General features: G+C 42.1%; 1 protein-coding gene, 1 long non-coding RNA gene and 1 other non-coding gene across 3 annotated transcripts; 1 reads left to right on the plus strand and 2 right to left on the minus strand.

Annotated features, from left to right (window-relative positions):
• Nucleotides 1-5,903: 5,903 nt before the first annotated feature.
• HSPA9 (heat shock protein family A (Hsp70) member 9) lies at nt 5,904-21,820 on the minus strand. The gene is made up of 17 exons (XM_061151407.1): nt 21,632-21,820; nt 20,242-20,300; nt 19,889-19,976; nt 18,692-18,873; nt 17,828-17,952; nt 17,209-17,282; nt 17,018-17,124; nt 16,373-16,535; nt 15,326-15,418; nt 11,796-12,005; nt 10,435-10,662; nt 9,468-9,572; nt 8,596-8,713; nt 7,847-7,941; nt 7,551-7,643; nt 7,239-7,379; nt 5,904-6,967 (listed from the first exon to the last, which is right to left on the minus strand). Exons 1-17 carry the CDS (start codon nt 21,710-21,712, stop codon nt 6,890-6,892), a joined length of 2,040 nt encoding a protein of 679 aa, XP_061007390.1. The 5' UTR covers nt 21,713-21,820; the 3' UTR covers nt 5,904-6,889.
• On the minus strand, nt 11,326-11,396 carry LOC133063009 (small nucleolar RNA SNORD63). The gene has a single exon (XR_009694322.1). It is a non-coding gene; the product is annotated as a small nucleolar RNA SNORD63 (small nucleolar RNA).
• Nucleotides 21,821-22,140: 320 nt separating the features above from the next.
• On the plus strand, nt 22,141-38,946 carry LOC133062438 (uncharacterized). Its single transcript, XR_009694172.1, has 3 exons — nt 22,141-22,262; nt 33,195-33,331; nt 36,872-38,946. It is a non-coding gene; the product is annotated as an uncharacterized LOC133062438 (long non-coding RNA).
• The last annotated feature ends 33,143 nt before the right edge of the window (nt 38,947-72,089 follow it).

A 72,089-nucleotide genomic window follows, 5' to 3' on the forward strand; every position in this document is an offset into this window, starting at 1 on the left:
ATTCTTGCCTGGAAAATTCCATGACAGAGGAGCCCAGCAGGCCACAGTCCATGGGGTCACGAAGAGTTGGACACTACTTAGCAACTAAACAGCAATATAATTACAGTCACCATACTATATGGTACATCCCCAAGACTGACTTGTCTTTTAATTTTTAAAAAATTTGGTTTTGGCTGTGCTGGGTCTTCATTGCTGTGCACAGTCTTTCTCTAGTTGCAGTGTGCAGGTTTCTTATTGTGGTGGCTTCTCTTGTTGCAGAGCACAGGCTTTAGCGTGCATGGGCCTCAGTAGTTGTGGTTAAGGGCTCCAGAGCACTGGCTCGGTAACTGAGGCACATAGGCTTAGTGGCTGAGCGGCATATGGAATCTTCCAGGTCCAGGGATTGAACCTGTTTCCTGCATTGCAAGGCACATTATTAACCACTAGACCACCAGGGAATCCTGATTTATTTTATAACTAGAAGTTATATAAAATAACACTCCTTATCACTCCTACCCTACCCCTAACCTCACCCCTGGCAACCACCTGTCTGTTCTCTGTGAACATGAGCATAAGTGAGATCATACAGTATTTGTCTTTTCTGACATTTCATTTAGCATAATGCCCTCAAGTTATCACAGACAGCAAGAATTCATTATTTTTTCATGGCTGAATAGTATTCCATTGTATATATACACCACATCATTTTTATCCATTCATCAATGAATACATATTTTGGCTACTATAAATAAAGCTGCCGTGAATATCTGGCTGCATACATCTTTTCAAAATTTTTGTTCTTTGGATAAATACCCAGAAGCAGAATTTCTAGATCCTTTAGTAGTTCTATCTTTAATTTTTTGAGGAACCTTTATACTCTTTTCCATAGTAGCTACACCAATTTACATTTCCAGTCATAGTGCACAAGGGTTCCCTGTTCTCCACATCTATGTGAACACTTTTTTTTTACATTGAATATCTTTGCATTTTTTATTTTTTTAATATAAATTTAATTGGAGGCTAATTACTTTACAATATTGTATTGGTTTTGCCATACACTGACATGAATCCGCCACGGGTGTACATGTGTTCCCCATCCTGAACCCCCTTCCCACCTCTCCCCATCCCATCCCTCTGGGTCATTGCAGTGCACCAGCCCTGAGCACCCTGTCTCATGCATCGAACCTGGACTGGCGATTCGTTTCACATATGATATATACATGTTTCAATGCCATTCTCCCAAATCATCCCACCCTCACTCTCTCCCACAGAGTCCAAAAGACTGTTCGATACATATGTTTCTCTTTTGCTGTCTCACATACAGGGTTATCGTTACCATCTTTCTAAATTCCATATATATGCGTTAGTATACTGTATTGGTGTTTTTCTTTCTGTTATGCCAACACTTGTTGTCTTTTTGACAATAGCCATTCTAAGGTGTGAGGTGATACCTCATTGTGGTTTTGATTTATTTCCCTGATGATTAGTGATGTTTAGCACCTTTTCATTTACCTTTTGGCCATCTGTGTGTCTATGGAAAAATGTCTATGTCTTCTGCCCATTTTTGCTTGGATTATTTTTTTGCTATTGGTTTGTGTTAATGTATTTTGGGAACTAATTATCAGATACCTGATTTGCAAATATTATCTCTGATTCAGTAGGTTGCTTTTTCATTTTGTTAATGGTTTCCTTTGCTGTGCAGAAGCACCTTTTTAGTTTGGTGTACTCCCCCCCTGTTTACTTTTGTTTTTGGTGTCAAATCCAGTAAGTCCAAAATTGATGTCAAGGAGCTTACTGTCTCTGTTACAAGCGTTTGGTTTTGGGTCTTACATTCAGGTCTTTAACTCACTTTAATTTTTCTATGTGGTGTAATATAGTGATCCATTTTCATTCATTTGCTTGTGGTTGTCCAGTTTTCCTAGCACTGTTTATTGAAAACACTGTCCTTTACTAATGGGGTCTTGTTAAAATTAAGCCAGTATAAAGCACAATGCATGCGTGCGTCCTTGTGTGCTGCTTCACTTCAGTCTTGTCCAACTCTTTGTGACCCCATAGACCACCCACCAGGTGGCTCTATCCATGCGATTCTTCAGGCAAGAGTACTGGAGGGGGATCTTCCCGACTCAAGGATCAAGCCCTCCTCTCCTGGGTCTCCTGCATTGCAGGCTTGATTCTTTACCTGCTCAACCAGCTGGGAAGCCCCTTGAAGCATATTAAGCAAGTTAAAACGCATGAGTTCACAAAGACACCCAAGAAATTTCACTGGTCTCACCTTTGATTAATACTACAAAACTAACTCACTTTAAAAACCAGTTCTTTCCCATAAGAACTGTACTTCAGGTTAACTAGTTCCTTGATATGAGGTGTCTCACTGTAGAGGTATTCCATATAAAAATGAAGAAAAAATAGCATAGTATACCTTTAATGAAATTAGAGAACTAGGTAATGATCATCAGTGGCTGCTGACATCACAAAAGAGTCAACCAGAGTTGTATACCCTCTGATGAAAGTACATACCACCCAATCTTGTCAAAAAGCTTAAGCTGAATCAGATCCATAGGGGATGAAGAACATGTTGATGACATCACAGGAATGCAGCCAGTGAAATTTAGGATGTCAGAAGTTGCAGGACAGATACATTGCCAAGTGGAGGAAAAAGCAGCAGAGAAACCTATAGTTCAAAAGAGACTTATGGGATCTATCAACCAATACAAGGTGTGGGCTTTACTGGCTCCTGACTGGAAAAGTTATGGAACTTCCCTGGTGGTCCAGTGGTTAAGACTGTGCTTCCATTGCAGGGGGCACAGGTTCAGTCCCTCGTCAGAAAATTAAGATCTTGTGTGCCCTGTGGTGCAGCCAAAAAAAGAAAGTTATGAAACTATTGGGAAAATTTGAACATTCACGGTTTTGCTATTAAGGGATTAATTTTTTGATGTGATCATGATATTGTTAGATTTTATAGAATAATCCTTTTGGAGGTACATACTGAAAGGTTAGAGTAAAATTATGATTTCTGGAATTTGCTTCAAAATAATCCAAGGGAAGATAGAAAATTTTAAAAGCTTTAAGTTCCTGAACATTAAAAATTTGAAAAATAAAGAGTAAGAATTTGAGTGAAACAGCCAGTGTGGGCTGAATGGGGAAGGCTTCATGAAAGAAGGTAGATCCAGGATACCTAAGAAATGAAAAGGCAAGACGGGAGATGGCTAAAGGCAAGGGGGAACATGGATCAAGAATTATGGCTTGAATTCAGCAGTTAGACTAGTAAAGTAGATTGCTTTCCCATTTAGGAAAAACTTATGGTTCTTAACCCCCTTTTGGTCACAGATTCCTTCAAGAAATCAAGAGCAGTGAACCATTTCCCGAGAAAAAAATAGTATTTTCAATCTTGCATTCTATAATCAGTGGTTTCTGGGTCCCTGAAGTCACTCATGTGGACTCTCCACTTCCCAGCCATTGCCCCAAATATCTACCTTTTGGGTCAGGGGCTACAAGAACCTGTTTAGGAGCTTCTGGTTTAAGTGGAACATTTCCTGTTTCATTAGATCTCCTGTGAGTTGAAAACCTGTAATTATTAAAGGTTGGTTTAGTTGCAGTATTCTCTCTAGTGTGAAAATTGAGTTTCCTAACCTATTGTAGCAGAAACGGGATTGATGGTGGTGCATTGTAATAAGGTTTAACCATGAGATTGGTACTTGACTGGTTTTGACCTACTTAAACGGCTGTCAGTGGTCTTTCTGTAACTACTACATTGTCTGCTTCACTGGTTGAATAATATAGGTTGCTTTGTAGCTCCTCTATCTAGGGCTTTCACTCATTGCATTGTTCTCATCGCAGAGGAAAGGAAAGAAGACATAGCCCTTACAAAACAGCCTTAGGACTGGAGTATGGAGTCACAGTGGTATCTGAAATACTGAAGGCTGTTTGAAGCAGTTTATTTTCAAATTTTGATTTCTTTTCACTCCCAGCCTTCTCATGTACCATCTGTAAGAACTTCTTTTTTCTTTACTGCTCCTTCTTGCTACGGAATCTCTAGTATAAACGTTATACTTAAAATTAAGCCACCCTTACAGATTACTTTATTAAAGGTAACTTAATGATGAAGAAATGTGGAGCAAAGCACAGACATCATATTGTTCTCCCTGGCAACTGATGCACTGATAAAGACAAAGTATTCCTACCAATAATGTGTACATGACTCTCAGCACGAGGGAATCACCAGGTGAATCCAAAGAGCTCTTCTGTAAAACAAGTGGCCTATACCCTTGAAAACAAAATCAACACCATGAAAAGACAAAAAGGCAAAGGAACCATTCTTATCAGTGCTAAATTTCCTGATTATTAGCTGTAGGGAGAATGTTTTGCTCTTAAGTGTGCCATTTAGGTTGAAGTGTCAAGACGTTCAGAAAACATGTAGATAGAGCAGAATGTTAAAAAGTACAAATGTGGCAAAATGCTAACTGAACCCACATGAATGGTGTTTTTATGTGTTCATGACAGCATTCTTCTAGATGTTCTAATAGGTTTAATTAAAAGTTAAGAAAAAACCTTGGGTAAGTTTTTTTGAGTCAGCAACAGAATTGTACTTAATACCTAGAAACTATAAAAGAGGATTGCAAATTTACTCTGGTCACTCTTACTCCCCCTTTACTGGCCTAGGAGTACCTCAGGCCACACTTCTGGTTCTGTAAACATTATTAGTTTCTCCTTGAATTCTTTTTCTAAATAAGACTTCTTAATCTTTCACCAATTAAGTTTCTGTGTGTGGTTTGTTACCCCTAGAACTCTTGACAGATGGAGAGATTGTTTGACAAGATTTGAGTACTTAAGTGACAGGCATTGTTCTAATGTTGGGAAGTAACAGTGAACAAGTTTCTGGCTTAAAACTTGCAAAAAAAGGGTGGGCCTTAGTTCATTTAGGCTGCCAGAATAAAATAGACTATGTAGCTTATAAACGGAATTTATTTCTCACAATTTAGGCCAGAAGTCAGAGATCAGGGTGCCAGCATGATCAGGTTACAGCCCTCTTCCAGGTCATAATGTGTCATGTTAAGAAGGGCATCAGGGATTTCTGGAACCTCTTTTATTAGGGTACTATTCCCAATCTTGAGAATGATCTACCTCCCAGAGGCCCCACCTAATAATACCACCACCCTAGGAGTTAGTATTTAAAAGCAGGGATTTGGAGGACCAAAAAACTCACATAGCAATGGGGGAAAGACAAATTAGGTGGTAATAATTGCTGTGGGTAAGGACAGGAAATGACAGGGACTTGAAGTCTGCTATTTATGACAATTTCAAAGCCTTACTTAAAAAAGTAAGGGGAGGAGTCAAGTGGAAATATAGAAGACAGTCTGAGCAAGGTCAAAGTATAGAAGGGGTCTGATCACGTGTTGTTCTGTTGTGTAGCAGGGGTGCGTTTTAAGTGGGGAAGACTACTTGGAATAATCCCAGTTTTCCTTTCCGGGCCTATAATGCATGTGTTGCCACAACATGAAGATTGTATCTGATTTTAAATTTCTTTTTGCCTTTCAAGGCTACTTGTGCTGATGTTAGTTTTACTAGTGGGTAGCTGAACCACCACCATATATACGGCAGTTTGAGTTCATAAAGAAATACTGCACATCCCCCAAATTTCCCATTAAGTGTTCATGTGGTTGAAAACTTGAGCCTGTTATTTATCATATGAACCTCAAGAAGCTTTTAAAAGCTTTTAAAAATTAAGTCTCCTTAATTTTTTAAAAATAAATTAATTCCTAAAACTTGGGTTATAGATGTAGTCACTTTCCTGGTAGTGTGTGATATTTAGAACTACATTTTAAAAAGTAGGACATGACAACTCGCTGAAGGTGAAAAAGCAAAAATATAGAAATTATCTGGTTTATGATGTTTAAGCCACTGAAATCACACCTTAGGACTTAATGTTTCACTATGGTGAGCCAATTCTGAAGTTTTTATTTAGAGCAGAAAGCAGCCTGAAAAGTATGAGGCCTAATTTTCATGTTAAAGACCTAACATTCAGCACTCCAAACCTCAGATGGGCTAGACAGAAACTCCTGAATCAGACCTGCCTTTGATGGTAATGATTATCATACCAGCCTTCTCTTCAATTTGTTAGAAATTTTAAACTGGCTAGTGTTAGGAAATCCAGTATACAGGTCAGGGAACTGGGAAATGTAATTCATATCATATATTTCTGAAGCTAAATTTCAGGTCCTCAGACAAAAAGATCAAGATGGTTTTCCTATTTATTTTTTTTAAAAAAGTCCAGAAGGGATCAAAAAGAACAGTCATCAAGGACACAAGTGCCAGACATAAGGCCAAAGGGTAGCTAGGAAAGTATGCCTTCAGAAAATTTGGGTGACTTGTGTTTTAAAAGCTGGATCTAACATAAATAGTTAGCTCAATTTTCTGTTGACCTAGCTTTCCCTGCCCTTCCTCCCAACATGGCACAGCTGGCTTGCTTTGCAAGGCCTCAGTTGAGGAATTCCACATACATACAGGCTGCTACAGCAGTACTCAGGTCATTAGAAGGATCTCATCACCTTATGGTTTCATTCCAGACCCAACTGTCTTCACTGTGAGAGATTTCACCCCTTGAAAATATGGCTACTTCAATACAAAACAATGTTACATCTTTAGAATGATCAATAAATCATCTTTCCAACTTTACATGCAGCTGAAATGAAAAAGAATGACAGGCTAAGGACAAAAGACTGTGAATTTTGTACTGCTGGACTTGTCATTCATGAAATGATCATTAGCTAATGGTCACTAAATTTACATATTCAGGAAATTATATATAGAATACTGCAAAAACACAGTAGAAGACTGAAGTTTGCCCGTTTCAGCTCAGGAAATCCCTTCACTCCCAAGCATGTTGTCCTTTCAACTCCAAAGTTTACTGCTGTTACTGTTTCTCCTCCTTTTGATTGTCCTTTTGCTCCCCAGAGCCAGAGCTTCCAGAGCCTTCTCGCTCGGATGCCATCTGTAAGAAAGCATTTGAGAATCACTTGTTTAATGTTAAGGGTGACAGTTTGTTCTCTGATGAACTAAAAATGAAGGAGCTATATCCTACCTGTTCCACTCTCCCAGTTTCAGTGATTTCTTCCCTTTGGGTTCAGCCCCTCTCCCTCCCGAAGTATTCAAGACCAGGAAGTTTACTTCCAAGTCCAATACTCCCAGTTCCATAAATGGCTGTGTATCAGTCCTCAGTGAAAGTGATCAAGAGCAGTTACACTGAGTTAGGAGCAAAATACCTTTTTGTATGCCATTTCGAAAAGCTTCAATGATGCTTGCTGAAGGGAAGATGCCGCCTGCCTTATGTTTTCTCCCGTTTCACTGTCTTTCCGAGCAAGGAGCTCCCTCATTTTGGAGATCTCTTCTTTTAGCTTGTTGCACTTAAAACCAAAACAAAGCCAGACCCTCATTTAGCCCAGAACATACAGCAGAATGTGTAGAGACAGACTTTTTAAAAGAAATTGCTATCAAGATCCAGAGAAAAATGACTGTCACTGACATCAGTGACAATACACCCCAAACTTATTGAGCTGTTTTAAGAGAGGACTTACTTCATCAGCAGGCAGTTGGTCCTTGAATTCTTCCATCTTGGTCTCTGTGTCATGGATGATTCCTTCAGCCATATTAACTGCTTCAACTCGTTCCTAAGAGAAATTAAAAATGCAGTATGAACGAAGACTTACCAATCAACCTGCTAATGGCTACACACAATTAAAAGAGTATAAAAAGAGGGAGAAATCACTGTGGTCTGAGATGTCTAAGAGATTTTAAGCTGGATTCAATGACAATTTTTATATGAGAATAAATAAGAAAGGCACTTCACATAAGCTACGAGTGAAGTAATCACCTTCTTTCGCCGGTCTTCCTCAGCATACTTCTCTGCATTTTTAACCATATTTTCAATATCATCTTTGCTTAATCCACCAGAAGACTGAATCACAACTATAATGAAAAAAAAGGCACCGCATTATTTCTCAGGAAAAGGATATGCTTCATATGCTTCTTTCTCTATTGTATTAAGAAAAAGAATCCTCCTGTTCAGAGTAGCTAATCTTGATGTGAATTATGGAGAATAATAATAACCTACTGGCCTATAATAAGCAGAGGGAGACCAAGGGTCTAATATACAGAGATCAACTAACTGCCCTACCTACCAAAAACTTCAGATTCAGAGGCTCAGTGCTTGTTTGTTTTGGTGAATAAACACCATACCTGATAGCGAGACACTGATAACTAAGGAGAATGAGGGCAAGGACTCACCATCCTCCCTTGAGGCTGGGAAGGGGAAGATATACACAGTCTAGAGTGTAGTTCCTAACGGAGAGGAACTTCAAAGTCTCTAACCTCTTGTTATTTTAGTCACTAAGTCGAGTCTGACTCTCTTGCGATTCCATGGACTGTAGCCCGCCAGGCTCTTCTGTCCATGGGATTTCCCAGGCAAGCATACTGGACTGGGTTGCTATTTCCTTCTCCAGGGCATCTTCCTGACCCAGGGATCAAACCCACATCTCCTGCACTGCAGACGGATTCTTTACCACTGAGCCACTAGGGAAGCCCTTACCTCACTCTTACAATCTAATAAGTAAGAGAACTTACTCTGCTGCTCGCGTCCTGTACCCTTATCTTTGGCAGAAACATGTACAATCCCATTGGCATCAATGTCAAATGTAACTTCAATCTGAGGGACTCCACGAGGGGCTGGGGGAATTCCAATCTAGGATAAATAAATACCAGAGTAAGCTTCTCTCACCAACAGGTCCAGTGCTCTATTTCCAAAACCTGTATGATGATCTGGGGGAATTAGTTACCTGTTTTCTGAGAGAAACAAGTGAAACTTACACTTTAAATGTACAAAAACAGGAGTTTTTAGGTTAGGGTAGTACTTTCATTGCTGCCTGAAATAAAGAACTCATACCAGTGAAGGCTGGCTGCAGCAAGTAACTGTAATGGCTTTATGTACCTAAGAATACACAATGAGAGCAAAGTTCTCCATTGCTCATGTCAGTAAGAAACAATAAGCAATGCTGACTAGAAGCTAGTAGCAAGTGATTTCCCTAGCAGTTCACTGGTTAAGACTCTGTGCTTCTACTGCAGGGGACACAGGCTAAATCCCTGGTCACGGAACTAAGATCCCAAATGCTGTGCAGTGTGGCCAAAAAACCAGCAACAGTATCAAATGTCTTTAAAAGCAGTAATGAGAAACTTATTCTAAAAAGCACTGTTTATGGACATTTCCCTGAAGCTTATAAACTTCTTGACTTAGTTCCCAAGGCACAAGAAGCAAGGCAAGGCTTTCAAGTAAAAACTGAAGCCCTGGTTATCTGGCTGCAGAATTCATTTGAATACTACGCGAAAATAACAACAAAAACTGTGTCTGCAGTTTATAATAATATTAGGAGTCAGAATAGTTTAACTTCACCATAAAAAGAATGATCATGAGCATGAAATTCAGGATTCCTAATACCTACCAAAGTAAACTGTCCAAGAAGTTTGTTGTCTCCAGCCATCTCTCTCTCACCCTGACACACTTTAATCTCCACTTGAGTCTGTCCATCAGCAGCTGTAGAAAACACCTAGGGAAAAGAAGGAAACTTGCTGGGTTGGCAGCCTGATTAAACCATTACCCCCTACAAACTGCTAACCAAAGGAAGAAATTCACATCCCAACATTGGAAGAATCCTAATGTACACTATGTTCAGAACAAAGGCCTATGTCTTTACAGAGAACAGGAGCAGGATTAGCACAGCAGAAGGGCATACAATAGCTATTGTTTCAGCTAAGCAAACGCATTGTACAAAGATGCAACACTAGCACATAAGGCCTACAAGGAGCTATAAAAAGTGAGATGTTGAAACATGCTCATCCAGAGGAATGGGTCAGAGAAAGGACATTTATGTTCATAGTCACAGGAAATCATCACTTTTCTTCAGAATGATATTGTGGCGATAGATCACTGCAAACAAAGCAACAGTCATAGTTCTTTCATAAAAACATCAAAACTCAGAAAGTTAGGAAGTAATTCTAAATCTAAGACCCACTGTCCAAATAACCCTGGGCTTGGTATCTCAGAACTATCGTTTACTGGGAAGACAAGCACACTCCCCTAGTGTCAGCCAGACATTTAATTTACTGCCTCTGAGAGTAATGTAGGGATTTTAAAATAATGAGGGTCCTTCTGGCACATTACTGTCCTGTGAAGGAAGACACTTGATGACTTCCCTAAAATCACCACCAGGTAACCTCCTTACCAGGTAACTTTTCCAGGAATATAAGAGAATAAATGATAAGATTCTTACCACCCACCCACATTCAACTAGTATGAACTGCAAAACAAAAAGAAAGGTTTTCTAGAAAGAGCTCACAGAAGTGGCTACAATCACATCCCTCACAGAATCTAGTATCTCTGTGAGAAAGTAAGGAGGGGGTGACTTTTACCTGGCTCTTCTTGGTTGGAATAGTGGTGTTCCTGTTAATAAGCTTGGTGAAGACACCTCCCAGGGTCTCAATACCCAGAGACAGGGGAGTGACATCCAGCAGCAGCACATCTGTCACATCACCAGCCAGCACACCTCCCTGAATGGCAGCTCCTATGGCCACAGCCTCATCAGGATTGACAGCTTTACTTGGGGCTCGGCCAAAGAGATCCTGCACAGTCTGCTGAACCTGAGCACCAAGAAAACAGAACCTTGTCACTAGCTGCTTAGGGCACCTGCCTGAGAACGACAGCAGCGCGTGTATCCCCAAGCCCCACCAGATCCGGGACCGGCTGCTTCACGTCCAGGAATGTTTACTCAAATTATTACTTTGCAGTTGAGTTATTTTTAATGAGTTAAGTATATTATTTGGAAACACATATTTTACTCGGAATATCTCATTTATAGCCTTTTAAAATCTGGAAACAATTTGCCTAAGTTTTGTCATCTGATTTCCCAAGCAACACACTAGGAACAGAAGCGGAAGGCAAGGGGACTTAAATCGATATTGTCCAAGTCCTCTTCTATGTATCAACTAAAACTCAGCTTAAAAGCAGCAGTAGTAATTCAATAATTCAATACCAGTGCTGATGTGAGGCATGTTTTCCCCTCCATATTTTACTAATGCTAGGAAAAAGTTTATTTGAATATAACATCTGAGAATAAGAATATAACATCTGAGATAATTTGTTAACATAAAGATATCTGCTTGATTCAAAGCCTCTCTTTTTCACCCCCAGTTTATTGTTTGCATTAAGCATAAGAACTCAAAAAAAAAAAAAAAAAAATTATGAAAATCAAAGCCCAAGATAGTTCTATTCAAGCTATAAAGAATTATACCTTCAACATGTTCTGTGCTCAGTCATTAGTTTTCCACACACCTGTCTTATCAGAATGATGTGTTGACAGAATGCATCATTGCACAAATCTCTGTTGAAGATGGTATTAGAAACCCAAACAATATACTGCAAAACACATATCCAAAACTGCCTATAGAGGCTAGTTAGTTAAGCTGTATGTTAAGGTGTCTTGGCCCTCATACTGTTTCATTCTGAAAAATTCTATAAAGCTGAAGTTCAGGGCCCTCCTTGCTAGTACTCCAAAGACATTCCCCCCCACTTCTTAATCCTTTTAAAAAATATTCTTTAAGACTAGAACTCTAGCGAGTACACAAATTCATACCCCTTTCAGGCCAAGATTTAGAAAGGTCACATACACCTGTCCCTACACAACATAAGCCATATGGTGTGCATATGCTATGTCCTAAGAAATCATATGTTGGCCCTCTCTGCTCTCCATGCCAAGAATTCCATGGGTACTTACCTTGGGCATCCTAGTCATGCCACCAACCAGAATCACTTCTCCTATGTCACTCTTGCTGACTTCTGCATCTTGCATGGCTTTTTGGCATGGGGCAATGGTCCTTCTGATTAGATCAGTAACAATCCCTTCAAACTGAGCCCGAGTCAGCTTCATATTCAAATGCTTGGGTCCAGAAGCATCCATTGTAAGATAAGGCAAATTGATGTCAGTCTGCAAGGGAAGCAGGAAGACCAGTTGTGAAGTCTATTACTTCAATTAAAGACTACACACTAGAAAATATTTCGAAAGTCACAGGGAGGATCAGACACACTTTAAACAAACAGCTACCAAAGACAGACTCTTAAAAGATTTAACCTCTTATCTTCTCAGAAGTAACACTACAAACCTATTAATAATAATGAAGGATGGAATAGAGTAGCAGGAAAAAAAATCCCCATTCAAAAGGTGAAGGATTGTCCTGCCATTAAAACATGCATTAAGAAATTACACTACTGTGTTTTTACCAAGTTTTTTAAAAAAAATTCCGTGTACTTCTGAGAAAAAAGTATGCTCTGAACCAAATAATCTGCCACTAAACCAGGGCTTTACAAGTCTAAGATGGTTAAAAAAGCTACAACAAAAATGCCTAAAGGACTGACTACTGCTATGATAGTCACAGAGAGCAGCAAACACTGCTACAGTCACACCATGTAATATATAGTATCAATAAACATTAAATCCTAATAAGGCATGGATTAAGAATATTTAGACTAACAAAACTATTAAACATGCAGAAACAGGTGTCTCAGGGGTGAACTCCCAGGAAGAGAGTTAAATTTATGCTGCACCTCCAACTTCACATCAAAGCAAGGACAAAAAGCAATAAAGACTGAGGGGAGCAAATCCTTAGCCACTTTTCTTCAGGGAGAGTACCCTGGACAGTTAAAGGCTTAATAAGAATTAACAAACCTTCTGTAAAAACAATGATACTGGATATAGTTTCAAGGACACCAATAACAATTTCCTCTTTGCACAATGTTAAACCGAATCAGAAAAAAAATTATCTAAGTTAATGCAATCGAACAGAACTTTCTGTGGCAATGGAAATGCTACTTGTGCTTCTCAATCCTGCAGCCACTAGTCACACATGGCTGAAAAGCTGAAATTCACCTAGTGCAACTGAGAAATGGAATTCTTAAAAATTGTATTTTGAGACTTCCCGTGGGTCCAGTGGCTAAGACTCAGCTCCCAATACAGGGCACCCAGGTTTGATCCCTGGTTAGGGAACTAGATCCCACATGCTGCAACTAAGGGTTTGTATGCAACCAAGACCCAGTGCAGTCAAATAAATATTTTTAAATTGTATTTAATCTTAAATAGCCATATGTGGTTACTGTACTAGTGCAGTTCCATATGCTCTAAGTTACAACCTGAAAAACTCCAGTACTTTCCACATTCAAATGCCAGTTCCATCATGAAGTTTTGTCCCTTCTCTCTCTCTAATTAAACCATGTATCTCTCCCTACCTCACCCTGGGGTCCAAGTCCTTTCCTCTCTCACCACCTGGTGTAGCTTTAACAGACCTCTACATTTTTTCACACCCACTCAGGCTGCCACAGCTCCCCCGCATTTTCCACTTCACCTCAGGGTGCTTTCCCCAAACCTGACCATGTCACTGCCCCATCTTAAAATTTTTCAGTGATTTGTAGTCAATTATCTCAGGAAAGACACCAAATCCTCCAATCTGTAAAGCCTCCAGCCTTATCTTCTATGCTCCTCCTGCCCCTCTAGTCTGTACTTCCGCCACATTGACCCTTTCTCAGGTCTTACCCCACCACCTCATACTTATCTGACACTTTATGTGTTCCTGATCAACTCACCTTGCAGGAGGCTCTAATTATGTCAAATACCTGTCAAGTTCCTCTATTATAAATCTAAGTTTGCCTGTTTTAGAAAATAAAATTAACATATACACTTATAGTACCACTGCTATTTACTACACATTGTCCTAAGCATGTTATACCTATTAATTTACTAATCCTCACAACTCTAAGGGGGAAATGGAGTGCTAATTATCCTCATTTTATAGACAAGAAAACAAACATTAGTAATTCATCCAAAGTCATACAGCAAACAATGAAATAGAAACTTAATCTCCACCAGTCTATCTACAGAGTAACTGTATATTACTTCTGACATTTATTGATATAATGTTTAATTAATGTCCACCACTCCAAACTACAGTATAAATTCCACAAGGGCAATAAATGCTTCTATGAGTTTAACCTACAATCACACATGCACAAACACTAATGTACAAAGATGGTCAATATATCTTGCTATTAATAAAACAGCAAAATGCAAAGAAACAATCTAAGTACATTTCAATAGGATACAGCCACAGTAAAACCAACCAAGGTATCACTCCAAGAAGTGAACCCCCTAGGAAGAAAGAATCATAAGCTATCCTCTGGCAGTGTTACATATTTCAGTCTCAACCATCATGCTAAAAATTCTAACAGCTGAACAAAGGAATACCATCAACTTCGTGGATGACCCTCTTTCATAGCTGCTATTAAAAAAAAAAATCCAGATGTGACTGAAGGTCACCCACTTTACCAACACAACAACAGCCACTATAAACACCTATTCCCTTCCCAGAGTGGGTGATCAACTACCTACCTAGCAGTATGCTCTTTCCTGCTGCCACTTGAGAATCTAGAATTAGAACTCCTGTCATCTTGTTATATTCCTGACATGGACCTAACATGCTGTTATTCTGTTCTTAGTGGTTAACGCAAAGAGAAACTTCATCTCTCAGAACTGGAGCAACATATGGTAAAACTTTCAACAGATTTGAGCAAATCTGCCCATGGAGGCAAACTTGCACAGGTACATATTCCCTGGCTTTCAGCCAGGATTCATTAACTCACTGTCTAGACTGGTGATCTAAATAAATTAGAGACTTACATAAAAAGGTGTCTGAAATAAAAACAGAAGTAGTTCTGAGAGTCTCCTAGTATTTCCAGGTTAGTAATTCTAATTTTACACACTGCTCAGTCTAGATGCAGGAGACATAAGAGACTTGGGTTCGATTCCTGGGTCAGGAAGATCCCCTGAAGGAGGAAATGGTGACCCACTCCAATATTCTTGCATGGAGAATCCTGTGGACATGGGAGCCTGGCGGGTTACAGCCCATAGGGTCACAAAAAGTCCAAAAAGTTGGGAAAAGACTGAAGTGACATAGCATAATGGTGCAGTCTAGATTTAAAAAATACCATCTTGAATGCAAATAAGTATATTCAATGTCATTCAGCTCTCAATTAAACCATTATTTGGCTCCTGTAACATAACCTGATTTGGTGCTTAACAAATTTCAGCTCACTCATTAAAAACACAATAGTTCCGTTAATGGAAAAGCATTTTTTACCACCAACCAGAAAATGGTTAAAAAAAAATCTCACCAACATTATGCCAATTAAAATATGCTATTCAAGTAAACTCCGGCTGAAAAGATCCATCAAGGTTTCTGGAATTTGTCCACGTCTCACCTGCACAGATGAAGAGAGTTCACACTTGGCCTTCTCAGCAGCTTCCCGAACTCTCTGAAGCGCCATGTTGTCTTTGGTCAAATCAACCCCCGTCTAACAAGACAGAATATAACTAGTGTAAGTAAGAAAATGACTACTACTTAAATCGCAGTGGTAAGGTGTAGACAAAACAAAATAAAGCCATACCTTCATAAACAAGCAAAAACTAATCATTGCCTTTAAAACTCTACAGGAAAAAGACCTAATCTGAAAAAGATATATTATGTCTGGAGTTAAAGGGATGAACTGTTCTCACTTCTTTCCAGCTGTAGGATTCTGGCTCAAAAAAGGAGTTCTCAAAATTCCTTTTCCAATACAGGTATTCTCCCACTTTTCCAAAACTTGCTTTAAACCACACCTCACTTTTATAAAAGATCTGTATTAATACCTGTTTTTGCCAACCAAGTGAAACCTGAAAAGGATTTTCACATTTACAAAAAAGGACAACTAATATTCGGCATTTGCTTTGCAACAAGCTATTATAGAAGCAGTGTGCACCCCAAGCTCCTTGCCCAGTAACTACATTTATCTGAGTATCAAGCCACCATAGCTTTGATCTGGAAGCGTATGAACATTTTGTTTTGTGCATCCGTTAGAAAAAAGGTGCCCTAAGGTAATTGCTTCTTTGCTTCACAACATTTCAGCTTATCATAGGTTTCACAGGAAGACATTTTCAGATAGTGGAGGAAACCTATATAGTTGTCCATCAGTATCTGTGAGGAGTGGTTCTAGCACTTCTCTCCAAAAACGTGGATTCCCCAATCCAAAGACATTCAGGTTTCCTATATATAATGCCATAGTACTATTATACACCTGGTACTGTATCCTTTTCATTGCTGTCTGTTCACAATTTGAAGTGACAATAACTGGAACAGTTCAGAGCACCCATGAAACTGAAATGCAATTTCAGTGGACTATGCAACGGGAGAAAAAATCATAAAGCAAACTGCAGTCCAAAGAAACCCTCAGTATCTCCATGTCTACACATTAAATCCACTGGTAACTAACCTCTCTTTTGAACTCCTTCACAATGTGGCGCAGCAAGGCCTGGTCAAAGTCTTCACCACCTAAGAAAGTGTCTCCATTGGTGGATTTCACCTCAAATACTCCTTTCTGAATTTCCAGTATGGAAATATCAAAAGTTCCACCACCTAAATCATACACAGCAATGCTAGAAAGAAAAAAGAAGGCCTTCAAGAACCAAATTCATCACAGGTAGAGTTCAGTCACCAAACTAACATACACCTGGCTACTTCCCCCCACCCAGGTATAATTATCAAAGTTGATGACTGCCTAAGTGTCATATGTCTTAACATATGGTCCTTACAGCAACATGTAAAACATGTAAGAGTTAAAATGAAATGGTAAACTTCCGGATGAATACTTGCCAACAGGCATACCAAGGGAGTAAAATAACCATAGTCAGTACTTTTAAAAAGAAAAGAAAAGAAAGAAAGAGAAAAAGTAATCAAAGGAATAGTCCTGAAATGAATGAAAAACACAGACCATAGAAACCTGGGGAAAAGGTCAAGGCAGTATATTTTTAGTCTAAGGCGCAACACTAAGAAATCAAGATGATGATTGAGGATAGATTTCAAGATTCCATGAACTTAGTCTCACGCATCTAAGTGGAAATTTATTACACAAACTTACATTTTGTCTTCTGATTTGTCCAGACCGTAAGCCAAAGCAGCGGCTGTGGGTTCATTAATTACCCGAAGCACATTTAGTCCAGATATCTGGCCAGCATCCTTAGTGGCCTATAGAAGAAGAAAAAAGGCATTTTTTTACCCTTGTGTCCCAAGTACCATTTATTTCGTGACTAAAAATGCTATTGAACTCACCTGTCTCTGAGAGTCATTGAAATAAGCTGGGACTGTGATCACAGCATTTTTTGCTGTGTGCCCCAAATAATTTTCTGGAAAAGAAATCAATGAAATCAACCATGAGAATCCTATCAAATAAAATAAGCTACAATTAATAATGTAGCCTGACAACCCATGTCATCCTCTTGAGATCAAAAACAGTACCCATTAGTTTTTTAGCATATGACCTAACATGTAGAGATCTTATTGAAAAACACTCTGATTTAAAAAACTCAAGATCTCACCTATAACACATTAGTGAAGGCTCATCAACTATAATGACCTAGTTTTTTAGACTTAAAAGAGCCACTGTTTCTCAAACAGGAAGTTGTAAGTTTTATCTAACAGACACAAAAGCTTAAAGTGTAGTCTTTTGGTTTCCCTTCTGGGAAAAATAAACATGCAAGCCACCATTAGGAAAACTTGGAAGAGAAGTTCAATTTGTAGAGAAAGAGTAATGAAGTTTTGCCATTTCTAGGTATTCTGTGCAAAAGCCAGTGCAAACTCATTCAAAGGTCAATGAGATACAGAAGCCAGTGATCTCAGAGTAATCATGCAGTTTTCTGAATTTTCCAAGATATGAACTAAGCTTTCTCACCTGCAGTCTCTTTCATCTTCATCAACACAAATGCTCCAATCTGACTTGGGGAATAGAGTTTTCCATGAGCTTCAACCCAGGCATCACCATTAGAGGCACGGACAATTTTAAAAGGAACATTTTTACTGAAAGACACAAATATTTGAGAAAAATGCCAGCACAATCTATCATGAAGTTACCATACACCATGAAAGCCCATCTTCCACCCCACGAGATCCATGGTCAACAAATGAGAACTTCAGGAATTCACTTAATGAAATCCTTTAGAAAGTAATCATTAACACGTAAAAACATCCTGATGAAACCTGAACATTCTTCTCACCAAAAATTTATGCAGCTGCTTTGGATAACACAGAGATACCATATGACTCAGAAACTTCATTACTAGATGTCTACCCAAGAAAAATGAAAACGTACATCCACATAGAAACCTACAAATGTTTATGGTAGCATTACTCATTAACAGCCAAAAAGTGGGAACAATCCAAATGTCATCAACAAATAAACACTAAATTCTCTATGTATGTGTGCAATGGAGTATTATTTGGCCATAAAAACAAATGAAATACTGATAACATGAGACAGCAAGGATAAACCTTGAAAACATATCGAACTATCTGATCAGCACAAGATGAAGCCTATGTCATTGTCTCGTGTTTAACACCAATTTACATGGTCCAGATATGACCACCCAAATCTTCATATATCATGTCACACATAGCAAAGTCCTAATCTGTGAAGGCAGAATTGAATATTTTGAAGAAGACACCCTCTGGGCAAGGGCAGGGCCTGTCCCCAGGGATCCTGCTAGTAAGTCTGTTCTAAACAGCCTTTGCAAATAAATACAGTCTTACTATTACTCACATGTCCTTCTGAACTTCTGGGTCATCATATCGCCGACCAATAAGACGCTTGGTAGCATAGAATGTGTTGTTTGGATTGGTGACAGCCTGTCGCTTGGCCGGCATGCCAACAAGTCGCTCACCATCTGCTGTAAAGGCTACAACTGAAGGGGTGGTTCTGGCACCTTCAGCGTTCTCTAGCACCTAAAACTCCCAAAGGAGGACAGAGTAAGGTTCCAGTCACCACCAGTGTCTTTGTATCAATTATTGGAGACACAGAGCAAACATTAAACAGCAGTACTAGTGAGGATATTTTTCTGCCCTGTAAATACTGATACAGTAAGCAACTGCTATTTGAGATCGAAACAATCAACTAAGAACATCAAAAAAAACCACACAGGAATATATATAAATCAGATCTTTCTTACTGGTGTCATAAAATTAATTGTACTTTTGTTTTGGTGATGGCTAAAAATTTCAGGCATTAAAAAAAATTTGCAGATTCCCCTGGTGGTCCCCTGCCAATGCAGAGCATACAGGCTGGATCCCTGGTCTGGGAAGATTCCACAATGTGGGGCAACTAAGCCCATGAGCCACAACTACTGATGGCTGAGCACCCTAGAGATCCTGGTCCACAGTAAGAGAAGCCATTGCAACATGACAGTAGCCCCCAATGGCCACAACTAGAAAAAGCTTTCATGTAGCAAGACCCAGGGCAGTAAAGAAAAAAAAATTATTTTTTAATCGCCAAAAAGGAATTAAAAGATCCAGGTGCTTCAAATATTATTGAGGAGAACCATGTGGGAATAAAGATTTTTAAGAGCAGAATAAAAAAAAAAAGAACAGAATAGGTAGGATTCAGGAAAAAGAGCCTCTACCACAGCAGGAAATAAAGAACATTATTTACTTATGACCCAGCCTTTGCATTTCTTGGAGCTCCATTTGCTTCTAGACTGTTTCTGCACCTTTAACTTTTGTTTAACTGACTTACAAAAAGGTAAAATTTTATTACCTCTGTACTAGGACACACTTAAAATCCTGGGAAGTTAAATCCATTTGATTATTCCCAGCATAAATTAAGCACAAAGATGCACCTCAAGAGAGTCTTAAGAATTTAAACGCAACCTTTAAAATGTCCCTTAGCTAAGCCAAAGGACACAGAATTCTGAATTGTCTACTAGCTACCACTATACGGTCCAGAGCCTCCAATTATGCTCACCTTTGCTTGTTTACCTTCCATAACTGCCACACAGGAGTTGGTAGTACCCAAATCAATACCAACAACTGCTCCCTTGATTGCTTCTGATCTGTAAAACATTTAAAACAATGCTACGATCAGTTAACAGTGGTCTCCAAAATGGTGGTAAAAAAAAGCCCTATTTTACAATATGAAGGTAAACCTTGAAGAAGGTTTGGTAGAAAACAATTATTTGCTACTGTGGTGAAATAAACACTCTATTAATAAATATAAATGTTTTTTTCCCTGAACAAAATAATCATAAACTTAGAGACCACTGCTCTGGGACTTAATATTTATCATCTTACTATTAAAAGAAATGAAATTATACTTACGCATAGTCCCGCCTTGAAACAATTCTAAAAGCCTCATGACTAAGGCCATTCCAGCCATCCTTAAAAAAAAAAAAATTGCATCAGCCATCAACTACATATGAAAACTTGGGCTTAACTATTCTTCTGAAGAATATGTGAACGTTTGAGGTTTTCATTCTGAGTGGCTACCATGCATAAAGTTCATTGAAATAGTAAGATGTTTTATGTATAACAGGCATAACGGTACTGACACAGCAATCAAGTCCAAGAAAGTATAAGTTTTCCAAATAAGTCAGACAAACAAATTCATGTAATACTGTCCTGAATTACATTACCAAAAGGTTACTCAACTTCGGCATTATTGATTTTGAACAAAACTTTTGCTGGGAGCCTGGCTGTTCTATGCAATGCAGGGTGTTCAGCAACAACTTGGATCTTTACAACTAGAACTTAGTAGTAGCATGGTTACCCAGATTGTAACCACCAAAGTCATTTTCAAACATTGCCAAACATTCCCTAGAGAAGCAAAAATACATTACAAAATAACTACTCAATTTCACTATCACAGCAGTGTCCCCTTAAGATCCACACATGTGTGTGTTGCAAATATAGATTTAACTTAATCTGAGCCATTTCCCCTGATGTTGCCAAGCTAATACTTTAAGGGGACTAGAAGTAGCAACCTTATGAATCAGTTTGGGGCAAGGGAAATGCGGAGTGGGGGGAAAATTGTCAGGAGTGGCCTCTGATCAGGATGAAAGACCTTTGTTACATTCTCACCTCAGGCTATTCCAACTCGTCCTTTACTCAACCTGAGCGCAAAGAAACACAATTCCAAAAGATGTATTTCTAGTCTTACACGATAATGAGCAATCACTCCATGGCCTTTTCCTGATTTGCTTATTTTTTCTGAAATAACGGAGATGATGATTCTTGGAAAACAACTATTAAATGTTCGCAAACAAAGCTTGACTTTTAATTTATTGCTCGGATGCTCTTTCTTCCTTCGTCATATCACAGTAACGGGGCCCTTGCACACTCCAGACTTTAGAAGACTCCTTCTTCTACCCGTAAGAGAAAATGAAAACTATAATAGCTTTTCCTTCCCTATAGACTACGACCTCAAGGCCAAAACTGCGTAATCCGTATCAAAAAGCCTATCAGAACGACTACCAGCTACTTGGTGAAATATAACGGTGAAATAAAACTCTATGCTACCAAGGGGTGTGACTCAGCAAAGAGAGAAAGGCAAAACCCTGAATTAATCCTTGAACCAGCAACACTGAATACTAAAGGTCTGTTATTTTCCATCTCTCCTGTTTCCCGGAGGATTGTGACCCCGAAGGCCGCGGCCTGCAGCATTGACTCCCAAGACCGTGAGCCCCTCGGGGAGGGCCCGGCAGTCCCTTACCTGGTGGCGGGAGGCTGTGGGGCCCCGGGAGGCTGCGGTGCCGACGAGACGGGATACTGCGGCTCGGCTGGCGCTTATCATGGCTGCTAGACGGTGGAAGTACGAGACAGCAAAGAGACGCTCTGACGGCCGAGGGTAGCGCGGCGCAGAAGTGCTAGCGCTTCTGGAAACCTCCTACCACGTGGGGTGGGGGGCGGGGGTTGCCCGCTGCGGCCTGGAAGCCCGCTCATCCTCTGAGGCGCCGCTCGTGCTGCCTGATCAGAGAATACCTGTACGCCGCGCCCGGAGTCAGGGCCTATGGCTACTACGCTTCGAAGCCTAATAGTTGGGAAAAATATGTCCTTCTGTGCCGGCTGCGGCAGGTCAGGGCTCCGTGAGAGGCGAGGAGGCCTAAGAGTAGTATAAGGCAAAACTGTGGACAACCCCGGTCCTCGGCGGCAGGAAGGACTCAAGGTCACACGGGATAAACTGCGAACAGATTACAGTCTCCTTGCGTCAGTTACGTGAGAGGCGGGCTCTGTTGCGCCTGCGCAACTGGCCGCCCGCCGAGGTCCTGGAGCGCATGTGCACAGGGAGAAGTGAAGAACTGGGTGGAGTCTGACTGCCGCTGTCATAGGGTGCTCCAGCTCACGTGAGTTTCGTCCTCCCACCCCCGTTTCCCTGGGAGACCCTGGCGGCCGCAAGGTCCGCGCGAGTTGACTTTTCCTTCTCGCGGAGGGCGCCATTTTGTCCTGCGTTTTTGTTCAATGTAAACCTGGGGTTTGAAGCCTTTGTTGCTCGTCCTTTGTGTTTTGACTGCCTGTTGCTGTTGCAGTAACTTGAAGTGCACCTGCATATGGAGACCTTAGGCGAATTCTTTCTGTGTTTTAGCACAGGGACCTTGGGTTTTGAACTACTAAAGAAGACTTTCGTTCATTCAAAGCATTGGGTCATCTTAGGCTAATTATCGTGCAGACCGTCGAGAGAGAAACACACCTGAGCTCAGGATCCTACTACCCAGCTTTGCTGGGCCTCACTGAGGCTCAGAAACCAAGCAGGCCCCTGTGCGGTCCACCTGGGCAGGAAAGCCCTTCTTTTCCCCCGGTTTCTTGTTTGTAGACTTCTTTGAGCTTCTTTAAGGTACCCTGAATTCCAAAAGGCAGATTTAAACAGTTGCTTATTAGGGGACGGAAACAAGAGAGGTGTAGTCAAGTACGAATAGCACAGCACTGGGGCACGGTCATGGTTCCTCCTCAGGGAGTGTGTGGTCAGCTGTGTCTTGGTGACTCCACAGACTGTAGCCCACCAGGCTCCTCTGTGGAATTTTGCCAGGCAAGAATACTGGAGTGGGTTACCATTTCCTTCTCTAGGGGATCTTCCCGACCCAGGGATTGAACCCCTGTTGCTTGCTTTGGCAGGCTTGTTCTTTACCACTAACATCACCTGAATATACGTAGTATTTATGAGTTCTGTGGGAAGTAGGCCCTGCCCGGATAGAGGATGGTAACTTCAACTTGAGGGCAAGATTCCTCACTACCAACCCACCAGAAGGAAGTCACATGCCTTGCAGCCCTCACCCCAAATTTTTCCTATAAAAACGTACTTTCTAAAAGCTCTCAGTTCAGGGATTTATTTAGAGCATGAGCCACCCTTTCTCCTTGCTTGACCCTGTAATAAAACCTTTCTCTGGGGGGGAAAAAAAACCTTTCTCTGGTCCAAACTCCTGTTTTGGTTGGTTTGGCTTCACTGTGTGTCAGGCACACAAATTTGTGTTCTGTAACAGGTCCTCAGACCCATCTTGAAACCTTGTTGCATGGGACGGTGGGCATGGGTTGTGTAACAAGATGCCAATGACTTTTTAAGTCTCAAAGTCCAATTTCAAAAGAGAAAGATGCTCCACTATTCCGATGTGAGGACTTGTGAAGGAAATTTTGGGGAAGTTTGGGAGGGAAAGAAGACAGTTGAAGAGTTTACCTTGTTAGAGAGAAGGGAAGTGGGAGTAAGAAAATAAAGGTCCAACATTATATTGTTTATATTTTATACATGTCCTTTTAAGAAGTACCCTCACTCTTATTTGTTATTTATTATCCTTACTTGTCTACTTAGTGCTTTCATTTCTCTTATTTTGTTAATTCCCTCAGAAGTAGATTTTTCTGCAGTCATCCAAGTCTAATGACCCTTATTTTTAGGATATTTGTATATTAAAACAATACATTGATGCTGAAGAACATTGAGGGGAGGGATAAATTGGGAGCTTGTGGTTGGTATGCACACTACTATATATAAAGTAGGTAACCAATAAAGACCTACTGTATAGCACAGGGAATGCTGCTCCATAGGCTGTAATGACCTATATGGGAAAAGAATCTAAAAAAGAGTGGATATATGTATTTGTATAACTGATTCATTTTGTTGTACACCTGAAACTAGCACAACGTTTTAAATCAACTATGCTCCAATAAAAATTTTCAAAAAAAGAACATAGAAACAGAGAGAGGAATGATAAATAATATTAAACATGGAAGCAAAGTAGAAATTGAAAATTTCACATCCCTACCTTGCATATGACACGGAGAAGGGCAAGTGGGATCATTGGTATTCACTGCATCCTCTTCACATCTCTCTTTTATCTACTGGTTCTCCTAAGAATTTGCTCTTTTCCCTTCTTGTTGCATACACTTAAAAACCACAAAGTGTTAATCATAAGAATTCTGGAATCAAATAGTGTTAACTAGTTGATTAAAGGATGTCTGAGAGGATGATTCTGGGGGTACACATATCGCTGAGGTTTTTGTTGGTTTCCCCAAGAGCCTGGTAAATACTCAATATGACCACAAGGGGGATGTTGTAGCTCTAGACACTATTCAAAGCAGTATCCTGAGAATGAGGCTGCATGTATCCTATTATTTGCCAGTGTGAAGGACAAGCTTTGGGGTTGCTTTGCAAATTAACATAGCCTGCAGCCTGAAGGCTGGAAGGAATGAGCCTGAGTCTAAAAAGAAACAGGGTGCAAATGAAGAAGAGTGGACGATTAGATCCATGGTCGGCTGATACAATTCTTCATCATATATCACAGCACTGTATTCCATTTCTCTGTTATCATTTCAGTGTCATGCTGAAAAGTGAAAGGAGTTGGTACATAATTTTCATGCGGGTAATTGTTTACCAGGCAGAACAGATGGCTGTCTAATACCTGTACATGCTATGTTTTAAATTATAACTTTTAAATGTTTAATTCCCAATCATTAACAGGAATTGTCTTTAAATAGCAATCACTGATAGTTGTCAAGTGTTACTTAAGTGCGCCACTGTCCTAAATGCTTTGTAACATTCTTTAATGGAATGTGCAAAAAAAATGGTCTCAAGGGAATAATACTATTGGTATTCCCATTTTGCAGATGTGGAAACTGAGGCGTAAAGTGGTCCAGTATGTTATATAGGTCACATGACAATTGAATGGTAAGGCCATATTTGAAGCTAGACTGTCTGACTCCAAAACCTACACTGCTAACCACTAGGCTTTGCTGTCTCATAACAAAACTGGGTCTGATCATTTATCTCTACGTATACGGAAGAAGAGTTTTGTAACATTGGCCTAATCCATTATTAACAGCAGTTATTTTACGCAATTGAGTTAAAGCTATAAAAATATTTTTATGTAGTTTAGGTTCCAGGACAACTATAAAGGAAGTTCAATCTGTAATAGAACACATAAGATCAAGTTTATATTTTTAAAGGAGTCTCTTTAAACTGGTGGTTCAGATGACATTTTATTCAGTCTTCCCAAAGATGAATATCATGCTGTGGCACTTTCCATCTTCATGAAATAAAAATGTGACATACTGCAGGGATTTGTCATTTTTATTCTCCTTGGAATTTTTCATGTACCTGCAGCAGATTTCAGGAGACAGTTCCCACTTTTCTGTTTGGGTATTAGCTACACTATATTGGAGTACATTTCACAGTGTCACTTCACTCAAGTCTAATTCAATGGAACTTGCCCCAGTGAAGTGTAGGAAGTATTGTGTCAGTGATGTTTCTGTCCCTAGGGATGGTGACAATTAGTAGGTTTCTTTCTGTATGGAATGCCCGGTAACCCACCAACCTGCCTTCCTTCTGAAAGGACAAGAGAGAAATAGAGGATGACCCTGACAGAAAACTAAGGCAGCAATAAATTAAGATAATCACTTTGATTAGATTTGATATTTACATTCTAGTGATAATGCAGTCTTATTGCACAGGGTAAAAAATTAGTTAACCTCACTTGGATTTTCATTCAGGTTTGAAAAACGGTTGGCTATTAGGTCCAAGGGTCTGTGTGTGAAGTCCCTATTTGGGGAGGGTGTAGGACTCACAAAAGCAGAGATTTGCTCTTTATGAAGACCCATTTAATAATTCTTAAGGATGTAGGAGCCTTTTATGAATGTTTTAATTTATTTTTAATCAGAATGACTTAGCAAAAGTCTGAACTTGCTAAGTCTGACTTAGCAAAAACCTGAACTAGGAATTGAGCCTGAACTTGGGTTCTAGAAACATAGAAATGTCTTTAAATATCATTTAAAATCTAACCTTTGCAGGCAGGGATAAATTGGGAGATTGGGATTGACATATATACACTACTATATATAAGATAGATAACTAATAAGAACCTGCTACTATAGCACAGGGACCTCTACTCAATATTCTGTAATGGCCTATATGGGAAAAATGAAGGTCGCTCAGCCGTGTCCGACTCTTTGCGACTCCATGGACTATACAGTCTGTGGTATTCTCCAGGCCAGAATACTGGTAGCCTATCACTTCTCCAGGGGATCTTCCCATCCCAGGGACTGAACCCAGGTGTCCCACATTGCAGGCAGATTCCTTACTAGCTGAGCTACCAGGAAAGCCCAGCCTATATGGGAAAAGAATCTAAAAACAAGTGGATACACATGTGGTGGCTCAGAGCTTCCCAGGTGACTCAGTTCAGTTCAGTTCAGTGGCTCAGTCATGTCCGACTCTTTGTGACTCCATGGACTGCAGCATACCAGGCTTCCCTGTCCATTACCAACTCCCAGAGCTTGCTCAAGCTCATGTCCATCAAGTCGGTGATGCCATCCAACCATCTCATCTTCTGTCATCCCCTTCTCCTCCTGCCTTCAGTTTTTCCCAGCATGAGAGTCTTTTCTAAGGAGTCAGATCTTTGCATCAGCTGGCTAAAGTATTGGAGTTTCAGCTTCAGCATCAGTCCTTCCAGTGAATATTCGGGACTGATTTCCTTTAGGATGGACTGGTTGTATCTCCTTGCAGTCCAAGGGACTCTTCAAGGGTCTTCTCCAACCCCACAGTTCAAATGCATCAATTCTTCAGCACTCAGTTTTCTTTATGGTCCAACTCTCACATCCATACCTGACTACTGGAAAAACCATAGCTTTGACTAGACGAATCTTTGTTGGCAAAGTAATGTCTCTGCTTTTCAATATTCTGTCTAGGTTGGTCATAGAGGCTTTTCTTCCAAGGAGCAAGTGTCTTTTAATGGTGGCTGCAGTCACCATCTGCAGTGATTTTGGAGCCCAAGAAAAGAAAGTCTGTCACTGTTTCCATTGTTTTCCCATCTATCTGCCATGAGGTGATGGGACCAGATGCCATGACCTTCGTTTTTAGAATGTTGAGTTTGAAGCCAACTTTTTCACTTTCCTATTTCACTTTTATCAAGAGGCTCTTTAGTTCTTTGCTTTCTGCCATAAGGGTGGTGTCATCTGCATATCTGAGTTTATTGATATTTCACCTGGCTATCTTGATTCCAGCTTGTGCTTCATCCAACCCAGCATTTCGCTTGATGTACTCTGCATATAAGTTAAATAAGCAGGGTGACAATATACAGCCTTCACGTACTCCTTTCCCAATATGGAACCTGTCCGTTGTTTCATATCCAGTTCTAACTGTGTTGCTTCTTGACCTGCGTGAATATTTCTCAGGAGGCAGATAAGGTGGTCAGGTATTCCCATCTCTTGAAGAATTTTCCATAGTTTGTTGTGATCTATGCAGTCAAAGACTTTGGCGTAGTCAATAAAGCAGAAGTAGATGTTTTTTTGTGACTCTCTTGCTTTTTTGATGATCCAACGGATGTTGGCAATTTGATCTCTGGTTCCTCTGTCTTTTCTGAACCCAGCTTGAACATGTGGAAGTTCTCAGTTCACGTACTGTTGAAACCTGGCTTGGAGAATTTTGAGCATTACTTTGCTAGTGTGTGAGATGAGTGCAGTTGTGCAGTAGTTTGAACATTCTTTAGCATTGCCTTTCTTTGGGATTGGAATGAAAACTAACCTTTTCCAGTTCTGTGGCCACTGCTGAGTTTCCCAAATTTGCTGGCATATTGCATACAGCACTTTCACAGCATCATTTTTTAGGATTTTTAAATAGTTCAGTTGGAATTCTATCACCTCCACTAGCTTTATTCATAGTGATGCTTCCTAAGGTCCGCTTGACTTCGTATTCCAGGATGTCTGGCTCTAGGTGATTGGTGACACCATCGTGGTTATCTGGGTCATGAAGATCTTTTCTTTACAGTTCTTCTGTGTATTCTTGCCACCTCTTCTTGATATCTTCCGCTTCTTTTAGGTCCATACCGTTTCTGTCCTTTTTTGGGTCCATTTTTCATGAAATGTTCCCTTGGTAGCTCTAATTTTCTTGAAGAGTTATCTAGTCTTTACTATTCTATTGTTTTCCTCTATTTCTTTGCATTGATCACTGAGGAAGACTTTCTTGTCTCTCCTTGCTATTCTTTGGAACTCTACATTCAAATGTGTATATCTTTCCTTTGCTTTTAGCGTCTCTTCTTTTCTCAGCTATTTGTAAGGCCTCCTCAGACAACCATTTTGCTTTTTTTGCATTTCTTTTTCTTGGGAATGGTCTTTATCACTGCCTCCTGTATAATGTCATGAACCTCCGTCCATATTTCTTCAGGCACTCTATCAAATCTAACCCCTTGAATCTATTTGTCACTTGCACTGTAGTGATTTTCCCTACTTTCTTCAATTTAAGTCTGAATTTGGCAGTAAGGAGTTCATGATCTGAGCCACAGTCAGCTCCCAGTTTTGTTTTTGCTGACTGTTTAGAGCTTCTCCATCTTTGGCTGCAAAGAATATAATCAGTCTGATGTTGGTATTGACCATCTGGTGATGTCCATGTGTAGAGTCGTCTGTTATGTTGTTGGGAGAGGGTGTTTGCTATGACCAGTGTGTTCTCTTGGCAAAACTCTGTTAGCCTTTGTCCTGCTTCATTTTTTACTCCAAGGCCAAAGTTGCCTGTTACTCCAAGTATATCTTGATTTCCCACTTTTGCATTCCAGTCCCCTATGATGAAAAGGACATCTTTTTTTTTGATGTTAGTTCTAGAAGGTCTTGTAGGTCTTCATAGAACCTTTCAACTTCAGCTTCATCGACATTTGTGGTTGGAGCATAGACTTGGGTACTGTAATACTGAATGGTTTGCCTTGGAAATGAACAGAGATCATTCTGTCATTTTTGAGACTGCACCTAAGTACTGCATTTAGGACTCTTTTGTTGACGATGATGGCTACTTCATTTCTTCTAAGGGATTCTTTTTTTTTTTCATTTCTTCTAAGGGATTCTTGCCCACAGTAGTAGATATAATGGTCATCTGAATTAAATTTGCCCATTCCAGGTCATTTTAGTTCACTGATTCCTAAAATGTCAATGTTTACTCTTGCCATCACCTGTTTGACCACTTCCAATTTACCTTGATTCAAGGACCTAGCATTCCAGGTTCCTATACAATGTTGTTCTTTACAGCATAGGACTTTACTTCCATCACCAGTCACGTGCACAACTGGGTGTTGTTTTCTCTTTGTCTCTTTCTTCATTCTTTCTGGAGTTATTTCTCCAGTGGCATATGGAGCACCTACCGACCTGGGGAGTTCATACTGTTCCCAGGTGGCTCAGTGGTAAAAAAAACAAAAAACTGCTTGCCAATGCAGGAGACTCAGGAAATGTGGGTTCGATCCTTTGGTTGGGAAGATATCCTTGAGGAGGAAATGGCAACCCACTCCATTATTCTTGCCAAGATAATCCCATGGACAGAAGATCCTGGCAGACTACAATCCTTAGGGTCACAGTCAGACATAACTGAACATGCATGCATTTACCGTATGTGTGTATATAATTGATTCACTTTACTGTACACCTGAAACTAACTCATCATTTTAAATGAACTTTAATAAAAGTTTTTTTTTAAAAGATTGAAACAGTTTTACACAAAAATATAAAGTAAAATCTAATTTGTCATTTAATAGATGAGGAAATGATAGAATTAGTGAGTTGCCCAAAGTCACACAGTGTAGCTTCTGTTCTACAGCCTCAATTTTTACTTGGTATGCTTTTTAGAAATCACCCACATGATTTCAGATTAAATGTTCAATAAGTACAGGGTCTTTTTTCAAACGTTTACAGACACTTCTGACTCATATACCTCCTTCCTCGTGTCTTGTCCTCACTTTTTAAGGTATATAATTAGTGAAAGTATATCAGCTATCTTTTCAGTTCCTCTGACTAACATCTTCTCTATGTGAGAGGATGTTGGTTTCTAAGGTTCCCCACCCCTGCTTCCCAGCCATCAGGAGAGGAAGTACCCAAGTTTCTTTAGGTGATAAGGATTTATCTGAAGGCTAGTTGGGAAAGTACAGGTATTGTCTCAATACCCATAGAACCAGAGTTCAGGAAGAACAAGGGGTAGCTCCTCCTCTTTGGTCAGGCCCCAGCAGGATCAGTCATCTTTATGGAGCTTCTGCACTGACTCTGCCCTTTCCACAGCTCACTTCTTTGTGTTTGCTTCCCTAATTCTTCCATGGCAGTAGTTCCCATATTTCAGTAGGCATCAGAATTACTGGGAAGCTCTTTAAGCATACCAACCCAAGCAGTTTAGTCCTGTAGGTCTGAGGTGTTTCAAGTAATCTGCATGTTTAGCAAGTTTGACAGGAGGTTCTGATATGGGTGGCAATTAAGGATCACACCTTGCTTAGAAACACCCCAAGTATCGTGGTATCTTCTGGTCACATTTTTTCACTACACATTCTGTTAGAAGAATATTTGAGGGACTTCCCTGACAGTCCAGTGGTTAAGACTCTGCTCTTCCACTGCAAGGGGCACAGGTTCCATCCCTAGTTGGGGTACTAAGATTGTGCATGCTGCATGGCATAGCCAAAAGATTAAAAACAAAAAACTGGAGCACATACCTCCATTGTGAATATTTATGTATTTAGAAGTAGTACTTGTATTTATGTATTTAGATATGTATGTATTTATGTATTTAGAAGTATTTGCATGTAGTACTATTATTAAAATATATAAAATAGAAAAAATAAAAAATAAATGTAAATACATTGGAATGCTTTTTTCCTGTACTCTTGTGTATCCCCAGGGCTGTTTGCACTACCCCGCTATCTTTCTGTATGCTTGAAGTACACCATCATTACGGAGCACCTTTATTGGGCAGAGCAAAGGCACAGGAAAGTGGCACGTTGTTTGAAGGCTCACTGGGTCAGCTCATAGGCCTATCGTTTAGGTGCCAGTTCTTTGTTTTATTGAGCTAGTGATTGGGGTGGAGTGGGAGTAGTGACTGTGTGTGTAGCATCATGTAAAGCAGGCTAGTTCCTAGAGGGAGGCTGTGGTCCCCTTCTTCAGGGGCAAGGGGGAATCTGTGAGTGTGATAGCTGCCGTGGGTCTCATGAACATCTCTCTTCTACCATAGGCTAGTGATCTGTCTCTAAGCCTGTTTATTTGTTAAGTCATGTCCGGCTCTTTTGGGACCCCATGGACTGTAGTCTGCCAGGCTCCTCTGTCCATGGGATTTTCCAGGCAAGAATATTGGAGTGGGTTGCCATTTCCTCCTCCCGACCCAGGGATTGAACCCTTGTCTCTTATATTTCATGCGCTGGCAGGCGGGTTCTTTATCACTAGCATCACCTGGGGAGCCTGGCAAAGTGCAAACTCTCTGCAGAGGCTGTGGATGAGGCCCCCTTTGTGAGCTCTTTCAGCTTTCCGTGACTTCCCAAAAAGAAGTCAGTTTTACCCTGGGCTGTGCCAGGAGATGGGGTGGTATGTGTGTGTGTGTGTTTGCTCTCAGGATTAAAGACAGCCAATAGAACACCAGCACCGTGTGTGTGTGTGTGGTTGCTCTCAGGATTAAAGGCAGCCAATAGAACACCAGCACTGTGTGTGTGTCTGTGTGTGTGTGTGTGTTTGCTCTTAGGATTAAAGACAGCCAATAGAACACCAGCACTGTGTGTGTGTGTGTCTGTGTGTGTGGTTGCTCTCAGGATTAAAGGCAGCCAGTAGTGTGTGTGTGTGTGTCTGTGTGTCTGTGTGTGTGGTTGCTCTCAGGATTAAAGGCAGCCAGTAGAACACCAGCACCAAAGCCCTGGAGAACACCACCTGTGTTTGAGTGATCAAGTGTCTACAAGTAACTTAATGTGAAGTAGTAACTGAGTCCCTGAATTCAAATACAAGTCTTCTCTGTGTATCTACTCTGCTCTTGGATATATACATACTCCTAGTAGCCAAAGAGGCTTCACTTTTCCTGATTTGCCCAATTTGTAGTTCTCTGATACCACTTTCTTGCTCTTGTGCACTGTTTTGTGAGTGGAGCATCATTTCCATGAGATAGACTAACCACATTGGGACAAGCAGACCTAAGGCATTGTCAGAGCCCAGAGTCTGAGCTGGACAAATCCCAAGCACATTTCAGAAATCAGATGACATCTAATAAGTCATTAAAGTTGAAAATGGGTTTCCCACAATCTTTTTTCCCAAATAATTTTCCTACCCCTACTTGGAGACTTTTAGTATTTTAGTTTTCTTTTGTCACCTTGGGTATTTGAGTGCAGGTGTTCTATACTATCAAAGGCCGTGGAGAATGGCCCACTGTTTTGAGCTCTGCAAAGGAGAGAGAGACAGGAGTTTCTTGGATTTAGGGTAGCTAGCAGTCATACATGTGTGTCTATATCCTGATTGATAGGGATATTTGAAAATAAATTACTTAGAATTTCATTGTTTTTTGCTTAACTTTATGTTATTGAAAATCTCTAGGCTAGAAACACCATTTAAAAAAAATAATTTTTATTTTTCTAATTTATTGGCTGTGCTGGGTCTTCACTGCTGCATCAGGCTTTCTCTGGTTGTGGTGGGCAGGGGCTACTCCCTAGTTGCAGTGTGCGGGCTTCTCTTGTTGAGGCTCCCGGACTCTAGAGCACGCAGGCTCGGTGGTTGTGGCACATGGGCTCAGAAGCTCCCCTGCAAGTGGAATCTTTCAAGACTAGGCACCCCTGTCCCTGCATTGGCAGGCAGATTCTTAACCACTGGACAACCAGGGAGGTCCACACCATTTTTTCTGTCGTTTTGTTTTTTTCCAGTCAGTGTGTGTGCTTGCCATTTTTGTGTTCTGCTTTTTATACCTTTCCTAAAAATATTTGCTTGTCAACCTGGTCACATATACTTGTCATTTTTAATGGTTGTCTGTATAATCTTATTCTTCCTTGAGATTCATAACTTTATTCCACTTAATCCTCTTTGCTTCTACTATCTTGCAGGGTATGTGGAAAGATTTGCTGCGTTTCTAAAGAATCTCAGAAAACAAGCTGCATTTCAGAACCTAAACCAGCATTTGCTTTTCTTCACTCTGAGGGAGCACACAAGTATTGAATTCTCTGCCATTGGGCACGCCAAGGTATTGAATTCCCTTCTCTGGAGTCCATGTCTGTGGGTCTGACGGGGCCACTTGATCAGCAAGAGGTCTCAGACACCAAACTGGGGAAAAAATTAAACTGACAGAATGGTCGATATTTCCAAAGAGTCACTTTAAGTTCTGTCTATTGCTGCAGTGTTCAAAACATAGACATAGTTCATTGCCATGATTAAAGTGACTTTCACCATTAGCCTCTTTGCTCCTGTAAGATATAGTGGTAGGCTATAGCAGGTTCATCATTTGGAGGTATAATGGTTAGCTAAAGCTGTTTTTCTGCAAAGGGCCAGTTATTTCCTTAGTTTTTCTCCAAAACTTCAGCTTTAGCAGGAAAGAGCCATGAATTTTGTGACATAGCTGCCTCCTTATCTGTCTTGGGAGTTATAGACTGCACATATAAGACAATTCATGTACCTCTGCATAATGAGGTGAGTTTTAGAAATCATAAATCTTCACTTAACATGCAGGTGGTGTTGGGTGCCAGCTTTAGAAAAATTGATGTAGTTGCCAAGTTCATGAATGTCATAAATCATTCATGCTAAGGTAGCCCAGAATTGTGCTGTCCTCTGAGGCAGACCAATTTCAAGATGGTTGTTAAACACAAAAATGTGAGTCTGGATGATTGTTTTTCAAAATCAAACACACTTTTTATTTGAAAAGTAAAACCAAATTATCTTCCTTTTCTTAGTTGAAGTCAGTTTTCTAAGACCCTCCCTTCACCCTCAAAGAATCTATCAGTGATAATATCTTTTCATCCCTGATCCCTGAATTCTATCAGAAATACATCACAAAATATACAACCTGTACATTTGCAATCCAGGCCATTAATGTGCTGAAAATAAGATTTTGATGTCTCAATAAATCTTGAGGCACATTAGTAGGGAAAAATTCTATTAGAGTTTTTTGAGGTATTTTCTTCTTGTGTCATATTTTGTTAACTGCATAAGTTGTAACTGCACAACTCACATGGTACTCAAACCCAGCCAAAACCCAGCCTGGGGCTTGAACCCATAAGCTGGGACTCAAATCCACTGTCTTTTCAATAAGATCACACACCTGGTTTCAGAGCTTAATGAAGCTCAGGTTCTTTATGTCTCAGCATAGAAGTCATTCAGCTAGAGGCAAAGTGAAAAGAAGTGGGTTTATTTAGAGACATACACATTTCATAGACAGAATGTGATCTGCCTCAAAAAGCAAGAGCAGCCCTGGAAGAAACACAGTCCACAGACAGAGAGAAGATGAGAGGTGCCAAAATATGGATTGGGTACTTTTTATGAATCTGATCATTCCATAGGCTAATGAGTAGAAGGATTATTCCAGCTATTTTGGAGAAGGGGCAGAGATTTCCAGGAATTGGGCCCCTGCACATTTTTTGGCCTTTCATGGTTGGTCTTGGAATTGCCATGGCACCTGTGGTTATGTCATGTAGCTGATGTATTACAGTGAACATATAATGAGGCTCAAGGTCTACTAGAAATCAAATTTTCCACCACCTTAGACCTAACCAGTTACAACCAGTCTTTGTCATATCCTCAATGTCTGTGTCAGTCGTTAAAATTTGTTCCCTGCCATCTTCCCTCCTGTTTTAATGTTACAATGGATGATAGGCAAGCATAGCCCTCTTCCACACTGCCCGTGTATTTAGGGCTAAAAAGGGGGAAGAAGTAGGGCTTAAAGGGAGGTCACCCCTGGGACTGAAAACTGAGCACTATGATGAGCTGAGCAGTCTCTGAGTCACCAGGCTTTATCTAGACTCCTGGAATATGGGTTTTAAACTAAAGTATTTCATCTGAAAGTTGCTTGTTTGATAGATGAAGATGATGAGGTTAGATAGTATCTTTTTTTAATTAAGGCTATTTTATTGGGGGATACATTCATGTAGTCCAGGTTGGATAGTATTGAGGAAGGAAAATATGCTAGTATTTTCAGTTAGAAGTCTTCAGAGAGAAAAATGAAGTTTTGCCTGAGGCTGTTAGGTACTCAGTGGGTAGTTAGGGTCTCAGTGGGTAGTTAAGTGTCTGTATCCTTTTGTGTAGTCTCCAGCACAGAGCCACATAGTGGTGACACTTGACTTCTCTTTGGTGTATCTCAGAAGCTCTTTTGAGGTGAATGTGTTGATTATATGGGTAGCCTCGGTTAAAGATTTTAGGGGACAGTTCCAGGCAGAACATCTTTTTCGCTGAATGTAATCTCCCACTCCTCCATTGCAAGCTTACTACTACTTTATGCTTCAATGCCTTGTATATACTTTTCCCACTATTTGATATGCTCTTCTATTTCTTATCCAGATGTTGAGCTCTTACTTATCCTGTAAAACCCTCTTAAATCTCATCTTCTCTGAAACCCTTTTCAAGCTTCCTGAGACAACTTCTCACTTGATCTTCTGTGCTTCTAGAATATTTAGTCACAGATTTGTTATGACACACATGTGGGAGCTTAATTATTTGTCAGCATGTCCATCCCTCCCACTAGATTGTGAGCATCTTAAGGACACGAACAGAATTTTATTAATATGGGTCTTGCTAGAACCTTATGGGCTTCCTCGATGGCTCAGATGGCAAAGAATTGGCCCACAATGCAGGAGACCTGGGTTTGATCCCTGGGTGGGGAAGATACCCTGGGAAAGGGAATGGCTACCTGCTCCAGTGTTCTTGCCTGGAGAATTCCATATACAGAGGAGCCTGGCAGGCTACTGTTCATGAGATTGCAAACAGTCAGACATGACTGAGCAAATGATGCTTCATTAATATCCCATATCTGACACCAAGTGGAAACTCAATGATGAAATCTCATCCTTTTGCTTTTTTTTTTAAAAGATTTATTTATTTATTTAGTTTATTTTTTTGACCGTGGTGGGTCTTTGTTGCTGCATGCAGGCTTTCTCTAATTGCCCTGAGCAGGGGCTGCCCTCCGTTGTGGAGCGTGGGCTACAGGTGCGCACGCTTCAGTAGTTGCAGTGCATGGACTCAGTAGCTGTGGTGCTTGGACTTAGTTGCTCTGGGGTCTGTGAGACCTTCCGGTTCCGAGGAGTGAACCAGTGTCTCTTGCATTGCAAGGCGTATTTTTCTTAACCACTGAGCCACCAAAGAAGCCCAAGAAGAAAGCTTTTTAAAGTTACATCTCATCATAATTTATGAATACCATGACTAAACATAAAGCATTTATTTGAGTCCCCTGTTAAGGATGCCTGAGAGTGACAGAGGCAAGGAGATATTTCCTGCGTTCTCACTATGTCCTGGGATTTTCTGTAGATTCTTGGCAGAAGAAGTCCTTTTCTTTCCTCCTGCATGATATCTCTGGGGCTTGTGTGTCTTTGTCTTCTCACTTCAGTTATTCTAATGTAAGTGACATTTTCTCACACTTGAACTGCAGCAATTATAGCAGGTATGACTCTCAGTTTATAAATTCAGATGTGGGGGAAGTATCACATTTATTTATAAGCTTAAATTAAGGTAAGCTCCAATTATATGCTCCTACCCTGTGTGACTGGTGGGAAATTTAACCTCACTTATGTTTCATCTTCAGACCTGAATTGTGGTTCCAGGATCCTATATTTCGCCATGAGATTGGAAGGGGTTCTGAGTTGCTGGTTATTGCTGAGACGCCTGGTGTCCTATTATTTGCACCGACCCTTCATGTCCACTGCCTGAGTGTCTGATCTTCATCCTTGACTTACAGAAACCTTTTGTGAGGCTGTGAATCCTGCAGCCTAGAGTCCTATCTCCTGGCTGTAACATGGGGTCAGTCTTCTCTGGGTTGTGTCCCTCTGGTGCTGCCAAGGAGCAAGGCCTGGGTCCCCAGGTTGTAGGTCCTACAAACTCATCTTCATCTACAACCCAGGGGCATCTCTAGTCTGCCTGGAGTACTTGCCTGCATTATGCTCCTCTGAGGCTGGTTTATCTTGCTCGTTTATAGCAATCTTAATGGTCTTTTAAATCCCAATCCCCTGTCACTACAACCAAAACTTTTTTTCCTTTTCCTTAAATTTCTATGGGAGGTTAAGGGAGACATCTGTTATCCAGTTCTTTCAGCAAAAAAGAGAAGAAAAAATTTAAATCCTGCCATATGCTGATCTCCTAACTGACATCCTTGCCTTTTTTTTCCTCTTCTCTGTTCCAATTATTTTGTACATTCCAGTCAGAATAGTTGTTCTAAAACTCCTGCCCAGAAACTCAGTGGCTTCTCATTGTCTCTAGAATAAAATCAAAGCTCCAAGCTCCTTAGTCTACCATTAGGGCTTTTCATGATTTTCTTCACCTTTGAAAGCTGACTCCCCATTACTCCTTTGTCAGAGGCCCCTGGTCTAACCCTGTTCCTCTAACGCCACGGCTCCACCTCCTGGCCCCCCATGTTTTCCCACCTCCTCACTACACCTGACTGATGTGCCACCCAGATCAAGTGCTTGCTGCTTCAAACAGCTTGGTGGTTTTTAGCCCATTTCACAGTGATGTAGTCCACCTTAAACCTAGTTCTCTTCCATACATCCATTTGGTACCCGAGGTTATGGTTTATCATATGGTGCCTGTTTCTTCCTTTCTCATCTAGATTTGTGAGCCTCTCAAATACAGAGACTTCCATTTTCTTGTATCCTGAGCCACCACAGAGCTCTTCATGGTATGGGGTGCTCACTAAGTGCTAATTAGTGAATATCATGACCTGGCCATGAGATCCTTCCTAAGCACACCCAGACCTGCCATAGCGTAGGAAGCAGGAAAATAAAGGGAAAACGGGGCCAGTTTTATTACTGCCATGAAAATAATGTGTTTCATTGGTTTGTACCATCAAGGAGTAGCCTCCTTGCTTGCCTCCAACACACAACGAAGCATCTGCCCTAACATCGGCAAACACATTCCACTATCAGAGTAAGTAGTCCAGAGCTCTTCGGGGTGGTTGGCACTCTAGCTTTGCTGTCCTTTTGCTTCTCCACAGGCTACCCTTCACAATAGGTTTCTCTGTCATGAATGCAAACTAGCCAGTCCCTCTTGAACATATCAACATACCTTGACACCTGCTCAAAGTAATTTTCCTCTCACTAAGCTAGGGTTAATAAACACAAATGGTCGCCATTTACTTCTCCTTGGCTGATCTGGGAGAGTGTCTTCACACAGATAGGCAGGTTGGCTGGATAGGCAACTCTCGCTCATACTCTGGGGAAGTAGAGAGTTTCCTGCTTCAGCCTGTGGGGCTCTATGAATACTTCACTTGCTGCTCACACCAGCTTCCTGCGGAATCCCCCAGCCCCCATGCTAAGTCCTTCTGGCCTTCATTCATGTTGATCTAGTGACAGGGAACAGGCAGAGAGGAATCCAGCATCATCCTGGTAGTCTGACTGGATAACACTAAAAGCTTTCCAATACTTCAAATCTTTGATCCTATAATTTTTACTTGCATTGCTTTTAATCAACACTTAGAATCCCCTAGCTTTCTGCTAATCCCTTCAGCCTCCTCACCTTGGCCTCTTTCCCACTTGATAGATTCATTCTAGCCACTCAGGCCTTGTCTCAGCTCCTTCAGTATGTTGCTTCTGCTTTCGCATATGTTCTCTCTGCTCTCTAGGTCTCTATTCTCCCCACCAGCCATTTGTCTAATCCTACTTAGCTTTCAGCTTCCCCCATGTTTTAATATCACTTATGTAGGCAAACTTCTTTAACCCCCAGACTAGATCAGAGTCCTAGTTCCCAAACCAGTCCTACATATTATCTTCCATAGCACTTTGTGCACCTGTATTCATTAAACTACTTTTAAAAAAAAATTTGCTTGGTGCTTATTTTCCCCAGTACTTTGAAAACTCCATGTGCACGGAGACTGTGTCTATTCTGTTCACAATTTTATTGCCAGAACTTAGCCCAGTACCTGACACCTAGTAGCTTATTCAAGTAAATGTTCATCAGCTGGCCAACTCTGCTGCTCACCTCAGTCATGCATTTCCCCTGCTATTTATCATGTATTGGCTTAATGCTGCTTTTCTGCTGTTTGTGCTTATCTATTTAATGTTAGCTCTCTTAAGTTGTACTTTCCTGGAAGGCAGAGAATTCACATATATAATTTTCTTTGTATAAAGCTTTGTATGTGGGTGTATGTGTATGTGTCTCATCCCCCTCCCCTCCCCTGGAATATAGGGGAAGAATGAGGAGGTAAAATTGAGAAGATGGAAGTAAGTGTTTACATAAAAGAGACGTTGAAACGGTTGAGGTGGCTTGTGACTTCCCTTGTTACCCCTGGGGATGCTCAGGGTGCAAGGGACAGGATGTGGGACAGGAATGTGACAGTACAGGAGGCTTTTGGACATTGTTAAAAATAACTTTGCTCAGAACTATGGTATGTATTGCAGGGTAGCAGGAGGAGGGAATAGAGGATGCTTTTGGAAATTCAGAAAAAAAGGTGAAAAGTGGGAAAAAGACCTAAATGGATGTTTGAATGGATAAAGAAGTTGTGGTACATATACACAATGGAAAATTACTCAGCCATAAAAAGGAATGCATTTGAGTCAGTTCTAATGAAGTGGATGAACCTAGAACCTATTATACAGAGTGAAGTAAGTCAGAAAGCTAAAGATAAATATATTCTAATGTATATATATGGAATCTAGAAAAATGGTACTGAAGAATTTATTTACAGGGCAACAATGGAGAAACAGACATAGAGAACAGACTTACGGACATGGGGATAGGGGAAAAGAGGGTGAGATGTATGGAAGGAGTAACATGGAAACTTACATTACCGTATGTAAAATAGATAGCCAATGGGAATTTGCTGTATGGCTCAAGAAACTCAGACAGGGGCCCTGTATCAACCTAGAGGGGTGGGATGAGAAGCAAGATGGGAGGGAGGTTCAAAAGGGAGGGGATATATGTATACCTATGGCTTATTCATGTTGAGTTTTGACAGAAAATAACAAAATTCTATAAAGCAATTATCCTTCAATAAAAAATTAATTAATTAAAAAGAAAAAAGGGGAGACGTGGCAGAGCTTAAATCCACAGGCCTCATTTTTCACAAGGACATTAGAGTGCTATTAAGCCAAGGAGAACCACTAACTCTGACAATAGCTCTGCTTGCTATAACCCCTTTGGTGGTGTTTTTATTACTTTTTAAAATAAATGTTGAGAAACAACTTTTACAGTTGTAACTAGAACAGTGATAAGCAGGGCTCATGGTATGTAATCATTAAAAAAAAAACAAAAACTTTGCTTTTGGCTCCCACTGTTCCTTTAAACTTGCTCCATGGTGGTAGTCCTCACTCTGCTCCTGGACAAACGTTTCTTCTACAGGTATTAGGAAGCACTATAGTCGCTTTACATAATAAAACCTGATCTCAGTTAGGTACTTAACATATTCAGCCCAGATGTTGTCCCGGTTTCCAAAGTTTTTCAGTATAAGCTATTTGTCCTCTTTCAACTGGGGCTTGCTACAAGTAAGAAGATGGGTGTGGTCCTTCTTTCTTTCCTGAAGTTTCTGACACTTTCGGGATTAGAGCAAGAAAGTATGAGGGAGCAGGAAATACTGTGCTTGCCTCACGTTGTTGAAGCCAGCTTTGTGTTCTCGAGGAATGGCCAATGTTTAAATTTAGCTTTCTTCTGGGGTACTTTTGTGAGTTCTTCGGAGATCTGTACTCCTCCCACCCCACCACATAGACATATGCACACTTGACTTGGGCAAGTATACTGTCTTCTGTCAGTTGCTTTCTTCCTCTATAGGAATTCAGTGGCCTGTTGGTGAGAAACCAGTGTTTTGCTCATATAAGCTCTGAGACTGGGCAATCCCAGCATTGTTAAGCAGATGCTAGCCCATACAATGGCCCTTATATTTCTTGGGCTGGAATCAAAAATAAGTCCATTCTGCCCCTTTAACTGCATCAAGCCCCTTGAGGGTTCCCTAGAAGCTCTTCTCAGTAGGCTAGTGGTGAAATGCAGGTACCCTTCTTTCTCCGGAGGGGGATACCAACAGCATACCAACACTTCTCACCAAATAAATAGTCTTTCAAAAATTTTCTTTTAATACCCAACAACTTCTTAATATGGGTGAAGATTTTAGAGTTACATAACCGTTTTTTAACTGTTTTCTATGAAAATTTGCATCTTTGCTACATATCCGTGTCTTTCATATGACACGGATACTACATAGTGGAGCCTGTGTTGAAACTTCCAAATTACACTGTGTACCTACTGTAGTTGAACAGAGATTTCAGGAACTAAGTAATTCCTTTCTGTGTAAAGGTATGTAATATCATTTCTCCTTCTTTCTTCTGTTAAGGAAGCTTATTACCCTCATCTATTACCCTTATTACCCTCATCCTTTCCTTGCCTTGCTAAGGGTAGATAAATAAGAAATTGTGAGCATAAAGACAGCTCTGGATGGACCACAAGCCATAGGGAAATAATCTGCAAAGGAGGTATTTTTCACAAAGAAGACAAGTAGAGATGAAGGAAAGGGCTTGATGGAAAGAAGAAAAGAAAAAGCCCAGTTTCATCAGTGTTTTTCGAGACTCCATCCTAACCCCTCCCACCTCCTCCTTGGTTTGGGGTTTTAATAGCCCCCAAACAATGATTGTCCAGAGCAGAGCCAGCTCCTGTTAGATCAGTAATTCTTGGCTTTGTATTTTCCAGCTGTGTTTGTATCTGTGTCTGCAGGTTTAAGGTGGGAGGGGTAAATGTCATCACTTTTGACAAAATGGCTGATTATCCTTTCTCTATCATTACAAAAAGATATCTTGCTCTTCTGGTTCAGAGCCAGAACCTGCCTTGCAAGGAGTCGAAAGACTGCAACCCAGGACTGCTGTCAAACCAGCAGATGGAGTAGCAGTACTTCTCTGTGTGCCTCTGGGCCCACCTGGGCTGTTGGCGCTGTGTGATGCTAGACCCAGCTCTGCAGCCAGAAGGGACAGAGAAATGAATACAAATGATGGTACTCTGTTGTCATAGCTGCTGTTCTGTTTGCAGAGGAGTTTGGTAAAATATGATCCTGGGAAAGTTGTTTTCATATGCCTCTCTGGAAGCAGTTGTAAGGAGTGAGAACTTGTATGCCTAAGATAGCTGTAGGGCATAAGAGAAGGAAAGCTAAAGAAATAACAGAATCAAGTAGGAGAATGGTAATGGGAGAATATGACACAATTCCCCTTACCCCTCAAAAACCTTGGTGAGGACACAGGAATACAACCAGTGGCTCTTGGTAGGAAAGGGCAGGTTTAAGAGACAAGTTTAAGAGGAAAGACAATGAAGCTGAATTACCACCTGCCTAACTCATTCTTCTCTGTCTGAATTGCAGGCACAGGAATCCCTCTTACTATAATCTGTAGATTACCTAAGAAATTTACTTTGGGGCCAGTGGCAGAATTTAAGCTTCCCTAAGATTCCTTCTTCCTATTTTCTAAGAATCTTCCATACAGCTGAATATTTGACAGCTCTTAATAAATTATAGAGGCATTGATGGCATTCTAATTGAGAACTCTCTTCTGCCCCTCTCAGGCCTATAGGACCCCCTCTGTAAAAGGGTGAGTCCTTTGGCCTCCTCCCCTGTGAATAGAAAAAGGCTTCAGAATGGAGGATGGGGAGACAGAGGATAGATTTCTACTTTCTCAGGGCAGGGCCTGTGTGACTCTCCTCCCTGACCTCCTCTATATAAATAAATCCAGAAGTAGGGGTGGGTTGGAGGACTCAGGATAACCTCCATAACCCATGGCCTAACCATTGAAGACCGCCCTGGAAGCCAGAGGGAAGGCATCTTCCTGATTGGTCCTTTGCTCAGTCCTGAACTGAGAGGAGTTGAAGGTGCTTGGGTTCTTAGCTGCAGAGCAGGTGGCACAGTGTGATCTTCATTGAGAATCCATCAGTGTCTGGCAAGTCTCTTGGCCACAGGACTCCCTGGAGCCCAGAGCTCTTTGAAGAGAAGAAATAGTTCTAGGGAAAAGGAAGCTGCTGCTCCTGATGAAAAAGTTGAGAGGGAAGAAAATGAGACTAACAAGGGCTGAAGAGAACTGTCTGAGGCTGAAGAGAATGTTAATGGCTCTGCTTTGGAGCTTCAAAGCTTGAGCTGGATAGGATTGCACACAGATGCCTCTGCTGTCACCTACAGAATACTTACCAAGGGCTGAGTCTTGCAAATAATCACAGCCTGACTTTCCCAGGGCAAAAAGCAGTGCCTGCTGAGATGGAGAAAAGAGAAACTTTTGGGAGATCCTAGGCCTAGGTCAGGCAGTTGGGAGTCTAACTGGTCTCTTCCACAGCAGATGACAAATGGGGTTCTGGAAGAATTTAGGTGCAAAGGAAATGGCTGTCATTGAACAAATCTAGCTAACAGTTGTCTCGTTTCCCTGTTTACAAAATGATAGCTGTTTTGAATTGAATTTTGTCCCCTAAAATGCATATGTTAAAACCTTAACTCCCAATGTGATGGTATTTGGAGGAGGGTCTTTGGGAGGTAATTAGGTTTATGAGGGTTGGCTCTCCTGATGGAATTAGTGCCCTGATAAGAGGAGACAGACTCAGAGGACTTGCTGCTTACCCTACCCCACTTTCCCAATCCCCCACCTCATGTGGGCACACAGCGAGAAGGCAGCCATTGACAAGTTAGGAAGAAAGCCCATGCAAGAACTCAACCATGCTGGTGCTCTGGCCTCAGACTTCCAGCTTCTAGAACTATGAGAAGTAAATTTAAGCCACTTACTCTGTGGTATTTTCATAAGGCAGCCAGAGCTGACTAATACAGCAGCTCTAATGAATGTTATTGGTACTCTGCCCAAATTCACTTATGACATCAGTGTATCTGCTTCAAGCCTAGCTGCTTGTATTGAGTCCAGTGTCTCATAGTTGCCCCCTTCTCCAGAAAAATTGCTCCTGGTGAATGGGAGACCCTGTCTTTACCTGCTGCAACTTTCAGTCAAGGAGGTACAAAGGCCTCGAGGAAGGATCATTTCTTTACACCAAAGAAGGAGCAGTTCTTTGATGCCATTCATGCTCCAGAATTGTCCTGTGGCATCAGGTTGAGGCCAAATACAAAACTGTGACCACATCCATCCTTATTACTATTTCCTGCTTCTTTCATTCTCTTTCTCCTGAAGGCAGACCTCAACAAATCACATGACCTGCATTCTGTTTCACATTATGCTTCTGGGGAACCTAACTTAAGGCAGCACTTTTCCCAAGTGGTAGAGTATAGAGCAACCTAAATGACACTATAATGCTTTGTGAGTATAGTGACAATGATTAATGCCCTATGATAATGAGCATTGGGAACAACAGCCCTTATTTTTGTGTCCAGAAAATATAGAGGAATAAAGGCCCACTGAGAGAGAAGATGAGGATGTGTTCTTCTAGCAATAGATGGCTTCTTCAACAGACATCTGGTGGACAGCTGTGCTTTCCTTGCCAGGAAGGGTTTAAACAGCCTTGTTAGCACAGCACCACAGACTGAGGTTCCACATGGGCTTAACCAATTATGGAAGCATCTTGACTTCAAGAACCCTTGAGCCATGACTAGACGGCAGAGTCAATTGGGCAGGTTTGTGCATTCATTGAGAATCAGCCAGACTCTACACTGCCCTGGGCAGGGTCCAGAGTTTTCTGAAAGGAGAACATCAGCGCCTGCCTAGGGAAGTCTCTGCTTTGATGGGGTGATGTGTTAATAGATGATTGGAAACTGTCCCCTCTCTACCATGTTTTGCTCAGCCTATTGGCTTTTTCATGATGCAATTTTGTTCTTGGGAAATTCTGTTTTACTCTTTTTGTAATAATTCCCTGTGTTTTCCCTCCCTCTTCCATTTCTACCTGCTACTTTCCTCTCTGAGTCCAGGCTTCATCATCAGAGCCTCTGATATTTGGGACTGGCTCTATCTTGAGAGAATGAGGGTGAATTTTTACATTATTCCAAGAAACCCTCCACAGGACAGTTTCTGACTGCTTCTGATTACCTCTGAGAGCTTATCTTTCATAGTTCTATTGGTGAGGATAGGAAGGGATGGAGTAGGTGAGGGGGTAGAGAACTCTCTCCTGATATGCCACTGACACACCCTGTCCCATCTGTTTTGATAGTGGCCCTAGGAAAAATGTGTCTGAGAGGTAACAGTAAATACTTACCCAGATGTTCTCAAAGATTTATGGACATGACTCAAATATCCCTAACCTTTTCACAAGCTTAGTTCCCCCGCAGGAGAACGAGAGTGGCTCCTGCTGCTTCTCAGGAGATCTTGTGTTTAAACCAAGAGATGAAAGGGGGTTCTGGATGGCTCCTACTCGTTTCCCTAACTTTTCCCCAGTGTATTCTATGGGAGGGAATAAAATAGAGCTGGCATGAGGCCCTCAGACCGCTGAAGGGCAGCTATCTGTTCTCTTCCCAAATACCTCCAATGAAGAGCAGATTTGCTTCAGAAAGACTAAATCCATGCGTTCAAATGATACATGAAGGTGTAGATTATTTGCATCACTTGGCTTTGTTTGCTGCTGTATCGCTTCATTCTTAGACAGGATCTCCACACATGGCAGCCAGGTGGCCACCAGCAGCTCCCAACCAGTGCTACCACATTCCAGAGGGAGAAAGCAAGCACCTTTACCATTACTCCTACAGAAGCCTGGAGAAGACTGTGATTGATGTGGTTTTAAATCATATGACCAGAAAAAAAAATAAATCATATGACCTTCCTTGAGCCACTTGCTATGCCCAGAGGTGTGAAATAATTTGATGGGCTAGGCCTGGATCATGTTCTTACTGCTGAAATCGGGAGGAGGACCTTGCCCCTCCAGTCTTGGAAAAACTAGGAAATGGGAGAGACTTCATTAAGGAAGGGATGCTTGGGGAGGAACGTGTGTCCTTTATAACATACATTGCCTATTTTCCCTCTTTGACTATGCAGTATGTTTAACTTATTCAAATGAAATTGCTTATGAAACACAAATTATGGACAAAGTAGTCACTTGTGAATATTGTTTTCCTGACTCAAGTGTGAAGAAAGGCAAGCTCAGCTCAAGAAATGATCAAATCAGTCCATCTGGTTTGAGGAGCCTCTGGTCATAGTGCTCATGCACCAGCTGGATAGGGGTGTTGGAGAACCACGAGGAGGAGTCAGTCTTGCCATGAACTCAAGGGCTATGCAAGGAGGAGCAGCCTGGCACATAGTGGCACTGAGTTAATACTTGTGGAATGGCTTCTGTGTGAATCACAGGTCAAAGATAAAACTGGGAGAAACAGGAAGAACCAAACCAAGAACTGAAGGCGGAGTCCCATGCTAAACCAGAGTTTCATTCTTTGATCAAGCCATGTTTCCATAATTTGCTAGATTGTACTCAGCTGTACTCTAGGATTTTCCCACACTATAATTAAAGTGATTGTTTTGTTGTCTTTATCCTGAACAGCTAGTAAAGTATATGACTTTCTAATAACTCGTGGTAGAGGTCAGAGTAGGTACCAGACAGCAATGACACTGTGGATGTCACTGGTCTCAGGCCCAGAGTCTTCAGAAACAGGCTATGGTTTCTTGAGAGTGGCTTTTAGACTTTGTGACATTGTAATAAATTGTCACAATTATAGATAAATGTCAGAGAAAGATTCCACAATCAAGGCCTTTTAAGCAACATTTTCTTGGACAAAGTTGGACCTGGGAGATGGTGCTGATTTATCCTTCCTGCTATCCTCCTTCCCCCATCTCCATGAACTATTTCTGTGTCTGGTGGACGGCAGGCATCAGTGTGTGCTCTAGGGAAGTGTCTGGGCTCTCAGACCAGAGAGCTGGCACTCAGTGACCTGGCTGAGGCACAATGCGGAAATGAAAAGATAAAAACCTGAGATATGTGCTAGGGATGTAGTTTGGAATAAATGGGTTCAGGCCCTCTGCCCAGTCGGCCTAGCACTCTGGCAGCTGCTGCATCTAATGGACAATTCCATTAACATCTTGGATAGAGGGAAGGAGGGTGAGGGAGAAAAAGGGAAGGGGAGGAGGGAGGGATAGGAAAGGAGGGGAAGGCTGGGAGGAGATGAGAGAGAGAGACAGCGAGTGTGTGTGTGTGTGTGTTTGTATGTTGGGAGAAACTGAAAAAAACTTGGAGCTTTCCTTCATGTCCCCAGGGGGAACTTTGTGTGCCTTAGTTTGTGTGCTGTCTCAGGTTTTGACAGCTGAGGTAGAGCTGGGAAGGTTAGTAGTTTGGATAGAGTAGAATGAGGGCTGAAATCGCCTGCCTTCTCATTCCCACAGGATAAGGTGAATGAGAAAGAATATATCCTTTTCACCCTTGTAATGAATAAATTGTCAGTCCTGGAATTCAGAGGATAAAAAAAACAAGGGGGATTTGGGATACCCTCTGATTCTGTAATGAGGAGAGAGGAGGAAAGGGGACATGAAGCGAGTCCAGGATTCAGCAGCTGGTTCATGAGTGAAAAGAAATTGATTCCCACTGCAGGAGGAGAGGAGGGACAAGTCTAAAGAGGAAAAACAAAGGAAGCAGATACCTATCATCTCTCTCAGCATGCTTAAGTTCAGGCTGTCTCTACAGGCGAGAAAGGATGAGATGCCTCTTACCATGGCTAATGAATGAAACTCAAAACCTGTCAGACAGTCGTGGTGCCTGAACCTTTCTGAGTCCCCAGCATAATTGTGGGACCATGAAGAAGAGTAACAAGAAACCACGTTTCCACTGAGGGATTTTCAGTCTTAGTATCTTCCCACTGTAGCCTTTTAGCTGCTGTCAGACCATATCAGGGCAAAAGACTGAACCTAACCATATCACAGCTGCTGCGGATCTCCCCAGAGGAGGGTGTGTGACAAGAGTGGGAAGAGCAGCTCTGATCCAAGACTTTGCTCCTGGCATCCCTGAACACCCTTGCCAGCTCACTTCCTCTCAAAAGTCACTTTCAGAGGCACAGCTCGGTATCTGGGGTTCTGCCTACCCACCAACTTCCACGGAACTGAGCACGACCTGCTCAGAGACAAGTTCTCAGTCAGATCAAGACTGTGATTCTCAAGTGGATGGGCCTGACCCTTGAGTCCTAGGTTGAGGTGGAGTGCAGATTGGAGGGAATAGTGAATAGGTCCCTGGCTTAAAGGTCAAAATCACCAGGTTCTGTCTGGTTCTGATTCTACCCTCAGTAGCTGTATGACCTTGAGCTATTGCTTGGTTTCTTCAAACTTCAGTTTTTCATCTGTAAAATAGGGATAATAATACCTTCCTCTGAGGGCTATTATTCAAAATCAGGTAGTATATAAAAAGCACTTTGTAAAATGCTGTATTGGTAAAAAGGAATTATTTTCTCATTCCATCATTCTGTTTTGCAAATCCAAAGGCCTCTCCTTGGAATGTGTGAAAGCTGTTGGATCAAGGTGAGTATCTAGAAAGGTGTGCGTGTGTGGTGAGGGCAAGGAGATACAGCTGCTGCTGCTGCTGCTGCAAAGTCACTTCAGTCGTGTCCGACTCTGTGCGACCCCACAGATGGCAGCCCACCAGGCTCCCCTGTCCCTGGGATTCTCCAGGCAAGAACACTGCGGTGAAGTGGTGTTCCCTGTAATCATGGAGGATTTGACATGAGCTTCTTACTCATACCAAAAGCATCTATAAACACTTAAGGAGTTGATACCTGTGGCATAATAAGAAACACATATTTGATCATTGTCTCCAGTTTCTGACAAAGAGCTCCCCAAATCCTCGTAATTTCCTGAGTGATGGGGGTGATAGTAGCATCTTTTGTTTCTGACACAGAGCTCCTAAATCCCTTGGAATTTCCAGGGTGTTAGGAGCCTCTTTTGTTCTAATCAGGTTACTCTTGGTGGGATCCTAGATGGTCAGGATAGGGGCTGGTTACCAGAGAGACTAATCCTGATTAAAAGTCTGGAACTTTCGTTCTGATCCTCCTACCCTCTGAGGAGAGGAGAGGAGAGGGACTAGAGATGAGTAAATAATCTGTCTTGCTTATGTGGTAAAACCTCCATAAAGGCCCCTAAATGACAAAGTTCCAACAGCTTTCAGTTTTGTGAATGCATTCACATGCCAGGAGCATGGTGCATCCCAAGTCCATGGGGACAGAAGCTCCTGCAGTTGGGACCCTTCTGGCCCTCATCCACTGTCTTCCTGTCAAAGACAGGAAGAACAATGTTGATGGTTGTTCAACAACTAGTTGCAATTTTGGTGCTCTGGCAGAAGGGGCGCACGTCCTACTCCACCATCTTGAACCAATCTATGTATGTATTCTTTATAATAGGGCTTCCCTGGTAGTTCAGCTGATAAAATATCCGCCTGGAATGCAGGACACCCCGGTTCAATTCCTGGGTTGGGAAGATTGCTGGAGAAGGGATAGGCTACCCACTCCAGTATTCTTGGGCTTCCCTGGTGGCTCAGATGGTAAAGAATCCACCTGCAATGTGGGAGGCCTGGGTTCGATCCCTGGGTTGGGAAGATCCCCTGGAGAAGGGAACAGTGTTGCACTCCAGTATTCTTGCCTGGAGAATTCCATGGACAGAAGAGCCCGGCAGGCTACAGTACATGGGGTTGCAGAGTCAAACACGACTAAGTGAATCCTTTATAATAAACTAGTAACTGCAAGTAAGATGCTTTCCTTAGTTCTGTGAGCTGTTCTAGCAAGTTATTGCCCCTGAAGAGGGTCATGGGAACCCCTGATATATGGCTGGTTGGTTGGAAGTAGAGGAGGCTAAGGGCTGGCAACTGGCATCTGAAATGGGAAGCAGTCTCGTGGGACTGAGCCCTTAACCTGTGAGACCTGATGCTAACTTCAGGTAGTTAGTGTTGGAATTGAATTAAATTCTAGGATACCCAACTGGTGTCCAGAGAGCCAGAGAATTGATGGTTGGTGTGAAAAAACCCTTCCACACATTTTAGAAGTGTTCCGTAGATAGAAACAGATTTTAATAGTACTCCAGCCAGGAAGGCACTAGCTTGAAATACTGGAGAGCCTGATATCTCTGATGAAGGAAGAGCAAATGAGGTACCAGAAAATGGGAATTTTGGGGAATTTCCCTGGTGGTTCAGTGGCTAAGACCCCGTGTTCTCAATGTAGGGGGCCAGGGTTCAATCCCTGGTTGGGGAACTAGATCTCACATGCCACAACTACAGATTCTTCATGCCACAACTGAAAAAAAAAAAAAGATCCCACCTGTTGCAGCTAAAGATCCTACATGCCACAGCAAAAATTCAAGATCCTACATACTGCAACCAAGATGTAATCATGATGTTTGGCAGATTTGGCAGAAACCAACAAAGTTCTGCAAAGCAATTATCTTTCAATTAAAAAATAAATATAAAAAAATGTAATGCAGCCAAATAGATAAGTAAAACATTTTTTAAAAAAAGAACATGGGAATTTTGGCATGGAGAGAGAGGAGCAGACTGGACAAAATTGCTTGCTGTGACTCTTAGGCCTCCTCCTGGCTCCTCTGTGTATGATCTTTTCAGCTTTCTCTCCTAGCATTAATCGTTCTTCCCTGTGTCCCATTCCTAATTCCCCAAAGAGAATGTGATTCCTTGCCTTTTCATGCCAGACCTCACCGGGTTGCCTCAGTTCAGAGTTATGACTGGAGGACTTGGGCTCTCATCATAGAATACTTGGCTGCATAAGATAAAAAGATTAGCTCATATTTATTGAGGGCTTACTATGTACTAGGCAGTGTTAAGTGCTCTTCAGGGCTTATCTCACTAAAACAATCCTCCAAACAACCCCACTGAAGTCAGTTCTATTATTTTCTTCATTGTATAGGTAAGGAAACTGAGAGGCTAGATAACTGTTAAATGGTAGAGCTAGTATTTGAATCCAAGCAGGCTGACTTCAGGGCCACAGCTTGTAAACAGCTTTTATACTGCTTCTGAGGTAGGGCCATGTGTGAGGTTACAAAAGCAAGGGTGCTGGGCGTGCAGGCAGTGTGCTCTATATATGTAAGTCCTGATGTGCTCCAGAGGAGGCATGGCAAACCAGTGTGATTCTGGAGTCTTCCAGCTATTTTGTGAGTGTTCCTTTAGGAGCTGTGAATAGGTATGGCATGAAAAAGGCTCCAGTGCCATTTAAGGTTGACAAACACTGCGAGTATATGTGTGTGTAATATGGCCCCCCTGAGATAACTGGGTATAGAAATGGCTTTGCCTTTTGTTGAGTCTGGAGTTTCCTGAAGTTATCTGAGAAGATAACTCATTTATTTTTCTTTGCAAGATGACTACTAATATACCATTGTCCACTGTTCCAGGAATACTGGTTTGGGAAATACTCACCTAGAGTATAGGTGAGTGGAAAGGGAAATACTCTTCCACCCACCACCTCAAAGTAACAGCTGTGCTGAGGATGGTAGCTAAGTTTTCAGCAGAGAGCAGAGTGCTCTGGTGGCCAGTCAGCTCAGATGGCAACCACAGGATGCTAATTAACCAGGGTCAGGCAGAACTGATGTTTCCTAGGCTTCCTGAAGAAGCCATCCAACAGAGTTGGGTGGTTTATTTCTTCCTTTGATTTCCCCTCATCACTGCTCTTGTCTAGACCCCTTACATTGCCAGTCTAGACTGTCAAAACAGTCTCCTGACTAGTCTCCCTGCTCCAGTCCATACTGTACACCTGGCCAAATCTGTCTTCCCAAAATGCTGCTGTGAGCTTGCACGCTCCTGTCCTAAACGTATTCATTCAGCTTTCAAGACTGTCCTGGAGGGCCCTCCCTGCTCCCTCCTCACACTCTACATTCTAGATGAAGCTGAATCGTTCGTGCCCCTTTGTGCTCTGTGCAGGCTGCTTCCTCCAGCCAGTGCTTGAACAGCTCCCTCCCAGTGCCCTGTTTTCCCGGTCAGAACTTTGTGTTCTCATTCATTCACTTATCCATTCAACAGGAATTTATTTTGTGCCTTCTGTTTGCCAGGCCCTGTGCTAGAGAAGACAAAGTCCTAACCTCAAGGAGGTAATAAAAACAGATAAAAACACACAGAGTGGTGTATAACATGATGGAGTGATGCTCAAGGTTTCTTGGCAAGGGCACCTATCCCTGCCTGAGGCACAGGAAGCAAGTCAGGGCTTTCTGGAGAAAGCAATGTTGATGCTTAAGGGGTTAAAAAAATATTAGTCATTTGAGGACTGTGGTGTGGGGAAACTGGCCAAGGATGTATTGTGTACCTAGATCTCAGCTGTAGGGCAAAACAGACAGATTCTCCCCAACTTCCTTGTTCCCACAGAGAATCTAGGTTGGTCCTGTTGACCTGGGGAAGACAGGTGAGGGGAAAGCACTTGTACTCATCACAGGAGTGGGGTTGGGGACTGGGAGAAAAAAAAAAAAGAGGACATGACTGATATGCTGCTGCCTGCATGTTATGGTTCAGTCACTTCTCCATCTCCCAGGTCTCCTCTAACAGATGCATGCAATTGGAGCAGCTTGGTTGCCAGGGGCAACCCTGGAAGGCAGCCTTATTCCAAAGGCAGTCACTGAAGCCCCTTGCCCCAGGGCCTCATAAACCTGGCTCTGATAGACAAAAGGTAGGTGGTTTATCTCAGCCAGACCCTTCTGTGAGGTTACAGGACAGGGCCAGTGTGCTCAGGTGGGTCTGAGTGAAGGGTGTAGAAGATAGCCCTTCCAGCCACTAAGCAGGATCCTGAGAAAAAGGAAAGGGCTTACAAAACAGTAGATTGCATTTTAATCCACACAGATACTTCATACTTAATATGAGTAACATAGCCTGTTTTTTCTTAGACATAGCCTGATTTACTTCAGGCCTCAGGCTTAGTAACTCAACATTGACAACCTGAAGGTTTGATACATGTGTGTGCAGGTCTATAGTGCTAATGAGATTGTAGAAAGGATGATTTTTCTCTTGCTCAGTTTTCCTACTCTGAGGTTGTCCATCTCTAAGTTTCTCCTTTTCCTGAGCTAGGGCTTGGATCTGGGAATATGGAGCCTATCTAAGGGAAAAGGCAGAGCACGTAGGCTCTTTTGAAAATAGAGTGAGAGAAAAAGAGGCAGGCGCTTAGCTGCTTAGTTCGCTTCTGGTGCAACTGACATGTGATTCATAATTTGGTTTACTAAGGCTCCCTGTGTCTTTCTCTGGTTCCTGCTGTTCTGCCTGCTTGAATTGCCTGCTGTTCTCCCCACATAGAGGGAAAGCCTATGCTGTGTGGATTCAAAGCACCTGAGTTTCAGTTTCTGGTCTATGACTTGGACAGTGTGCATACTCATCCTGAGCTTCAGTTTCTTCCTCTGTAAAATGGAAACAGTAACAGTGGCTCTGTCCAATCACAAGGTTAGTATAATATGAAATGAAATAGTTTATGGAAAAGTGTTTTGTCAACTGTAACAATAATAGGAATAATAAGAAGCAACTGCTGCTGCCAGTTATTGAGTGGTTACAGTGCCAATTGCTGTTCTCTACATTCACATTATCTCCTTTTAATCAATAAACCATTATTTTTATTCAGATCCTCCTTGTCCTTTAAGACTCAGCTTAGAATACACTTTCTCTTGAGAGCTTCTTTGACAGCTCTTGCTCACATTAGTTCCTAGCTTCCCTAAATTAGTTTTCACCATCTAGGTTAACCCACCATTATTTCTTAAGTTCAAGTTGTCTTTCCCCAGCTGGATTCCTTCAGGGTAGGGACTACCCTACCCTACCTAGGGACTAGGTACTCTACTTCACTTACCTTCCCCAAAATACAGAACACATAGCCAGTACCCTCAAAAACTGGAGATTGAAAATTTCTGCCCATATTGTTCAGTCTCTAAGTCATGTCCAACTCTTTGCTGGACTACAGCACACTGTGCTCCTCTGTCCTCCACTGTCTCCCAGAGTTTGCTAAAATTCATGTCCATTGAGTCGGTGATGGTGCCTAACAGTCTCATCCTCTGTTGTCCCCTTCCCCTTTTGCCTTCAATCTTTCCCAGCATCAGGGTCTTTTCCAATGAGCTGGATCTTCTCATCAGGTAGCCCAAGTATTGGAGCTTCAGCTTCAGTATTTCCAATGAGTATTCAGAATTGATTTCCTTTAGGATTGACTGGTTTGGTCTCCTTGCAGTCTACGGGGCTCGCAAGAGTCTTCTCCAGCACCACACTTTGAAAGCATCAATTCTTTGGTATTCAGCCTTCTTATGGTCCAATTCTCACATCCATACATGACTACTGGAATAACCATAGCTTTGACTATACAGACCTCTTTGTTGGCAAACTGATGTCTCTGCTTTTTAATACGCTATCTAGGTTTGTCATAGCTTTGCTTCCAAGGAGTAAGTGTCTTTTAATTTCACAGCTGCAGTCACTGTCCACAGTGATTTTGGAGCCCAAGAAAATAAAATATGTCACTGCTTCCATGTTTTCCCCCTTCTATTTGCCATGAAGTAATGCCCACATAGTTATTGCATAAATTGAAAATTCTCTACATTTTATGAAGCAAAGTCCTGGGTGGAGAGTTAGTTATTGCTCTCTGTCTTTGCGACCAGGCAAAGACCCATCTGCTCGATTCAGGTTGGTAATCATCATCTTTACAAAGTCTTTATCAAGCTCCTAGGCTAAGAATCTGTAGAAATGCTAATTGTTAACCCTCCTCTCCCCTCCATACTCTTGTTTTGCTCCATACTTTCCTCCATGTTCATACAAATATATACAGCATATACATACTGATGGAGTCTATTATTAAAAGACAGAGTGGTCCCCCTTTAAGACCAAGAAGATAGGAAAAAACACTAGAATTAGGTATCAGGAATTACTTCCTTCTCACTCCAGTATGGAGACGAAGGAGTTTGGAATCTGTGGATCCTGTTGAGCCTTTAAGAGAAGACTCTTCCTGCTTCCTAACTTCTCTGTAATTTACCTCAAATCACTGCCCAGTATGCCCCAAAACACATGAGCCTCATTTCCTCTGGAACTGCCATCTCTAGCTTTGAGGCTTTTGTACTATCTGTTCCCACACACAGCCTGAAAGCTGCTACCCAGAGACCTTTGCCTGGCTGGCACCTTCATATCATTTGGGTCTTAGCCTAAATTACAAGTTTCCTGATCTCCCAATTTAAAATAACTTCCCTAGGGGTGGGGGGTGGTTATAGATTCCACACATGTATTTGCTTTTTATGTGAATAAATTTCTCTGGAGGGATGCATAAAATATTAAAATTTGCTGCTTATATGGAGGGAAACTGGATAGCTGGGATACAGGGCTGTTAGAGAGACTTCTCTGCATATCCTTTTTTAATTTTTTTTAAATTTAGACTCACTGAATATATTATCTATTCAAAAATATTTTAAAATATGAATAAAAATAAAAGAATAAAGTAGCTCCTTGCTGAGTGTTCTTTATTTACTTTATAAATTTTATTTACAAAACTGGCAGTGGGCCATAGTCGGCTGATCCTATCTCTGTGCTATTATATTACCTTATCGCACATTCATCCTGGCACTGATTCTTATTTTACTCATTTCTTATCCACCTTCTCCCACTAGAATGCAAGCTCCATGAAAGCACAGTCCTTTTCTGTCTTATTATTGCTGTATTCCTGCACCTGGGACAGTTTCTGGCTCACAGTAGATGCTCGATAAACACTTGTTGAATGACTATTTGAATGAATTATGTTTCTCTGGGCTATAAGAAAGAGCAGCCCTATTTGAAAGGAGATAAAATGGGATAAACTTTTGGTGGTAGCCCCTCTGGGAGGAATAATCTCTCTTTTGGTCATCCTCAAGAAAGCCTGACCTGTAGTTCTTGCCTCAAGGAGTAGCTACTTGGGCAGGTTTCCTGAAAGCAAATGCAAAACTGAGTACCTCTCCTCCTAGGACACATTCCAGAAGGTAGAGAAACCAGTGGATTCACTACTTCTCAGTTTGAGGAGAAGGAAGAACACCACATACACACACACCTGGGGAAGCTGCTCAGGTGGCAGTTTGAGCTTTGCAAACAGTCACCCCTGAGGGAGTAAGGGAACAGACTCTCACTGCCAGAATGACAAGGGTAACAGCCAGGACCTGGGGAGGGGGAGGAGCTGGGGGAAATGGAAGGAGGGAGTTTGGCACATTACAACATAAGTGGCACATTGCCCTGAGCAAACAGCCTGCATCTCCATGTGCTGATTAATTTTTAAGTGTTTCTGAACCAACATATTCTCTGCATGTCCGGGGCTGGGCTTTTTGCAGCCATGTAGCACACTGGCCAAGAAAATTGTGGTCCTGAAGGAGAAACAGAGTTCTAGATTAACCACCCATGTACTGGACACAGCCCACCCAGGGAAGGACTCTGCTTCAAGGGAGCTGGCCTCATCCCCAGTGCTGAAGGTCAGGCAGAGGTCAGGAGACCCAGGTTGCACTACTTTTTGTCTCCCTTGGAAGAAGGTCAACATGTAGATTCTTCCTCTTCTACCTCTGCAGCACTGTCTTTACCACCAGTCTCACACTCAATCAGAGGCAGACAGGAGGATTCACAGTGGAGTGACCTTGAGAAGCAGTGGAAAGGGCAAACCATGTAATTTTGATCCAGTTGTGTGAAATCTCTGAACCTCAAGCTTTCTCAGCTTTCCCTAAGATAGCACTTTGTGGAGTTATCTAAATTAATGTGCATAAAATACAAAGAATAATGGAGATGTCTAATAAAGAGAAGGACTTTGGAAGATGAAAAGTCAGTGTACTTGCCTAGCAGTGGCTTGGAAGGAGAAGAATTAAGTCCGTTTTACACTGGCCACTTGGCAGCTGAGATCGTGAAGCCTCATTTCACACAGTAGAGGATGGCCTTTTGACGTTCCTGTTCAGGGTCTAGCCTGGCAACTTTGGGACCTCTGTATTTCAGCCTGGTGTGCAGATTTATCAGCTGGTTTTCATTGGCTGTTTCTCTTGGAGCTTTGAGAGAGCTTTGAGAGCTCCTCAAATCCTTTCTTCTTCCCTCATGTAGAAAGGCCTTTCCCTTAGACAAGCCTGGGACATCAGCTAAGGCTGAGGGGAACGAGGAGGCCACAGACTGTGGCTGGTGGCGGCCCTTACTTCCTCTGCCGCCTAATCAGGACTTGGTGTGTGTCTTCTGGGGTGTGCTGCTGGAGCCCTTGGGTGTTCTGAGTGGAGACTACTAAGGAGAGGGTTGAGCATGGTAGCTTGGCTGGTAAAGAAGCCACCTGCAATGCAGGAGACCCGGTTTGATTCCTGGGTCAGGAAGATCCCCTGGAGAAGGGATAGGCAACCCACTCCAGTATTCTTGGCTTCCCTGGTGGCTCAGCTGGTAAAGAATTTGCCTGCAATGCAGGAAACCTGGGTTCGATCCCTGGGTTGGGAAGATCCCCTGGAGAAGGGAAAGGCTACCTGCTCCAGTATTCGGAGCTGGAGAATTCCATGGACTGTAGTCCATGGGGTTGCAAAGAGTCAGCTTCGACTGAGTGACTCCCACTCCACTTTTTGTCACTTTCTGAGCAGCCTGCTTCTCCTGCCACTGGTGGTCCCTGTGTTTGAAGTGCTGAGTGAGGCTCTTCAAGACACGCCATTCTTTTACAGCACAAACGTGCCCCGGCGTCCAGCAACATCCTCCAGCCCATCAAAGGAGGGGACCTGGGGCATGGGTTGCTTTGGGCAGATCTGTGCCACTGTGACGAGGAATGTCTTGCCTGAGTGTTCCTGAGGCATGGCTGTGCCCAGCAAATTTCCAGTCCTGCATGTGGGTGTGTGTATGGGTGAGTTTGGGAGATGGTACACAGTTCTGTGTGTACAGATGCTATGGGTATGTGTGAGGTTCAGCACTAGAGGGGCCTCTAGGATTTGTCTGTAGCTTAATCTCCCACCCACCCACCCTGTTCCTGGAGGGGGAGCTGTAACTCTGCCCTCAGGCTACCTAGCTGCATTTCCCCTCCCCACCAACCCACCAACCTCTCGTTCTGTCACAACAAGAAGCTTTGGCAGAAAGGGAGGGAGCGTGGGTGCTGCAGAGAGAAAAACACCCCAAAGTTTCAGTAAAATGGCAAGAGAGATGCCAGCACACAGGGAGCAGGAGCCTTCTGTTTCTCACAGCCTGCACTGCTGGGCTGGGGAGTTTATACCATGATTTCCTTTCCTTCCTTCCTCATTCTTTCCCATTTCTTCCCACCAGATATTTGGGAAAGGGAAACCTCCGGTGAGGGAGAAAAGGAACAGATTCTTGTCTTGGGGACCGACATCTTTTGTAACCAACAGAATAGGTATTTCTGGGCCCAACTTGCTTTAGGCAAAGTGGGATGTGTGTGTGTGTGTGTGTGAAAGAGTGTGTATGTGTGCAAATGTGTGTATCCGTGTGTGTGTTTGTGGGGGAGGGACAATAAAAATAAAGGGCAGATAGAACAGAAAAAAGCAAACAGTATTGGTTAGGTATCTGCCTTGGTTAACCCACATATGAATAATTAAAAATTGACTGTATTTGTGTAATAGGTTGGCCATTACCCAATTTTTGCAACATTATAATAAATATGCATAAAAGGAAAAATCTCAGGATTGACATTTTTCCTCCTGCTTTTGTAATTAGAGCATTTCATTTGTGCAATGGTTCCATTTCTATAAGGTAAAAACCTCTTTTACTCAAATCTCAGAAATGTAGTACTCTCCTAATCTTTTCACCTAAATAAGAGCTAGAGTTCATCTTAGTTCTATTTGCTTACAAAATATTTGAATTTGTAAACAGGATCCCAGGGGAAATGTTATCCCACTCAAGAAAACAAGTTACTTTTCACCTCTTTGAAGTATCTATTTGCATTTCAACAATATGGTACTTAATAAATCACTCTGCTCTAGCAATTCATTAAAACAACTCCTAGAGGCAATACTTAAAAATAAGGCTGTATTTATTTATTTAAAAGCCTGTAATGAGTGAACAGTTTATCTGAACTATGGATGTCCATTCATATATGATCGTAATACTTTTAAGTTTTATTGAGTGCTCCTTGTGTACCAAGGATTGTATTAACTGCTTTACTTCTATATTCTCATTTGATCCTTCCAACCAGGGAGGTACTATTACTTTACAGCAAAGGCATAGAGAAGTTAAGTAGCGTAACCAAGTTCACTTATGTAGTATCAGGACAGAACTTAAATTCAAGTTTTTATTCCACACCCCATCCCTTACCCAACATGCTGTATTGTATCTCTTTGTATTTACTGACCAAGGATGGCAAACCATGCCAGCCAGAAGAATGATGATGCAGGTACCTACAAAGGGGCTGTCTCCACAGAATTCTTGGCTCTTGGTCCAGACCCAGGCTGCAAGGCCAGTGCCTTGCTATTTGGTGTGAGCCCCACTCAGGGATGATAATTCCTGTTGTTGGGATGGGAGATGGTAAACCCAGCTGGAATATGGCCCATGAATCCCACTGGGATTTTTCAGTTCTCTCTGGAACCGCAGGTTTTTGTAGGGTTATCTCTGAAAGATGTATATAGCCTGAGACATTGGTGTGAGGAAATGAGTGAATGCAAAGCAGATCGTAAAGTATGTATTTAGTTCTGTGATCATCAACCCAGCTGAGAATTAGCTCAGAAGGTTCTAGAAATAGTGTAGGACTTTGAGGAAGGGCATAGGCTCTGAACTGCCCTTCAGTTTGGAAGGGGTAAAGGAGAGAAGTGTGCATGTGTACCAAGTCACTCCAGTCATGTCTGTCTCTTTGCAACCTCATGGACTGTAGCCCGCCAGGCTCCTCTGTCCATGGGATTCGTCAGGCAAGAATACTAGACTGGGTTGCCATGCCCTTCTCTAGGGGATCTTCCCAACGCAGGGATCAAACCTGCGCCTCTTATGTCTCCTGCATTGTTTTTTACCACTAGCACATATGGGTTCTTTACCACTAGCACACCTGGGAAGCGCCCAGGGAGAGGAGGTAGAGAGGGGAAAAGGAAGGTGATAAGAAGAGTTGGAGGGGAGGGTGTAAGGGGTATGTGTGCCCGAGGGGAAGCATGCAACCCAATGAATAATGGAGAACAGCTTTATTACTTTCACTTTTTGAAATAAGAACTGGCTTATGAAGGTGGGGAGGGAGCAGCCTGGGAATAAATGAAATGAGAAAGGAAATTGAAACCATCATTTCTGGCCTGCTGACGAGAAGATGTCAGCATGTCCTTAGCCTCTTGCTGTATTCAGTGCTTTTCTAGAGATAAATGGTGGTGCTCAAACAGGTTCCATCGGGGCTCTAGAATATTCTGATTATGAACAAAGAGGACTGGAAGTTGGGGACTAGTTGCTTAGTCTCTGAAGGACTTTTTTTACATGAGCTATTCTACCATTAGCATTGGATTTAACTGCAAAATTGAAGGGAGGTCAAATAAGAACTTATAAAAGAGTAGGTTATACGTTGCTGGGGTCTCTAGCAAGATGACTCTAGGGATAGATTTGTTGGAATATCTAGAAAGCAAAGACTTGGAAACACCTGCACGAAGCCACTGGGAAGTCTAGCAGAGCACAGAATACTTGGAACAAGCCTGCTTTAGGCCTGTCCTCACAAGAAGCCGGGTCAGAGGGCAGGGGAGAGAAGCAGTTCAGTCACTAGGTACTTGAAGGGGCTGGAGAGAGGCTGGCTCAGGGACATCGCCTGAGAAAGCAGCCCCTGTGCTAAAATTCATGAGAAGTTCTCTGTGAGAACTTTGAGGACTCACTCCCTGCAAAGGGAGACAGGCAGAGTGTACACCTAAGACCAGGCATCTAGATTCAGAATTCTTCATTTGACTCTCCTCAGTGTCCAGCCAAGGGGAGTTATTTAATAAAAGTTAGGAGACTTCCCTGGTGGTCCAGTGGCTAAGACTTCAGGTTCCCAATGCAGGGGACCTGGGTTCAATCCCTGGTCAGGAAACTAGGTCTCACCTGCTGCAACTAAGAGTTCACATGTGGCAACTAAAGATCCTGCATGCTGCAACTAAGACCCAGCACAGCCAAATAAATAAGTAAATAAAATAAATATTAAAAAAAAGTTGGGAGAAGTGGGCAAGTATCACAACTTGATGGGTTAACCAAGGTCTGAGGCCCCCTTTGGGGTGTACAGGCCCAGCACAGGGAGCAGTTTTGCCCCTGGGGTAGATTTTGCTGACTCATGAATAAATGAAAGACTACATAGTCTGAAATCCTACCTCTAACAGGATGGAGAACCTGGGATGGAAAGAGAGATTGAGGGGTGCTATGAATACCAGAATCCCAGTCCCAGGATTCTGAGGGACTTGTCTGATGGGACAATACCAGACACTTGAATTCTCCTTTTGAAAGCCTTATCCATCAGCTTCCCTGATAGCTCAGTTGGTAAAGAATCCACCTGCAATGCAGAAGACCCTGATTCGATTCCTGGGTCAGGAAGATCTGCTGGAGAAGGGATAGTCTACCCACTGCAGTATTCTTGGGCTTCCTCATGGCTCAGCTGGTAAAGAATCTGCCTGCAGTGTGGGAGACCTGGGTTTGATCCCTGTGCAGGAGTCAATAAGCACTTCTTGAGTACTTATGAGGTTATATGAGGGATACATTAAAAAAAAAAACGCTGTGGCTAAAGATCTTTCATGCCACAACGAAGACCCGCCACAGCCAAATAGATAAGTAAATAAATATATGTAAAGAAGTATGAGACTGCTCCTACTTTGGAGGAAATTAATGTCTTCTAATGAGATTGGCATCTTCTCCTTCAGCCATTTCCTTCATCGCTTTCACGTGTGTGATCCTTTGTGCGTGCTCTCAGTAGTGTCCGACTCTTTGCAACCCCATGAACTGTAACCCACCAGGTTCCTCTGTCCATGAGATTTCCCAGGCAAGAGTACTGGAGCAGGTTACCATTTCCTCCTCCAGAGGATCTTCCAGACCCAGAGATTGAACCCTAGACACTTATGTCTTCTACATTGCCAGGCATACTCTTTACCACCAGCGCCACCTGGGAAGCCTGTTTGATCCCTTTCCTCTACACTTTCCCTCCTCTTTTCTTTTCCTCTGTTTTCTGGCCCGTTCTTGTTCCCTTCAGTCATTTTCCTCTGAATATCCTTGCTCTCCATCTCCTACTTGATCATCTCTAACCTTGTTTCTTGGTCTTCCCAACTTTCCTCATGCCCTGGGATGATGAGAAGCTGGCTTACTGCTGGCTCCAGATTGCTGTAGGCCTCTGGCAGAGGTTAAAATTCTCTGGTCCTATGTGTCTAGACTTGGACAGGCTCAGGGATCCCTGATTTCCCAGAGTTTGGAAATTGCTTAAATGAGCTAATCTAATATGTCACAGTCTGTATGTAGAGCCTGTATCAGAAGAGTCTTTTTTTTTTTAAGAAGAGTCTTAACCATGTCCAAGTAACATTAAAGATATGAGTCAAGAAGCATGTCCTACTCTTGTTTTTGTTTCTATGTCTAAGGGCCTAGACATAAAAAGAACTTCCAATCCATGGAACAAGTTGATATAGAATGAGAGGGGTGACGTGACTCATTAAAATTGTAATGATAATGAGGAACAAGTAGAGAAAGACCATAGAAAATGACAGTTTCATGGGTGAGACATTCTGTTTTCCTACATTTTATACTTGGTGAATGTGTGTGAGTGATCAACACACCCAGACTATACTTACTATTTAGATATGACTTCAGTTTCAACAAAACCTAAATTTGAGGCCCTCAGCCCAGACTCTCTTTTCCTTTCCTGAGTACCAAGGACCCTGTTGGTGTTGTTGGCATTAGTAACTTCAAGGTAGAGTTGAATGGGTTTGTGTAAGTGACTTTGTATTGAAAATGATGCCTGAATTTTCCTTGCTCAGCCTCAGCAGTGCCTCAGGCACTAAAGGTAAAGAAGTGTGCACTGGGTTTTAATCAGGTACTTCAGATGGCTTTCATACCTTCTGGGAGAAGGAACCTGAATTTGTGACCCTAATCCACAGTTGGCACACTAACTCTAGACTGCCCAGCAAGAAAGGGAAATTAACTGATTGGTTTATTGTTGTTGTTTTTCCCCCCATTCACTTATTTACTTGCAAACAGTGCCAGATACTGGAAATGTTAAGAATGGAAAAAATTATGGTTCCTCTCCTCTGAGAGGCACAGTCTTGTTGGGGAGACAAGCATAGAAATAGCAAGAGTCCAGGTTGGTAATTGTTATTGTACAGGTAACATGTGATCTCAGAGGAGGGAACAGCCAACATGAGAGAGAGAAGGAAAGAACTGCTCTTGTTAAAGGACGAGTTGAGAGTTGGCCAATCTGAATGGAGGGAAGAAGTGGATTCTAGACAGCGAGAACAGGAATTACAAAGGACTGTGGTGAATGCAGAGAATGGTGAGTTTAGCGTGAGTAAGAGGTAAGGGACGTCCTGCGAGAGTATCTGAAAAAATGACTAGAAAGGGAGTTGGAGACCAATTGTGAAGGGACTGGTGTACTCCGCTAAGAAGTTTGAACTTTATCACGTGGGAAGTGGGGAACTACTGAATGCTGTTAAACAAGGGAATAGGTTAAGCAGCTCTTTTCTTTATGAGGAGGTCACAGAGCAGAGTTGGGGTAGAGACAGTTTGTTCCAGGGTCCCACTTTCTTAGGACTTGATATCTATTTCCTGTCCGAATTCTTTCCTTACTCTCTTTTTTCCCTCTTTTCTTCCACAAAAATGTGACGAGCATTTATCATAAAGCAGGTTCTTTTAGGTCCTAGGAAAATACAAATGAGTAAAAACCACTGTCTGCTCAAAGAAGCTTATAGTCTGGTTTAGTTATTTCCTGGTATTTACGGGTCCATTTCACTGCCATGGTGCAATGAGAAAAAACAAGGACAATGTAATGAGTCTTTAAATAAAGCTAAATATATTCAATATAAAACCTCTCCTCTTTAATGTGAGGTTATATTTGTATTTACATGCTTTCCTGAAAAGATGATATTAATAGTAGATAGTAGTTTTCTCCTTTAACTTTACTTATTTGGCAGAAAATCAGCCATATCTCAAAAATTGTGTGTGTGTGAGGGAAATCTACTGGTTAAAGGTTAATTTTCTCATTCCAGCAGTGGGTCTAATAAAAGGCCTTTTTTACCCAAAGAAGTGGACCTATGCAGGGAACATGGATTTACTAGTCATGACTGAGACAAAAGCAGGCTCTCTTGCTATTTCCCACCCTCGCTAGACTCGGAAATAAGGGAAGGGGAGAGATTCTGGTCCCAAGAGAGTCAGTTTGTAAATGTCCTCTCTAGAGAGCAGCTGCTCCTCCTGACAGCACAGAGGGGGTGGCTGATGTCCCACAAGCCCACGGGCCCAGGAGGTTCTAGGTTCATCTCCTCTAGCCAAAGTGAGGGGGTGGTGAGAAGGAGAAGGAAGGATAGCAACTCTACAGAGAGATTCAGCAAGTGTAACAGGAAAAGCTGGTGAAACAGGAACAGTCTGCTCCACAGTGAGAAGCCTCTGGGCTCTATCTTTTATGGGGTAATGGAATGTGGTCACCAGCTTTTATCAAAATTAACCAGACATTCAGGTGTTCCATGGCCAAGGCACAAATAACCCACCCACCAATCCTTTTAATCATATCACTTAGCCAGTTACACTCCTGTGATCAGCAAAACATTAGCACCTAAACTCAGACTACTGCACTATAACAAGACTGCATCATCCTGTTTATAGCTTAGGGCTTATGGGTTTAAACTAATTTAGGAATCAGTTTGGGGACCAAATGGAGAAAGTCTTGTTGTGAGTTGGCAGTTTGCTTAGTGAGTAGGATGTAATGCATGCATAGAATCCAGAGGTTAGGGAGCCGCTGGTCTTATTGAAGATTCAGACATATGAGCAATTATTTCAATAGAGTGTAATAATTGCATGTACAAAGGCACAGAGAACTGTGATATAGGAGGAGCAAGATAAGTTTAGTAGGAGCAGAGGAAAGGTTTATTTGGTGGGAGTTTCTGAAAAGGGGACTAGAAATGGAGGGTGGGGTCTGATTGTGAGGGGCCGGGCCAGGATAGATTCTTAGGAAGCAGAGCTGAGGAGAGAGCTGCTGACCAAGGGATTAGGGAGGTGAGGGGAGGCTTTCCTAAGGAGTTGGCCCTTGGAGTGGGTCTCTTGTCTACACTTCTCTTTAAGTCTCTCTTCTCTTCTTCCTTTCCCCCTGCCCCACATTTTCATGCCAGGCCCAGAACATCCTCACAGCCTGCTGCTCTAATTACTTCATTCCATTTTAATTCTGCTGAGTTAGGAGCCTCTGAACTCAAGAGGAAATTCACGCAAAATAACCAGACAAATTGAATGTGCTGGCATTTCAGAAATACGGCTGACCCCATCTGCCCCTTCATGTTCCCTTCCTCTAGCACTGCCTCAACCAGCAGCAGATTGAAAAATCAACAGTAGGATGTGCTGATGAGAAGAGGTGATGGCCCTGATGGAGTAAGAACTGGGGTTAACTGACTTATTGGAGTCATTACCTTTTATGGAAAGAGAGAAGGACAGGGTGAGGTCTTTCCCTCTAGGGGGCTTTCCCTAGACCCTTTTGGAAGCTTCTGGGGTCCATCTTTACAGCTCCAAAACTTTGTGAGTGTTTGTGAGTTGTAATATTTCTTCTTCCTTAGAGATATTTGCAAACTGGGAGAGATATCCTTATTCTCAGCTGTTTATTGATGGAGATGGATAGAATGATCTCTTAAAATGAAGGGATTTCAGTTTATAAATCAGCAGTTCTCAAATTTTTTTGCTCTCAGGATTTCTTTGCCCTCTTAAAAATTATTGAAGGCCTCCCAGAGCTTTTGTTTGTGGGTTATACCTATCAGTATTTACTGTACCAAAAATTAAAACTGAGAAATTAAAACAATATTTATTAACCCATGTTAAGATAACAATAATAAACCATTATATGTTAACTTAAATATTATATTTTGGTTAACATTAGGAGACACCTGGATTCTCAATTCTGCTTCTGAATTCAAATCAATGTCAATATTTTGTGTTGGTTGAAGTATATGAAGAAAATCTGGCCTCAGAGAGTTGGAATAGGTAGGAGTATTTTAGGTTTCAAATAATTGTGGATATTTTTCTTTGATATTACACCAAAACTCTACACATGGTAATTTCCTAAAGATCACTTGCAATGTGGAATCTGAAACTATCATTTTCTACTCCATTACATTAAAATCCATTGGTTTAACCTGCACTTTGAATAAATTTTGTAATGTCATGCATTGGTCATTTGGAAAATATAGATCCTTTGAATTGTATAGATCTTCCAAATGTTGATACATTTCATTTACAATATTTTAAAAATCACATTCATTGGATCACCATCAGTCTCATCAGGGAAGTCTTTAAGCATTGGGTAGCCATCAAGTTCATGGTGGCAGATACAAATGTCTCAAAATTCTAATTTTCACTTGAAAGCTTGAATTTTATCATTGGCAGCAAAAGCTGTCAGTTGTTTTCCTTGAAGTGACAGGCTAACTTTGTTCATTTTTGGGAAACTATCTGCCAAACACTCAAATCTGAGTAATCTTAGCTTGTCTTCTCGTCATTCTAACAAGTAAAAATGATGTTCCATGAAAAAAGAGGGTAATTCAGCTTGAAACTCAAAAAATTGCAAAAATGCTTTTCCTAGAGACAACCATTATACTTGAGATACAGCAGAAGTGCTTTATGTGTGCTTCCTATTTCCTCAGACAGAATATTAAAAAGATATACTCAAAGGTTGAGATTTAGTAAAAATTAATAGTGTTTACAGTATCAAGTTCAGTCCTAAGTTAAAGTGAATTTTTTTTTTTTTACTGCAATGAAGAATACAAGAACTGCTTGTACAGTTTAGTGCCACTGCAAGGTATAAGCTATTTTACCCACTATTGCATTTGCACCATCAGTGCAAATGTCAACACGGTGAAAAATGAATGTCTTGATTTTGTTATCAAAATAGTTTTGACCTTATGGACGTTTAGAGTCTTGGGAACCTCCCAGTGGAGGAAAACTACTACCCTAAATGATGTGGCCAAATTTCTCAGGGTTTGACTCAAAGTCTCTTTTCTTCTCACTCTCTGCTCTCTCCTTAGGCAAACTCATCTACTGCCTTTGAACTACTTTTGAACAAATGACCCACACATTTGTTATCCCTAGCCCTGACTCCTGCCTGAAGCTGGAGACCCATGTATCTAGCTGTCAACTTAACATTGGCACTTGGATGTCTTGAAGGCTGCTGAAGGGCGGCCTCAGACTTAGCTTGTGGGCTTTTCCTCCCTTGTTTTCATCCATCGTGTTATCCAAGCTGGAATCCTTGTTCTCACACTCTCTCCACACTTTCCTCCTCCATATCCAATCAATCACCAAGTCCTGTAATTTTACCTCCTAAATATCTTTTTAGTCCACAACTCCTCTCTATCACTACCACCACCACCACTACAGAAGTTAGAGGCACTATTATCTCTTGCTTGGAATTACCATAACAGTCACCCTTCAGTCCATTCTCTTCATTATAGCTGAGCGATTTTTTCAAAACCTATATTTGATCCTGCCAAAACTCTGCTTAAACCCTTTAATGACCTCCCGTTGCTCTCAGGATGAAGATCAAAATTTTTAACTTGATCTGACTGCCTAATCTATGTCAAGTTCTTCATTATATGCTCTCCTTAAACATGTTCTTTCTTTCATAATGCTCATCATGATTTGTACTTAAATATTCATGAGTGGGATTGTTTGGTTAGATTGTAAATTCCTTCCTTGATGAGACTGTAAGTTTCAGGAGAGCAGATATTTTATAAATATTTACTAAGTCAGTGATGGAATGAGACCTAGGATAATTCCTGTGAGCATAGATTAACCACTGAAAAATAAGTCATCTGCCCCAGGCCCCTGAGTTGGGGGAAGACCTATTTTTATTTTTATTGTCTTATATATACCATTTTGAAAAAAAAAAAAAAAATGCTGCCTCGTGTGAGGCTTTCCATCAAAGCATCCTTCTAAGTGTGGGGGCACATTAATCTTCCTTTTGACATAGAAGCCCTCTTTGCTCCCTATCACTCATGCTGCCAGTGGCTCTTGGAGAGGGTTAGCTAGCAATTCTGGCCCTTCAGGAATATAAAGGAGGACGCAACTCTCTCTCCCACTAGGTGCTTGGCTAGGAGGCTCATTTCAGCAAAAGGGAATAAAATATATCAATATATCAAGTGGAGGTACCAAGAGGGAAACAAAAAGAGGATGAGTCATGTTTGTCCAGGGAGACTTCAATCTACTATGGAGGACAGAACCCCATCTTGGTTTTTTTGTTTTCATTTTAGCTGAGCTCAATATAGTACTGGAAGTGGGCCTTCCTACAGGAGGGAAGGGAAACAATGTCTATTAAGCACCTACTCTGTTAGTAAGCAACTATCAGACTGTTGTTCTCTCAATTCGTCTTTTTTTTTTTTCAATTAGTCTTTTTTTTTTAAAATTCATTTATTTATTTATTTTGGCTGTGCTGGGCCTTCATTGCTGCACAGGCTTTTCTCTAGTTGCAGCGAGAGGGGGCTATTCTCTAGTTGCAATATGCAGGCTTCTCATCATGATGGCTTCTCTTTTTGAGGACCACAGGCTCTAGGGTGCTCAGGCTTCAGTAGTTGCAGCTCCCGGGCTCTAGAGCACAGGCTTAGTAGTTGTGGCACCCGGGCCTAGTTGCACCAAGGCTTGTGGGATATTTCTGGACCAGGAATCAATCCCATGCCTCCTGCATTGGCAGGCAAATTCTTTACCACTGAGCCACCAGGGAAGCCCCCTTTCATTTAGTCTTTACAACAATCCTGTGAAGTAGTCATTTTTCCCATTTGTTCAGATGAGAAAAAACTGAGGGCCAGAGAGGTAAAGTAACTTGTGTAAGTAACATAGTTAGAATATACATATTAGGTCTGTTTATCTACCCACTCCACATCCCCCTTTGTGACTGTTCAAAACTTGGTTGCAGGCAATGTTATATACCACGTGACACCTCTCACTCCAACTTCTTAAACTACCATTTACCCACCTCCATCTTCCTCTGCTCTTAGGTAATTGAACCAGAGGGAGATTCTGACCCAAGGTCAGACAGTTCATGGGCTAGCCAGTCACCTCTAATTTATGGCCCCGTGGAGAAAAGATGGTTTGAGCCAATTTGATTCCCTCTGTCTATCTATCTATTCCTTTACTTTAGGTTAGGAAACCTCAACGTAAAGTAAAGAGTTTTCAGCAGCAATCAGAGCCTGCAAGAGAAGCATATTTGCCCAGTGAAGCTGAATCACATTAGGGGCCAATGGAGCCTGACACGACAGAGCCATGACTTCCAGTTGCTGAGGAGCCTTGAATTTAAATTCCTTCCCAGCTCCAGTGACTGCCCCTGGAGGTCCTGAGAGGCCCAAACTTCTATGCTTGAGTTAACTTAAGGGAATCTCTTTTCCCATGAGTTGGACTCACAAGGTTACAGAGTAGCAGAGTCAGAATGTGAACCCAAGTTCATCTGACTGCACACCTTGACTCCTTTCATTTTTCCACACTGCAGAGGGGGAGTCCCTGAGCAATGTGAAGGCCCAACACCCTGGAAGTGAACACAGTCAAGTTTGGAGAGTGGTACCAAATTAAAGAAGGATGTCTGAGGAACCCTTTCCTGCTGGGTCCTGTGAGGTGGTCAAAAGATATTAATAATGGCTGACTTTGCTTTGGGAAGTACAAACCATGCTGGCTAGAAGCCCTTCCATTGCGTTACAGTTGAGTGTACAATATCATGTGTTAAGTGACTCGTCATCAGTGATGTCTCTTAGTGATACCATTCCCATAAAGGCCCTACATCCCAGACTTGTCAGAGTGAGGAACTACAAAGCACCAGCGTTCAGTCATTTCCTTCTCCAGGGGACCTTACTGACTCAGGGATCGAACCCACATCTCCAGAATTAGCCTGCAGATTCTTTACCACTGAGTCACTGGTAAGTCCTGGAACTAGGCAGATGGGGATTCAAACCCTCTTCCTGCCTGTCTGTCCCTGGGCAGGGCAACACTTGTCTTCTCACTGTTTCCTATTTTTATATCCTTATTGGTAAAAAATGGAGAAAATTCCTACCTCACAATAAGGATTATAAGAGATAAATAAGCAACACCCTACGCTGAGGGAGTTAGTGTTTGTTGGCTACAGAGTCTGAGTTGGGTAAGATGAAAGTGCTATGGTGAGTGATGGTAGTGATGGTTGCACAACAGTGTGAATGTACTTAATGCCACAGAACTGCACATTCAAAAATAGTTAAAATGGTAAAATTTTATGTATATTTTACATTAAAAAAAAAAAAGGTTTTAAATTGGTCTCCCATTTGCAAGTGCTTTGTAGGTGCTGGTTTCCGTTTTTATCCCCTGTGGCAGAAGCCAAGGTCCAGTCAGTCCCAATGCTCTTAATCCAAGGCAACCCTCTGACCTCTCCTCCAAATCCCTGAGGCGCGGGGCCCACCCTAGCCCCTGCCCTAGACCTCGTCCTCAGACCTTGGAGGTCAGGGCAGGACTCTAAACTGAGCACTTTCCAGGGCAAGAGGCCAATGCTTGAAGCCACAGGGGCAGAGGAGAGCTGGGTTTGAGTTTTGACCAGGTCTAGCCTCAAGATGCCACGGGACAGTGTGCAGGGCTCTGGCTACTGAGAGAGGAGCCCCAGAGAGAATCATCAGGGAAGAGCAGGTGGATGAGCTGCATCTCTGCTGGAAATTCCAGAGTTCTTCTGGGTGGGCGCTTTTCTCTCTAGCTATCAGTGTTCTCATCACACCACTAGCAGTGCTCCTTACGGGCTGTGTGAAGCCGGCCTGGTACCCTCACCCTTTCCTCACAGTAACCTCTCTGCTTCCTCCAAAGGTGCGCCTGTGTTAATATAATAATGCTGTGACAATGGCCAGGAAATGACCTCAGCTAACTGATTAGGCCCTCTGGAATGGCATCTGAGACACTGCTTTCATTGCAACCAGGGCCCAGGGCTGGAGCACAGACACTGGCTGGGAAATTGCATCTGGAAAAGCACTGAGGGGGAAAATTGGAAGTATCAGAATTTCCCAGGTTGCTGTTCCATAGGGGCCAAACATCGTTAGCGGCAGCACTAGTTATGGTCCAGGAGCGTCAGGCCTGGCTGCCGAGCCTGCCCAGGTAGTCCTTGAGAGCCGCCTGGGGAGCCAGCAGGGCAGGGCAGGAGCCGCAGGGATGCCTGGGAAGCTGGGAGAGGCGAGATAGCAGGGTCATTCAGACATGTGGGTGAGGGGAGCTGGATGAGGTTCAGTTGCTGGGTGCCCTCCTGTCCTTCAGAATGCCTGGGACTGTGATAGGAAGGGTGGAATTTAGGCTGCTAGAATGACTTCTACCTGCTGGGAATTCAGAATTGTCTCCACTTCCTCTCTCCTCATCCTCTTGTGTTCTCAATGCTCCATTGAAAATTCTCTTCTTGTCAGTGTCACTGGTGGCTTCTCATTTCAGTGGGATCCCTTAGTCCTCCTCTTACTCATCCTAGCAGCAACATTTGACACATATATTCGCTCTCTTCATTTTAAGACATCCTCTTCATTTGGCTTCCCAGACGCTCCTCTCTCAGTTCTCCCCCTGCCTGCTCGGTGTCCGGTGCTGTCTCCTCGTTTCCCCTACCTCTGATGCCCTAGGACTGTCATCATAGCTTTGTTCTTTCTCCACCCTCCCTAGATAATCCCATCTATCTCAGGATGTTAAAATCACCTATATGTTAGTAAGTCCCAAATGGCTACCTTCAGGCCCTGCATCTCCCCCTGAACATTATACTCATATTCAGCTGCTACTTGACATCTCCATGTGAATGTCACTGATAGTCCACTCAGACTCACTGGTACCCCAGTCTTCTCCATGGCAATAAATGCAACTCTGTTCTATTAGTTTCCAAACTTTGGAGTCATTCCTGGATTTTCTCTTTCTTTCATCTCTCCTTATCTAATTCCTTGGAAAATATTGTCAGT

The sequence above is a fragment of the Dama dama genome, chromosome 9, assembly GCF_033118175.1.
Source record: "Dama dama isolate Ldn47 chromosome 9, ASM3311817v1, whole genome shotgun sequence".
In the NCBI taxonomy this organism is placed as follows: Eukaryota; Metazoa; Chordata; class Mammalia; order Artiodactyla; family Cervidae; genus Dama; species Dama dama.

Coding starts and splice junctions, on each gene's coding strand:
- HSPA9 (XM_061151407.1), bottom strand. CDS start 21,712: ATGATAAGCGCCAGCCGAGCCGCAGTATCCCGTCTCGTCGGCACCGCA. Junction 20,301..21,631: donor CCACAGCCTCCCGCCACCAG/GTAAGGGACTGC, acceptor TTTTTTTTTAAG/GATGGCTGGAATGGCCTTAG. Junction 17,283..17,827: donor GAAGATGAAAGAGACTGCAG/GTGAGAAAGCTT, acceptor TTTCTTTTCCAG/AAAATTATTTGGGGCACACA.